The 72,089-nt window shown below is 41.9% G+C and overlaps 1 long non-coding RNA gene across 1 annotated transcript; it reads right to left on the reverse strand.

Moving 5' to 3' along the window:
• Window positions 1-4,368: 4,368 nt before the first annotated feature.
• On the reverse strand, window positions 4,369-25,624 carry LOC137139801 (uncharacterized). Its single transcript, XR_010916394.1, has 3 exons — window positions 25,260-25,624; window positions 24,360-24,508; window positions 4,369-4,945 (listed from the first exon to the last, which is right to left on the reverse strand). It is a non-coding gene; the product is annotated as an uncharacterized lncRNA (long non-coding RNA).
• Window positions 25,625-72,089: the final 46,465 nt, after the last annotated feature.

A 72,089-nucleotide genomic window follows, 5' to 3' on the forward strand; every position in this document is an offset into this window, starting at 1 on the left:
CTTCTTTCCAGTATTTCACACCAAACCACTTTAACTGAATTGGCTTCTATTATTGAATGAAAAGCATATTAGTGTCATTTTTCATACCACGGTAAAAATGTTCTTTTCCCATTAATTTCCCCTTTGCAGAATCTGCTCCTCTTTTCCCTGAGTAATGGGAAAATAAGGCCAATAAACAATTTGGACAGATGCTCCGTCACAGCATTGCAGAGGAAGCCCCCCGCTCCTTATTGAGATCAGCTTTTTACTTCCAGCTTCAGGGCGAATGTGAAACTAAAGGCAATTACAGTAAACACACAGACACAGGATGAGCAAAAACACCTGACGTAGTTGCACACAAAGAAAAAATGAAGGAAGGTTCTATTTCTTGTAAGGTAGCCAGGGTGGGGTCATAGGGTCACCGAGTCACTGCAGCGCCCATGAAATGTGGTTGGGGGCGACTGAAACCCGGATCCACCTGAGGCTGCAGCCACTGTGAAACAAACTGTAAAACTGTGACAGAGGTTGTTGTTGGTAGGTCATTGTCGACGTTGGCACCTGCAGAGTTTGTTCTCACATTTATTCACATTTTCATAAATCAGGGTTTTGGTGGCATCAACCTGTTTGCAAACGGAAGTCATCAATACACATAGTGGCAACGTGAGACAAGTTTAGGGGTTTTACACTGTCGCCACGGTGGTGGAGTGTGTTTGTGCTGGTTTCCTCTGATAACTAGGTCTGACTGGCCAGGATGTATGAATGGATTATTCAGAGATATTAACCGTATGAATCCTTCAAATATATCTGCAGGGAAACTCTAAACTACTTAATTTGTACGTTACGAATGATTATAACGGCTATGGTTTTTATAACTGTGAGGAAAATTGACAAATCAATCAAAATGACTGTTTAAATTATCATTAGAAAAACATGAATGGTTTGTTTTCCTGAACGAGGAGAAAGGATGAACGGGGTGACGATGCACAGGTGAGGATGAGGAAAGAATGAAGGAGAACAAGTGAAAGTCAGGGGACAGTCACAGAGAACACAGGGAGTCAGAAGCTGAAAGTGGGGAAGAGGATCCTTCCCATCTTTAAAGAGCCGTGTCAGCCGGTGCTGACGAATGTGGTCAAACATCAATACAGTGTGAATGATGATGGCTGCACACACACACACACACACACACACACACACACACACACACACACACACACACACAGAAACACAGCACTTTGCAAAAGCACCACCTCCTTTTTTGATCCTTCTAACCCCCATTTCAATTTCTATATTAAAATGTCTCTCATTGTTTTATGCGACTTGGCACATTGCTCCTTGCTCTCCAATGTCAGCAGGCTGATAAATAAATCCACGTACAGTAAAGGGCAACGTTACCATATGCTGTGAGGCGCCCGTGTACTCTGCGGCAGCCCGGTCACCCCTCAGTCCGAGCGGCGCTCGGTTTTTTCTGAAAGAATTCGGCGCGAAGCTGACGTGATCAGTGACGGGAAGGAGCCAGTGAATATTTCTGAACACTAAAACCAAGGTGCAAGTTGCGTGTGTGCAGGTTTCAGATGCCAAGATGTAGAAACTGTCACTAATGCTTGAAGGTATTTCTCTCTTTTTATTCCCAGGGACTGAAAAGGTGCAGGCTGCAGCTAAAACCTAATGTGCTCTGTAGTTTGTCCTGTGTTTTATTGTGTTTAGTGAATATTTTTTAATTAACGTTTTGTTGTTTTTATTATATTTCGTTATCATTCTTTCCTTTTTTTATAAAGCACTTTGAGTCCTGACTGTTTACATTTCCCTTTTAGGCGTCAACATATTTTAGGTGATTCATGTTTTTTCATGCTTCTACAATGTACACAAGCGTAATAGAAACTTAATATTACAGCTCAGTAGAAGCATTTAATATTTATCATTATATTATTATTAATACGTGTTAAAGTTTCACTTCTTTATTGGATACAACCTTATGTGCAAAAGCTGTTTGTCTGAAACTGCGTAACAAGGACTTTCAAAGTCCCCTCATGTTGTAGCTTTGCCACTGTGTATTCAGAATTTTCCTTTGTGATTTATTTCTCAACAACTTCCAGATAAAAAAAAGTTCCACCATTTCTAAAAGCATGTGTCCGTTTGCATTGTACATCTCACTGTGTGTCCGTGTCATCAGGCTTTCTGCACAATGTTCGTCCAGTATGTGAGAAAAGGTGTGTTCTCTGTCTCAGAAACACTTTAGAGAAGTGACACTGTGCTTCTGTAATGAGTTCCCGGTTCACAGGTTGCGGTATGATAACTTGATGGATCACTTCTGCCCTTTTCTTGTTTTTCTGTTTCCTCACTTGCTTTGAAACATCGAGAAGATGTAATGCCACTGACTTTCAATAATCCCACCGATTTAACGGGTTGTAAACACACCGGGGTTTAATCAAAATCGCTGTCGGTTTGTTTGTTTATCTGCGAGTTTATTTGTAACGTGTATGTTCTGCTTGATTTCTCCATTTCTGCGGCGCCGCTCCCGCTCCTGACAAGCACTGTTTCATCCCAGTGTAATTGCATATGGGGCCCCTCCCGTCCTGTAATTACTCACTTGCTCATCACGCCCGGGACACGAAAGACAGAAAATGACCACATCCAACATTCCCAGCAGTGGGTGTCATCTTCATCGTGTCCCCCTCCTCAGCCTCCGAAATGCTTCCTCTACTATTTGTTAGCATAGCGTCTCCTCAACGCTCGGCCCCGGCCTCCCATCCATCATGGGGGACCAAGGCAAATGGAGCTTTCAGCTGAGTGGTGATAAGGAATCGCAGCCACATTAAAACATCTGTCACTCCTCCGGAGCCACGCACAGCGGGTGATGCTGTGCATGGAGGATGAGGAGGAGGAGGAAGGATTAGGAAAACAGTGGAGTGTAGCATCTGTGTGAAGGTATGGGAGAAAACATTTTCCCCCTTATTTATCTTTTTTTTTTTTTATCACCAGTAACTCAAAAATCTTTTATTTTTCCAAATGTTCTAAAGTTCTTTAGTCAAATTTGGGGCCAAAATCCAATGACGCTGATGGTTGCCGGCACATTTAACAGAGCTTTGTCGGGCATTGGCCACAAAGACACCACAAAGCAGGACGGACAATAAAAAGACTATAAAGACATCCATCACTCAGGTGGCTGTCATCTGCATGATGTAATGTCAATCAAAACTCTCAGACAAGCTGGATGAACTTGTCTGCTTCTCTCATATAGAAACAAAGAACATCTCATTATCCCCATATGGGGAAAATCATATCTTGTCAATTTGTATGTGCACCATTTTCTTTTTTTTTTTTTAATTTGTGAGGCTGTTTACTATTTTTTAACCTCTCTGCATTTTCAAATGTATTTATTTGGCACAATGTGAAACTGATTAAAGTTACATTACAGCACGTGATATATGCACCGATAATACTTGGATTTGTCAAGTGCATCTCAATTTTGCCTCTTTACCTTTTTGCTTCTACGTCATTTTATCTCATAATGGTCCATTAGAGGAAACCTAGTGAGATCATTGAAGATTATTTTGCTTCTCCAGTTCCAGGGGTTAGTTGTCTTTACAAATATATTACAGTAGTTGTTGTTGTGAACTGTATGTCTCGTAATTTTGGGGTTTGAAAAAAAAAAAGTCACACTTGATAAAATATGAATTTGATTTGCTTGTCATGGCATTAAAAGAAAAAAATAAACATTTCCTACCAACTAACTGGCAATAATATGCAAAGTTTATATTTCAGTTGTTAATAACTCAACTTTATGTATGAAATACAATATCCAACTAAAGCTACTGTAGCACCAGCATGAACCATGAAATCAAGGCACTCTGTTCCACCCCGCATGTTCTTTTAGGGATTAGTCCTTATCAAATGACGATAAGTCAAAATTATTATTGTTATTGCTTAAAAATTCTCATGAATGTCCCTGCAGCGCTGACAGGTTTGGTACATAATAAAGTTACAAAGTGTAGCATTAATGTGAAAAATTGTTGGGTTCTCTTTATACATCTTTATAATCTTGACTTTATTCTGTAAAGTGCCCTGAGATGACTTTGTTGTGAATTGGTGCTATATAAATAAAGTTGAATTGAAATTGAAAAAAAAAAAAAACAGCATAACCGAGTCCGTGCACACGATGCAGCTCGGAGCTCCAGGTGCACCAACACTAACACGGGATTAAAACAAACCGTTATAACTGGATAAAGTTTGCTCAAATTGTGTTGACGCTATACTGACCTGACATTTTTAAACCTAGTGGTTTGTGTGTCTGCGTGTGTGTGTGCGTGCGTGTGTGTGCGTGCGTGCTTCCTTTTCTTCTCTCCACCCACGTGCTTTAAAGCAAAGACCACTTCAGCTGTTTACATGAACTTCAGGATGAGGCTTTATTGATCAGATATGCATTAGGAGTCGATACATGAATACACACACCAGCGCTTCTTACACATTATCGGATTTTACAGTCAATAGCTCTTCAATCATACCATCCTGTTACACACACACACACACACACACACACACACATCTGCAAAGAATAATAAAGTCTCGAAAGAATGCTACAATTATACACAACAAAAGTACAAATTCACCAAGATCTTTAATCTTTAATTACTTACCTGACTTGTTTTATTCGGATTTAGCAAATGACTTTAATGTCTTTGGGGTAATCTGTGTGACAGAGATAAAGCCACACAGTAGCAGGCACGTGCTGTGTTGTCCTCCATGGGTGAGTTTGTGTTCGTGTCCCAGTCCATTCTCAACTTCCGCTCCGTCCATTCGCACGTGTCTTTTCGGGGCGATCAATGCACAGCTACAGCTGGTTGAAGGGGACCAAATCCATTGAACAGTTGATTTGGTTCCATTTTACCAGCTTTAGCAAAGCATTTAAGGAGGGGAAATCTGCTCTGAAGGGTGACGGAGTGGAGCAGTTGGACGAGGTGGAGGAAACCTGTGAGAGACAAAGAGAGAGAGAAAAAAAGAGGCGATGATAAGAGGTGGACATGTCCACATAAACACGTAGCATTGAATCAGCACATATTCGTACGTATTGTACCAACAAACATGAACACAAACATGAACACAACAGAAGCTAAAATATTTTTGGAAAAAAAGTCGAGAAAAAACAAGAGGAGATCCAGAAAAGCCAATGCCGTGATGAAAGAGAGATGGTTCCGAGGAGACGAGAGAGGAGAGCACATAAACGATGGTTGCAGACAAACTTGAGAAAACAATGAATTCATCACCTAACTGCCAATAGCGCTAATGAAGCCAGCGGATAGAACAGCAGGAAAATTAACTCCCATTGACCTCTTGGTGGAACATCTCTCATACACATACTAATGCTCACACAGCCAGTCTCTCTCTCTCCCCTCTCTGCCGTTTGTTTTCTCGCTCGCGGTTCAGGCCGTTCGGCCCCCGTTGCCCAGCTGAGGGCGGTGGCACAGACGCGATGCACTCAGAGATGATGTCTTCCTGCGAGCGTCGCGGCGGGGCTTGTCCTTTGGAGCAACTCACTCATTTCCTGGTTCAATTAGCCTGGCTAATCATCTAATCATTAGGAAGTAAACTGTTTACGTTGAGTCGTAGCCCAGGAACCCAAGATATTCATATTTATTGTCTGGATATTTGTTTTCCACCACGAGGAAAAGAATTTGTATTTTGCATGTTCAATCCCACCTACACATGGCTACAGTTTAGCCAAATATTTCATGTGTAATGAGATGATTAGGGACTTGCAGTGATGATTATCACTTGATTGTGCAGTTTTACTCAGTTGCACGGAGCATTTCCATGTTTTCCAGCTCACGGTTGTGCTTTATGCAGCTTGTTTTCATGTGGCCTCACCGTTCTGACTGTGCGACCTCTGCCCCAGCACCAAACTGGTGAACACAGCAGACTAGTTGGCAGCCAAAGAGCCAAATACTTCTGCCAGGAGATGGTGCAAACAGCCAGTGTTTGCTGGATGTACAAATAAGCAACTGTGCTAAAACATGTGGCATTTTAGCCATTCGCTGCTCGTTTCTGCTGCCGACAGGCGTCCAAGCGCTCGTTGCAGATTTTAAGGATTAGGCTGACATGCATGTTAAAAAATCCCCAGAAATAAACATAATGTGCTTGAAATTTCCACCTGTCCATCGTGTTGCACCAAGTGAAACACACACTGTGGTTTACTGTGACACAATCTCTCAAAATATTCCTCTTGATTCAGGGACAACTACAGTAACCGGCTGCTCCAGGAAATGTTCCCTTTTTAAAAATACAAACACATTTAATTAGACATTTGTGAGCGGTTTTGAAAGAGTTAGGTGCGAGTAAGTATTGAGGAGACAAAGCAATGCATTTTAGGTTTTTCTAATTTCATTTGCACTTGTCTGTCAAAGCCGTGTTTACCGAAAGTTACTACTTCAAAAACTGCACGGATTTCACTTGACTTACTCCTTTTCTAAACCAATAAGAAACAATCAAGGCCTGAAATGCTACCGCTTTTTAAACGTGGTGCGTGTGCGTGTGTGTGTGTGAGAGAGAGAGATTACACTGTCAGTTTTGTATCAAAGCTGTTCACGCATATCCAGATAAGAAATACATCAGCCTCACTGCACACAAATAACATTTTAAAAAATAAACGCTTAAACACTGGCAGTGCATGTAAGGAGCTAAGGAGCAAGACAGGGCCTGTTCACTCTTTGCTTCTCCCTTTATCTCTCTCTCTCTCTCTACCTCTCACTTGTGTTTAATAAACTTGTCACTGAAAGCGACCAGCAAATTGATGAGAGGGATGCATCCTTGTCCAAAGGAAAAAAAAAGGAAGAAAAAAAAAAAGGAGAAACTGAGAGGAAAAGACAGGAGCCTGAGAAGAGGGGGGATAATGATGGGTGGAAGAAAGCGGGAAGCAGCACAGAGAGAAGGAAAGGACAAGCTTGCATGGCCTAAATTCTCTACCTGTCCCAGAGCTGCTGTTGTTCTACCTCTGCAACATGCAGCACTGCAGTGTGTGCGTGTGCAGGAGAGCACAGAGTTCATGTGTGTGTGTGTTTTGTGCTTCCAAGTCCCAATTTTCTTTTTCCTTTTTTTTTTTTTAATCCCTGAGGTGTACGTATGCAAGCGTAGGCTACAGTATGTTATCATTTTTGTAGACAATGCTCTATAAATGTCCACAACGCAGAGACAGCGAGCGTGTTTGTCCTTCATTTTGCTCGGCAAGCTTCTGTGTGTATTCAAGTGCGAATATCAACTTCAGAGGAGGAAGAGTGAAATCCCTTTCATAACAGGATTTTCAGTAGATTAGGCGAGAGAATCCCTTCGCTGCCCTGTATTCCCCGCAATCTGCGGCCCACACACTCAAAGAGGCGACCCCGCTTCACCCTGCGCACGTCTGCTCAGATCCGGCATCAAACAGAATCCTCGCGGCCATAGTGTGTTTTTAATACTGTTTTGCCTCACTCCGATTGCCTGCTCAACACAACGGCCTGCTGGAAGGAAGCGACGTCAAGATAGAACCACAATATGCAAAGGGGTCGTGCAATCGTAGTTTGTGGGTCGGTGTGCTGCAAGTGTGCGGCTGCTACTGTAAGTGTCCTCAATCAGGCTCACTGCATGCTTGGAGATATGCTACTTGACTATTCTGGGACTGTGCTGTCTGCTGCATTCCTGCCCTTATATTGGAGACGGCGCGAAGAAGCGATGAAGGGGGATGAGGGCTGGGGACAGCTGGACGCTGGCAGAGAGGTGGTGGTAAAGACTGCCAGGGACTCCTAGTGGGAAGGTCAGCAGGGGTGCGAGGCCTCCCGGGGGGAGACGTGCACAGCATGGGGCGGTGTTGCAGGGCAGCTCCAGCCTCACAGCGGCCTGTCACTCACGCTCACAGGATTTTCATTTCAGTCGTTCGCGGTGACACCGGGGGGGGTTGTACTAATACGAGCCGCCGTCCTCAGCCTCACCGGTCACTGACCGTTTGCACGCTCTGCATCTCCGTCTGTGACTGTCTGGTGTTGCTCCCAGTTCTCCCTCCGTCTCCTTATCGGGACAAGTGGCTCTCAGCGAGTGACTGGCTGTCACGCCAAACAGCTCACCACCCAGCGGTGCGCTGTTCGAGGGCGAGGCCTGGAAACCTCTGAGAGCGTCGCTTCCCGTCACGTTGAAGCACCGCGCCTGACTCCTGTCAACAGAGGCCCTTGACAGTTCTGATAGCCGAGTTTGAAAATAACCGTCAGTATTCACTTAAAACCGGAATAGTCTCCTTTCACACTGCGTTCAAACGAAGCAGACTTAGACGGGCCTCTGTGCATGTCTGATGAAGATGTTTGCCATTTGGTAATTAGCTTAATGCCAGGCACACTCTAGTAATGAAACAAGTTGACCTGTGGTCAGGCTGTAAACTTTATCTTCTGTGGCTGGCTGTATTTATTCCTGCTAATTACCCATTGACTAAAGGCAGAGGGAAAAGAGGACGTATATATCAAAATGAGTGCTGACATTTAGGGTGTATCTAATATCTATCGGATTGTGATGAGCATTGCTGAAGTGGAGGAACATAAAAGTCCATCAGGACAAATCAGACGGTAACTCCCGGACCGGGGGGGGGGGGCTCGGCCGCCTCTCCACACCAAAGGCCCCTCGTCATGAGGTCAGCAGTGCTAACGCTGCTGCAGTCCACTGCAGACACCGCCAACCCTTCCTCCTCCCTGCATTCAGACGTGAGCAGCACCCAGTGGCTGACTCAGCACTATTCCCGCACCTGATTGGTTGATCAGGAGAAGGAGACAGGAGCGTAACAGGACCCTTTATCCTCCACTCAGCCACTTCCTCGGTCATTTGCTTCCCCTGAAGATAAAACACGTCCGTCGGATGAAAGCGTTTCCTGACCTTGTGAGGCTGTGATCGGCCCAGGTGCCGCACTGTGGCCACAGCACCGTACGACGGTGAACTCTCTCTTTATCAGTCGACAGCCCTCTCGGGGTTAACGTGGCCTGTGGCGATAGTATCTCTAAAGCCACATCCACGTTGTGTTTCGTAATGTGGAGCAGCTTCAACAGTAAACAAGCAGCCCGAGCTCGTGTCCATATTCGATGCAAGCTAAACTCTACTTTCAGTAGGTGTGTTTTGAATAGACCTTGATTATGGTTTTCGAATGACTGGATCTATAATTTCTCTGGAGGACATCGTGAAGCACGTCTGCAGCGCTCATACTTTGTGATTATTGCAGTGTTTATCTTCCGCTGCTCTTGATTTTACCTCACAGTGATTTAATCCTCAAAGCGGTTTTATTCTTTAACCTTTTAATCCAACAGCAACACCCTTAAGACGATCAATACCTATTTAGATGATATATTTAATTATATCCTCTCCTCAATTTACCTCCCCTCTGGACCTTTCCTTGCAGACCACCACAACGTGTAAACAGGGTTTGACTCTTTTATAAGTCTTATTTAGCTTTAAAAATAGATCCGGGGTCTGTAGTCACCATTAATATCACCTTATTGGACTCTTGGGGACTTGGTCTTCTCCTAGACTTTGCAGAGGTGAAATTCCTCACATTAATGTAAGAAAGATGGGCCTGTAAGTGTCCTAAATGAGCCACTGTATTCAGTAATTTCACCAAATATATATCTAGACTTCAGGCAAGCAGACCTCCTTATGGTCTTCTAAGCAGCCTTAGGAAGCCCTCCAAACTGTCCTCTCACTAACACATCATCGAGAACTGAAATGAGATTCAAGAAACAACGAGCACAGGAAGGATGTGTGTGATTTCCCATGTTAAAGAATAATGAGATCTAGCTTCCAATATCAAATGGAACTAGTGTCCGAAGACACTCGGGACGGACGATATTGGTAATTATTAGCTCGTAAACTCACGTAAGGATATAAAAAAAAAAACCAAAAAGGCCTGTCACTAAAATCCTTGGCAAAGTAGGAGAAAAGGGAAATGAACGGAGACGGCTGGGATTGAGAGAAATGATGGGAAAAGCTGCAGTTCGTTAGGTGAAAGCAGACGGGATTAAGAGAATGAAGGGCACCTCAGAAGTTCCACTGAACAATTTAACATATGCAGGTTCTTCGGTTTTGAACGAATTCTGAACAGTATCGAAGCAGTGAAGACGTCATCTGGTTTTGTCGGGGAATGATGTCATGATCCATATGCAGTGGCTGCCAAACCGCAGCAGACCTGCCTACTGTCTTCACCTTCCTCTCTCTCTCTCTCTCTCTCTACCTATGCAGGGTGATTCTCACTCTGAGCACGCACTAATGCCCCCCCCCCCCCCCCCTCATCTCTTACCCCCGCTCCCTCCACCCCCTCCCCTAACAAACCACCAGCGCCACTTAGGTATTTTAGCCATGCATTCATTAGAGGCCGCGGCAGGGCCACAAAGGAGCGCTTGATATACACTCCGCCGTGAAACAAACAAAAAAAAAAAAATCCAATGCAGTTTAAGTCAGAGAGGAGCTCGGGCGTAAAGATAGCCCCTGCTGACATGCTTCCTATTGTGAGACAGTGGGACACCTGCTCTTTCTAAGCCTGAAAAGCGCACAGAGAGTGAGGGACTTCATCACAACTGCTCTGTTTTAACTTATGGGGGACAATAGGGAAGAGCTAGTTAGAGACTCGTAGATTAGAATTTGTGACAGATCAGCATCATGGTTTCCTGTCTAGAGGCATCGAGGTAGGTAAGTGTGTTTGAGGTGGGTGAGCGAAGCCTTTTGGCCTGAGACAAATAGACTTTTTTTAATGTATTAAGGGGTTAAAAGGAGCCTAAACTACAGTGCTACAGACTTTTTTTTTTTTTTTTTTTTTTTTAGATCAATAATTTGGATCAAGATAAACATAACACATCGACAAGTTTCCTCCTCCTGTGGTAAAAAGGATTAAAGTACGTTTACAGTAAAGCTGCACTCAACAATTAGATATCAAGTAGTTACGGACGTTAATTAACTGACCTTTTATTTTAACCTGTTTGCTCACGACTGGCATCACAGTTGTTCCAAAAAATAAACACATGAATAATTAAACCAAACCAATTGTAATTTCTACTTAGCAGGATTAACACATCACATGCAAAATATATTGAAGACTATTGGAGCCCTCACACTCAGACCCACCTGCCACAGCAAAACACTGTTTATAATGGAATAGTACATTAAGAGTAACACTTACAATACAGCACTGCACTCACGTCTAGAGGCCAGAAAAACCTGCTGTCATGCAGCTTTATTGCCCCCAGAACAAAGTAGGCTGCTCAGCTGTGTGTCCAGCGACACCTGACACATGAGAAGAGCTCAGATCTGACATACATGTGCTCATAATGCAATTTGCAGATGTTGTTATGTGGCACATCACCTCCTGGTTAATGAAAGCAATGCTTTTATTGTTATTATATTGCTGCTTTAATCCATGTTACACGTCTGTGTTACACACACGTGCGGGATCAAAGGTTTTGCGGCAGGTAAATATCGATTTGGAAAAGTGAACGAAGACACGAACGAACTTCAGCAATCGGCAACGCAGTGCAAACGGCAGGTAACAGGAAGCAGAATAGATTTTCAAAAGAAAAAGAGTTTTAGAGGATCCTTGCTGAAGTGAATGCTACTGTATCCTTCTCTCTGGCTACTTTAACAAATGTTTCTGTTTAGATAAACAGTGATATACTAGAAATGACGTGATGAGAGCAGTGCGCCCACTTTCAGTCTTGAAATGAAGTAAACATCGAATGAAAAAAGTATTAATTAACGTCAAAGTATTAAGAGTGTGATTCTGAAAAGCCCTGCGCTCACCGCTGGTACATTTCAGACCAGCGGCGAGACTCCAAGTCATCAAGGTGTCGCGCTGATGTCGCTGGATCCAACAGAGATATGGGGTTTTTACAAAAGGAGACCGTAACTACTACAATAGCCTCAGGCCAACACGCAATCCACTCCTGCTGTTCACTAAACCTATAGTTTCTACAGTGGCCCTGCTGCTGATCCAGCACTACTGCTGCTGTGTAAAGCCCCCTGTTACAGATGGTAATCCGGCTATCATATACTGTAATAGTCTCTGTGCAACAAAATGGAAGCAATTATCTCAAAGCACACAATGATCGCTGGAACAGATCACAATGCATAACTCTTTATGGGTTTGGGAGATTTAGTTTGGGCGAGTGACTCTCTCTCTCGCTGTAATTCATGTTCTTTACGATCACACACTCTCTTTCTCTTTTGTTTCTTTTTTTTTTTTCCTGGTCTCTATTGACAATTTCCCCCCTTGCCTTTCTTGTTAGCCGTGACCCCCGCCCCACGCACTTTGTTTGAGTTATGTCGCCTTTGTACCACTGGCACATTCTTCCGCCTTTCATTCATCTGTCCTTTACCTCTTCTTACTCCATCCTCCGTTGCTGTCTGGCTCCTTTTTCCTCCTCGCTAACACACGTTCTGAGCAGTCAGAGTGATGACAGAGGAATGCTAACTAGCCTTGTCCTGACGCTGCACTCTTCTCCTCTTAGATATCTATGTGCACTTACAGGAGGGGCGGGGAGCAGTGATCACAGTCCATCCCTGCCTGACTCAGTGCTCTGCTGTATGACTGACAGACTCCCTGACAGGCCATGACTGACACACTGCTTTTACTGCCTTGCTGGCAACTCCACTCATCTTCCTCTTCTAGCTTCCTATATCACTGCCTATAGCAGGTTGGTTGGCTGACTCCCTGACATTCTGCTCTCTTGCACGCTGCTCCCAATTACACCCCTCGTCTGGTAGACCAAAGGGAGATGGATATGTGAGGCCCCCCGCACACACACACACACACACACACACGCAGAAGACACAGAAGCATATGCAGATATTGATGAAGGCACATGCATTTGTGTACGTGCAAAGAAATTGCGCAGGGCCACATGAAAGCTGGTTCCGCTGGAGTCACTAACACGTAATGCACATCTTAGATTCTCTGATATTTTTTTTTTATTCAGTAATGTGTTAGGACTTAGCTGCACAGACAGGGAGGGCATCTCCAGGCACATGTGCCATTTTAGTTCATGTAGGTGCAGGAAATGGGGTAAGTGAAGGTGAATATAGATTTGGAAGTTGGGGTAATTACTAAACGCACAGCCACTCGCATCATTATTCTCACGCTCTGAAACGCCTGTGCCAGTCACAGACGCATGATGGCAACAACCCAACAAAGGAAAAGAGGGTTCTTCAGAGGATTATATTTAGTCTGGATGATGGAGAACACAAACATACAGTGAGATGCAGATGATGGGGCTTCATTTGCAGTTAAAGGGTAAAACGGATTGATGAAACTGCTTATACAAGAATTACTGCTGACAAAATAGCGTTTGCACCACATTTCACGCAGCGTTTACCAAAAAGAAAGTTGACGGCACACAGGACTGAAAACCAAACGTGAACAAACAGAATGTGACACTGTGTATACTGTGTGTCTTTTTTAAATGCCTGCTGTCATTCACATGCGACTTCATGAAGTTAAACACAGAGATTTGCGGTGCTGTGCTTTGCGTGACACTTCCTACAAAATCGGAGGCTGCAGATTCACCCACACGTGAGTTCTGCTGCCTTCAGATTACATCAACTGAGGGAGAAGATATTCATCCATTGGTCAAATTACAATAGAAGTTCTGGAAATGAAGGTTGCACTGCCATAACCCTGCTGCTCCTCCCACTTCTACCTCTGCTTTTACTCACTTTATCTCTGGCTCTTTGCCTACATGAACATGGTGTTTCGCAATCTCAGCTAATGTAAAGTCCGGAGCTGGCTGTGAGTGGGCTACGTGTTCCCGCAGCAGCAGAGGAGCCGTGTACCGGAAACGGCCTTACGTCTTGACAGCGGTCATCTCCCACCCATCTTGAATTCAGCCTTTTCTGATTGGTTGGACGTTTGCTCAAACATTGGAGAATATCTCCACAGTGTCTGTAACCGAACAGCTTCATCTCAAGTTTTAATTATCTTCAAATAAATGCATTTAGAAAATGAGGCAGCTAATTTTTAATCATTACACATCTGGGTTTTAACCTCTTGTTTTGTTAATCAAGTCGTGAATATTTAGGTACATGAACAAAGACACAATTTTCAGAGGTTGTTTTCACTATTCAGCTCCCCACATTCTGTCTCACATGGCTACTTCCCAAAAATGAATCTACAGCACATGAAACCGCTCTCTCTCTCACACAGTCCTCATCCACTATTCTCATAAGCAGTAATGGAAATAACAATATGCCCAGGAATGCATTATATTCTGAGTTATACCTCCTTATGAGATATATCACTGGGACTCTGCTTTACATTTTCCCTGAGATGCCACTCCCGGCTATATATTTTTGAAATACTGCAAGAGATGGATGCATGTGCTCTGAGGTGGGGGCTTTATTACGAAAGGCGCTGGGACTGTATATTCTATTACTCAAATGAATATGGGACTAATTAAAAAAACGCAGTGTTTATTCTGCAGTGAGCGATAGCACACGGTACGTGTTGTAAGCAGAAGGAACTATTAGATGAGGAAATGCCTTTTTCTCATTTTGTGGTCAACTGACAATTACCGTGTCGTAAAATTGTAAATGTTATGACCTTATAAACACAGACGGAGTGTAATTAGAATATGAGGATGACTAAACTCTGGCAGTAATTACAAGGGTGTCAATGTATTGGAAAACCTGCATGGGAAAAATGTGTGTAATCTCCAGCGAGCACGAGGAAACAGTAGCAGTGGGGAGGAAGAGGAGGGGAACGTGGCCCACCACCACCACCACCACCACCACAGTGCCCTTGTTCCTTTAATTACTTCCCTCTGCTTCACAGCTTCACTGCATAACAATTATCCTGCATGTTCATTTGAAAGGAGCAGACCCTCTCTTCTCATATCGTACAGTAATGGACAGGCTTTGGTGTCAGCAACATCACTTGATGTACAGAGAACACTAGTGGGAGCCATTAAATTTGACTGGAGCTAATACAGCTGTCTTTTACCTCTTTTTGATTTTTTATTATTTCTTTTTTTTTTTTTTTTTTTAGGTTCCCTCTGCACCATAAACAATAAACAATAAAGTGCTGAAGTTGCTTGCAGCATTGCATTCCAGATGTGAAGATTTTTTCCTTCCTTTTTCCCCCCTTTTTAGGAAAAGGAAGGAAACGAGATAACAAATTGCAGAGTGATGTAATAATTCACCAATCCAACTGGTGTCCTACAACTGGTAGAATTACTTATGCGTCGCTGGAATGTGAGATTCTTCATCTTTTAGCAATTTGTCTATGGATTGGGTGCGGGTGCTCACGATTCGTGTGCATGGAGAGGACACGCACGTGCATGCATGTACACACACGTGTACACCAGGAAGGGGGCTAGGCCTTTTGCAGTCTATTGGAGACTAATTCAAGCAGATGTCTGTTTAATTGATTGAAACAAATTACCTCAACATTGATCCCTGGCCTGGTGTAGGGACTGATCGGTTTCATGGATGCTCTGTGTGTGTGTGTGTGTGTGTCAGGGCAGGGTGACGCTCTTCGGTTCTGACCCCCTCACACAAAATGTACGGCTTAATCGCTAAATGATGAATCGGAATTTGGTTTCTGATTGTGCTGTGTGTGTTTCCTTAATCAATCCTCCGTTTGCCTTTGAACTAATGCACCATCATTCTCGAACTGAAATGCTGCGGCAATTAACTAATTGACTTTTAAGGCCCATAATTATGAGTAATTCATTAGGTTTGTGAAGCCATTTATTATCGGGGCTTTATCTTTTTTTCCTTAGTCAGTTGTCATTTGTCTTTTTTTTTTCGGTCTGAGAGCAATTTGTCTGAGACATGAACTGAAAAGCACATGTTCCGTCCCTAATAAACCCACAGTGTATTTTAACACACCTCTGTAATTACTTAGTGCATGAGCAGTTTGCCCGTGTAAACTCTGAAACTACACATTTACCTTGGCTTCAGCCCGGCAAACAAATAAAAGCTGCTTCACCAGCAGAAGAGAAAATACATTATATGCATGTAATGTGTACATATTAGAAAAAAAAAGAACATAAACAGCAGGATAAATCAATACTGCAGCCAGCACTGCTGCTGATCATAGTATATAATGTATTTGTTCTACAGCAACTGGCCAAGTGCTTGTGTTTTTATATACACATTTAATTTACATTTGCCCACTACATGTGGCAGCATCTGTGTGTGTATTTTTTATGTGAGTGGCCATTGTTTGAGAAATGACTTTGGGTGGGTTCAGATGTACATTCCTCCTGAGATTCACTTTAGAGACATAAACATAGAAGGGGATATAATAGGCTGCGTCTGTGTCCTTGTATCAGGGCGAGACGACACATACATTACTACCTCACTGCATCTGTTTCAACTTCCATTACTCTTTACCCCTATTATATTCTGCGGAATGCTGCCGAAGCACACTTACTATAAACATGATTAAAAGAGAGAAAAAATAAAAATAAAAAATCCCGGCAATAAACTCTGACACTTAATATAAAAAGCGTCACTTTACAGTCCCGTTCCTTGTTCCGGCACACACACCTTATCGCTCTCTCTCCTTTCACACGCATAGAGCACAGGTATGCAGTGCATGGACACAAGTTGAAAAACATTTAAAAAGGGGCCCTAAAGGGTTAAATAGTTCATCTTCAGCTATTTCTTCAATTAACTTATCCATGAAGAAGATTCAACGCACATCGCGTAAAGATTTTAGGTAACTTTGACTTCACTACATCCCAGAGGCCAATAGTTTGGTTACTTTCCAGAATGTGATCTGATTAAACATAATACAGTATAATTACTGGATTTTATTGATCCCTGGCACAAAATTCCCCAGCTCTCCAGCAGCATGTAAAGGAACTGTAATTATAACCATTAGATTCAAAACACACGACTGTCAAAGCCAAACACGCTACACAACACGCTCCATCATTACCAGCTGCAACAAAAAAGTGACGCATCAACGATTGTAATACATCAAGATACATCACATTCATTAAAACAGGCTATTATATAAATAGTCATTTTACTTTTGGGACTTCAAATTATTATTTTTGAGCTTTTACTTTTGCACATTTACATACAGTAAGTAACATGTTGTAACAGAGTATTTCTACACTGTGACAATGATACTTGTACTTAATTCATCTGAGTACTTCTTTCCCCAGTGGATACATGATACAGGCGCTGGCCTGGACCTGCACAGTGTGTACAGTGTGTAAGGAAAAGTGCTTTAGTATTACCAAGACACAATTGCAGCAAAGTTGCGCCTCCTCTTCTTTATGGGATTTAATGAGTGGTGGAGCAAGCAGAAGTAATAAGGTGAAAACATATGATTAAGGGTGTCGGTACATCAAAAGCATGTGCATAAGATTTAGTTCTGAGCCTAAACAGAGTTTAACGCATTTGAAGCTGGAAGTTTGGGGAAGATCAAATTTAAATTTGTGCATAAGCTCAATGAGGTTGATTGAATACTGTCCTTTATCACTAGCTGACAGAATGTGGTGAATCAGACATTAATTTACATACACGTACAGTCAGCTGTACTGTAAATTTTGCCTTAAATTCCACATCGACAGAGGCAGATTTCATTGGTTGTAACAGTCAATGTTCCACATGAATGATCTATATGTAACTACTGCTAATCCCTCACTGGGCCTGTGGATTACTAGCTTTGCCTCGGCGGTCAGCCGGCAAGTCAGCCGGCTTTACCAGCCGGCTACCCAGCCAGCCAGCCGAGGAGAGCAAGGAGAGTGGGTCAGGGTACCACGGAGAAAAAGCCGGAGGTCTTGGGCTGTGTGTGTGTGTGTGTGTGCGCATGGAAGCCTGTCTAGCGCGGAGCGAGGCAAAACGGTGCCGTTGGTTTACTTTTAGTGGGGCCCCCCAGTCGCCCCGGCTTTGGCTGTCTCAGCACGATGCCGCAGTCAGCATTGTTGCATATTTAATGTCCTGATGAGAGCTTCCACCTGCTGACACAGGCAAAGTGACAGAACAATACCCGCCCAGCCCCACTCGCACCACCCCCCAACACACACACCAGCTCTGAACACCATCATCAATCCAGTCTCCCTCTCCCTCTTTCCCTCTTTCGCCTCGCCTCATCTCACACGCTCTCTTGCCACAACTCCCTCCGCTCCGATCCCACTTCAGTCTACAGTGCTCTCTCGTTTCCCTTTTGTCACCCCCCCCCCCCCATCGACAGCACTGTGCCCTTCTATCTTTGAATTCTCCCACAGTACAATGACCTTTCCCTCTGGTTCTTACAAATCACAGCAATAAATCCTTTCAACATAAACACACACACGCACACACATCATATGCTTGTACTTGATCACAAATTTTTGTTTTAGATTGCTGGTGGTGGTGGTGGGCTGCTTTATGAAAACGTTCCCAGCTGATGTGTGTTTCAAGCATTTTCAGGTCCAGCTTATCTTTAATGGCCTCTTCTTTTTTGGCTGTTAAGATTAGAACTGCTTCTCATTTTGATGGTTAATTAGCTTTGAAACTGTCTGGCTGTGTGTATTGTGAAGTTAAACAATTATTCTTGCCACAAAGCGCCTCGTCTCGTTTGTGGTCCCCTGTTAAATTACTATTATTATTTTTTTTTCTCGTGAAATAAGATTGGCAGGAACTGTAATCCAACTGCGGGTGCCTGTCAGCTCAGCAGCTCCCACACAGGCAGAGCGCCCCGGGGTGTAGACCTGATCAGGACCAAATTACCGCACTAAAACTGGCCCAAAAAACACCTAAACAGGGACAGATAAGCCCAAACTAGGTCACATACAGTATTTATACACAAAGTAGGCCAAAATGCATACACTAAAACCAGACATGATTGTTATACCTGCTCCCAAAACCACACCCGGATTAGCCATTGCTCCAGCACACACTTACATCCTATACACGCTTAATTAGGGCGAAAGAATTATCACACTAGAGTCTGGGGGGGGAAAAAGGTGACACCTATGCTTTCTGCTGCCTCAGCAGGCCGAGACAGATGTCATTTAGCCTGACGTGGGTTCGACTCGAAACCATCGTCGCAAGGTATTTCTCAGTCTTGCTTCCCGTTTTTCCTGTCACTTTCCCCCCTTTGAGCCATCAAGTAAGTGCCGTGAGACACAAGCCGTCTGAAGACACACACGGCTGTGAGGTTGGGTGACATCCAGAGTGAGGGAACACTCAGGTGGAGATCCAATTAAGAACGGAAATAAGTGGTAGAAATAATTGTATTTCTGACTATGTGCGCAAAAGTGATGCAATCAAAAAAAATAAAATTAATTTAAATTACTGCAAATACGAAGCCGACTAACTAGGCCAACAAGTTGAGCCCACATCCAGACTGTGTGACTACAGCCAGCCGTCTGAGCCCGGTAATCTGTTAGAGAGTCCTGCAGCCAGTCTCTGCTTCTTCCTCTCTCTGACTGTCCTCTCGAACCATGCTATCCATTAGCAACCATTTAATCACTGCGCCATTTACTGGAAACTGCTGTCTGTCTGTGGTGTGTGTGTGTGTGTAGTGTGTGTTTTGTGGGATAAGCAAATCACACTATCCAATTCAGAGGCCTGATAACTGAAGCAAAAAAAAAAAAGAAAAAAGAGCAGTACTAAGAAAGCAAAAGGTATTCATGGATTCATTACTGTTAGAGTGCAGAAAATACATCCAGGTTTCCACCAAAATAAATCCCAAAGATCAGAGTGAAAGAGATATCCGAAAATCTATTGCTGGCTACCGGAAACTGCTGACTGGAGTTGCAGCTGCATCCACCGTTTTCTACTGTATGCATCTCTCTGCAGCAGCAAGCTGAGTGGGCAACTGGGCCACGTCAGGCCGGAAAAGTGCACACACACACAGAGTACACAGTATACATGAAGGGTGCATATAGGATACCTGGGAGTATTACGTGAAAATAAAACACACAACACCTTCTTACGTAAGTTTCCACTTGGTAGATTCAGTTTCCAGATTTAGGTAAGTTTCATGCAGATGCAGTGCTGTAATGTTTTCCAACCTGGGATACATACTTCTTTACATTCCATAGTTGCTCTTGTCCATATGGGCATACAAAGAAGTATGTCCCCCAAGCAGGCCACTGTCCTTGGTGGCGCATCAGGCCCCCTCCCCCCCCCCCCCCCCCCCCCCACCACCACCGCCGTCTATCCTGCTCCACCTCAGCTTTACCTCCTCCTCCCCTCAGTGACAAAAAAATAAATAAAAAAAACAAACAAACAGAAAAAAAAAAAAACCCCACCTCAAATAATTCCTGCACAGAACTTTTGTCGCTGCTTTAAAAATGTTTTGATATGTGGCACAGTACAACACCAAAGCTGGTACCATTAAAAAGAAACTAACTTTTGGGATTTGAGTAGTCTGTCACAGCACATCACAAAATAACTAAATATAACACAGGCACCTTTAATTGTAAGCTCTTCCGCAAAACTCCCACAACAGCACAAAAAAACACAAAAAACAACACAAAAAACTTGCACTTGTAAAAGTCATATGTCACTCACAACATTCAAATCACCAGCTTCTTCTAAAAAAAAAAAAAAAAGCTGCACCACTACAGCAGAAGTGCACTATCTGGAGACCATGTGGCCACTGCTTTGACATAATGCACATCATGGAGCAGTTTCTCACTCACACACACACACACACACACACACACACACACGATTCACCTTGAGCGTCACACTTAGAGGTTCAGCTGCAGCGGTGGGGTGGGGGGTGGGGGGTGGGATGAAGGGAAATGAGGGAGATGTTGCACTTACCTAGAGGCAGATGTTGGCTTCCCCCCCACCCCCCAACACACACACACACACACACACACACACACACACACACACACACACACACTCCCCCTCTCTCTCCCCCTCATCCTCCTCCTCCCTCGCTTCTGCTCGGCCGATGCACCAAAGAGAGAAGCAATAAAGCAAGAGGAGACAAGAAAAGGAGACTGGGAAGAAGAAGTGCTTCGCTCTCTCTTCTCTCAGTCGGTGTCCCAGGTGCTGCCTCTGCAGTCTCTCTCCCCCTCTCTCTCTCTCTCTCTCTCTCTCTCTGTGTTTAGCCACACACACTCTTACTCTCTCCAACATCCTCACTCTAATCATCTCTCTCCCTCTCCTCTCCTTAATCTCTCCTTCTTCCTCACACTGAAAACTTTTAGTCCAGCGCACAGCCGCTCGTCCCACCGGTCCTCTGCCACTGAGAGCAATTTCTCTTTTTTCTCTCTCCCCACTCCTCTGTGCCATTCATCTCTTTCCCTCTCTCTCTCTCTCTCCCTCTCTCATACACACACACACACACACACGCTGTCTCATGCAGTCTATAGGCTACCATGCAGTCTCCCCTTGACTGCCCACTCCCCTCTATATAGCATGTGCTCTCTTTTTCTTTTTTTTTTACCCTCCACACTACACACTCCCTCCCCCTCAAACCCTTCTTTGAGTTAAACTACAGTAGCATTACAGTTCCACGTTGAGCAGACAGGTTGAACGGCATGTGTGGCATGACACTGGGGCAGGTTTGAGGGGAAAAGCAGCCAGAGCCGACTGAAGCAATGTCACTGCATGTTCAGCGTGTCCGTCTGCAAATGTATGTCAGCGAGTGTGAACGTCTTCAGTTGCCCTTGTTACTTGATTGAACCCCATTCACCTGAGACCCCCCCCCCCTCCCCCCACACTCCCTCCTATTACCCTCATTCCTTGGTCCACAAGCAAACCCCCTCCCATCGCCACCACCAATACACACACCTATACAACCACTCCTCCCCCTCACAGTCTTCTCAGAGATCAATACCAATTTATAGGCAAATGCACAAAGGCTGAGTCGTGCTTTTAATGAATTGAACCATTGCTAACGTCAGGCATCTAATGAAGGCTTTGAGAGCAGCGTTAAGAAAACCTATGGCGGGAGCAGCAGGAGGCATATAAGGGTTATCGAGAATGTGTGTGTCTTTGTGCGGTTGTGTGTTCAACGATGGGCAAACAGCTGTTGCTGCGTCGCAATTTTGCAACTGGGCCTCTCGTTTTAAGGCCAATTGTGATGCGGAGGATAAACTGAGAATCATGACTAGTATGTTGAAAAAAATAAAATGGAAGGAAGTGAGTGCAAGACTTGCACCCCAGCATGCATTGGTCTCGAGAGGATGGCCAAAACTGTAACAATCTTCCCCTAACGTATGGCTGTTAACCTTTCACCTCGCATGACAACGAGTGGAAAGATCCTTCATGAAATTCCACGGAAGGTTTGGAATAAGGTTTGTTGCACACAATTATTTTCTGGTGTACAGTGGACACAAGATGCACTTTACTGTACGATCATGGCTACACCATGAAGTGGAAAATGGATGTCTTGTACGTAAAAGCTATATTTTTCCACTTGTGTTTGTGCGTATCCACTTACGTCCACCGCACAGGTGCTGCATATTGCTTTTCCATGCTACATAATTTGACTCTTGTGTCTTCTCCTGCACTTTGAACACAGAAATTGCCTGAGTGTATGAACTGCATCTGCAAAAACCTACAGCATGTGAATATTTCATCCTTTGTAGCCCCCTTGATGGCCCCTTTGTGTGTTCCTACCACTGTGTAACCAGTGCCATGGGGGCTGCGCACATCAGCCCTGCCCACCCAGTAATTAAACTAAAAGTCTCTTCCATAAATCACACTCGTCCTCTCCTCTTTCGTCTCTCTCGTTCCTCCTCTCTTTTATCTCCGAGCAATAGAATGAAGGTTTTGTAAATCACCAGCCGGGGCTGGTTAAATGAGGGGGCTTAGCGCACATGCACACTTGTGATCACACAGACACACTTCAGCACAGCACCAGACATAAGACACATTATGAAGAGTTAAGCTGCCTTTCCACTCTGGCCTCTACACCACCACCACCACCACGATATTCCATGCAGGAATTACAATTCCCCAGGGAGAAATAGCCAACTGCTGTAGATGGCAAGATAAGAGCAGTGTGTAATATACATCAGCACTGCACTGTGATACTTAGCTTCACCGGAAACCGATGGAATTTGCCAACACCTGGCACGACTTCCCGTAATCCTTAAAACAGAGCGTAGTATTGAAAGACATTTTTCATCCCAATAAACCAGTCACGAGCTGATAACAATATAAATCCTATTTTAAAGTGCTTTCCTTTCTGTGTGGACCCAACACTCACAGTAGTTAAGTTAACACCATATAAAGCCAAGTTTCACACCCACTGGGCGACTGCTTGCTAGACAGAAAAATAGATAGATTCTCTTCAAACAGCTGCATGTCTACTATAACAGCCACAACCATGCAAGCCGCCTCCAGCGGGGCCTGCCTGGGACACCCGACACCTTGCCACCTCCAGCTATTTACTGTGAAGCCTGTCAAGGCTCCGGATGCTTGACAGACAGCTGACCACCGCTGATCTCCCTGGTATCTGCTAAGTGGGTAAAATTAGCCTGAACAGCAAGAGAGAGAGAGTAAGGAGTCAGAGATATGGGTGCATATGCACGACACTTTTAGAACCTTGCTTCCACTTTAAACCTCTCCCTCCCTCTCTCTCTCTCTCCATCTCTCTGGAGAGTGACGTGTGTGTCCCATCTATAGATAGAGCTGAGGCCCCGTTGGGATGGCTGCAGCGACACTGAGCTTAACACCAGGCCACATTAGAACATACTCATGTGGTATTTGTACTGATAAACCACACCTGTCCTGCAGGCAAATATAGTGCACTGAGCAGGACTGCACGGATTCGTCTGTAGTTCTAAACCGTGTTCTGCCGCTGCCATATGGAAAGATTTTACTTTTTGCTGCTTGCACGCTGCCTCAAAGGCAATGGAAGATTCACGACACAACAAAAAGTGCTGTGGTGCAACAGAATGTGTGCTCAAATATTTCGCCCGAAGGTTGAAAGAATGAGAAAAATGTGTCTTAAACTATGTAGGAAACGGACAACTTAAAATTCTTTGACAACTTCAAGCCGCGTGAATCCATTCATCATCAAAGACATTACATTGTTTCCCGTGAGCTACTTGACCTTTTCCTAAATACTACTGATTGAATATCAGTATGGCCGAAGTAGTTGATTACGCCACACAGAAACCCTTGACCTTTTAACCTCGTGTGAATGTGTGGAGATGGTTCTTCGCCAGTATGTGAATCAAACGCTGTAGTTACAACACCTTCTCTGCTACACCTATTCTAACAAGAAGTGGAGTGATAAATAAATAAGGCGACTCTTTCCAGCCTGTTTTCCAGAAGGAGGGGAAAAAATATGTGAATGTGGCTGCGATGAAGCACCCTGACACACACACACACATTTCACAAATACATGCAGTGAGTAAGCGCAGGCAGAAAAACACTTATTTTGAGAATACCTAAACACACAGAGACACTTTCACACCTACCGTAGTAAAGGTGATCCAGATAGGGATGGTGGCCCATGCAGAGTGAGGCGGTTGCTGCAGGCGGAATCTCTCCTCCCTGGGAGCTGAATCAGCGATGGAGAGTTTAAGGATGCGGAGAGGAAAAGAGGAGGAGGAAGAGGAGAGGAGGACTGAAAAGAGTGGAGAGAAAAGAAGAGGGTCACAGGACTTGCCTTTCCTCTCTCTCTCTCTCTCTTGCTGGTTAGGATGAGAAAGGAGGAGGAGAAAAACAGGCAACCAGGAAAGAAAAAAAACACAGGACCAAGTGCAGGTAAAAAAAAAAAAAGAGCAAAAATAGTGGCCATTGAAAAAAGCTTAGATGTTTGTGTTAGAGGATTCAATTTGAAGTGACGACTGGGCAATGAAATGGCCAGTGAGCAGCTGCGCACCACACCAGGCCATGTAAAGTTAGAAGGAAGACAGCTGATCGGGCTGCCCGAGAAGGAGATACAGCGAGATCGCGAGTGCTGACAGAGCTGAAGGACAAATCGGGAAGAGGGATGCAGGGAGGGAGGGGTTGAGAGAATGAAAGAGTGAGTGAAAAGAGCCAGTGGCTGAGGGAAAAAAAAAAAAAATACGTTGATTGAAAAATCAAATGAAATGAATGGGATGAAGGAAGAACAGAGGAAGAAAAGGAAGAGAATGAAACATATAAGGTGAAAAAATAAGGTCATGTGAAAAAGCCAAAAGGGAAAGCAAAGAACAAGAAGTGATGGAATCAAGGAAGGTAAAAGTGAGAGGAAAGATAAAGCGTAGTGGCAAGTTAAGAAGCAACGTAGAAAATGTGGATGAATTAAAGGTGAGGAAAAGAAAAAAAATGAAGAAGAGCCTATAACAACAAGCAGTAGAAGGCAGTTTTAAGTAAAATCATTCATTTCTTACTCTTTCCTGTTTTTCATGTCCTTTTGCCCCCATATTCCTCTTTTCTGATATGTGGTCCAGCAGGCGGTGAAAACAAGTCCTCCCAAATAAAAAGATGAAAGAAACACTAGAAAAATCTGTTAGCGTCAAAAAAAAAAAAAAAAAAAAAAAAAAAAAGGCAAAGCAGGATAAAAGGTCAACAGACACCGCTCACAGGCAGCGTTTGTACATTTTGTTTTTTCAATTTGAGTGTCAAAAATGGATGAAAGCAAGTCAGAAAGAGAACACCGTGAGGGGGGGACCGAGCAAGAGGTTCAGCGTGATCAGAGGAAACCCCCACCATCCCAGGGTTTTTATATCAAGGTAAGAAGCAGACACACACACCCCTTCAGCAGCCCACCCGCACAGCCAGGCTCCACGGCCTTATTTAGTGAAGCATGGCAAAAAATAGCCTCCCAAATGCTGATGGGGGGGGGGGGGGGGGGGTGTCTGGGTTGAAGTGGGTGGGTTGGAAAGTGGGAGGGACAGGGCGGGGAAGACTTGGAGGTGAGAGAGAGGGTTGTCAAAGGAGACGGGGGGGGGGGGGGGGGGGGGGGGGGTGATGTAGTCGCTTTTAATTACTCTCTCGAGCGGCTGAATAGTCTGATTTCTCATTTCTTCTGCTGTCACTTCTCGCTGTGTCACATTACTGTCAATTTGCAGCGATCAGCCACAACAGTAACACCACCTGGTGGTTTCACTGTCGCCGTGGTCAGGGGTCAGCATTGGTACTTTGGCTGGTCGGCCGCTTCGCGGCCTCGGTTCTGACACTTGTCAGATCGTGGTCAGCGTTTAAATTTGCTGCCCCGTGTCCACCAGGTGGTATTAATGCTTTCAGATACAACAACAGTCCTAAACTAGTGGCCTGTGTGCCAAAAACTAACAAGGCCAGCTGTGGATCAGTGGGTTAGGCACTCGTGCATGGACAACAGGGTCGGAGGTTCGGCTCGGAGTTCCACTTGTCCACATGGTGAAGTCTGTCTGGACAACAAAGCCCAAACCCCAAGTGCCTTATATGCAGCAGTTTCTCCAAGCGGATCCATAAACAATATCAAAGAAGAGAAATACAAATATATTTATACGAATATTTTTAAGATGAATACTTTGGAGAGGTTGGCTTCTCGAGCATGAGCGACGTGTAGAGAAAAGTTTAGTGACCGGTAGATAGCACACTATGCAGGCATTCTGGTTAAAAAAAAACTAAGCTGATGGCACAATAGCTAAACAAAATCAGGAAGAAGAGAATGTGACATGTGTCAGTGAGAAAAATGCAATTTAACAGGACGGTTGGTTGCATTGGCTTCACTGGCAGTAGACAAAAGAATGTGCATTAATAAAACAGTTCACCCACCAAATAGATAGGGGACATTTTTTTGCATGTGCTTTAACAAAACTGAACCATCTTTGTCTCAAATTCTATTTCCTGCAAAGGTTAACAACTTCTGGCTAATACAGTATCCATTATTCTTGCCAAGTTATTCCTGTCTTACTGTGTCACACAAGCCCCAGACGAGCTCGTTGAAACGCAGGGTTGACTGCTTTTCAAATAGCACCTTTTCTGCATGTGGCATTACATTTTTCAGTCAGCGCTGGATTACAACCATGAAAACTTAGCTGTTTGGGTTTAGACTAAAAAAAAAAAAAAAAAAACCATGGTTAGCTTCACATCTTTTTTATTTGAGTTTTTGCTCTAGATTATGTTTGTTTCCTTAATGCACGTGGCTTGGTTTTTTAATATCAAGTAAATACACCTTCTCCATGGTTTTGCTCTTTGCAGTTGGGAAGCTTGGATACTGGCCCAGTAGTTAAAGCCTGCTTAAGCCTGAGCACCCTGTGCTCACCCTGTCGCTGCCCTCTGCCGAATCTCTCTACGGTATTTTTAACCCTGCCAAAAAAAAAAAAAAGTGAGAGAGAGAATCAAGGCCTTTCTCTACCAAGAACCTGCTCACACACACACACACACTCCTCATGCTGCCTGTTGGGGTCCTAATGCCCTGCCTCAATCCTTAGCACACTGGGTGACAATGTGTTGGTGGTTTGAATGTATAGAAAGCCCGATGGAGAGAAGGGGTTCGGCATATACACAGGCAGAACAAGAGCTGTTTACTCTGCGTGCGTGCGTGTGTGTGTGTGTGTGTGTGTGTGTGTGTGCGCGCTGGTAAAATCTCGGCTAAGGTGAATGTTTCTGTGCAGGAAGCAGCAAAAAAGACACAGCAAGATGGAAAGAGAAAGGATGCAGGAATTGAGAGGACAAGAGGAAGGGAGGAGGAATGGGCAAAGAAAGGATATTGATTTCCACCTTAAAGAGGCAATCTCCGCTTCTCAGGAGCATGTGTCTGCGCCTGTGTGTGTCTGTGTGTGTGTGTGTGTGTGTGTGTGTGTATGATTTGTCCTGGGATCACAGCCGAGTTGAGAGACACTGGTGCGGTTTTTTTAGACATGTGTGATCAGACACACACACACACACACACACACACACACACACACACAGATATTGTTTTAAATGTTAATGATGTTGAAGTGAGAAACAGAATTTCTGTGTTGGCACCTACAGATGTGTCCCGCTGTTCCAATAAGTCCTATTACTCCTAATGTTTTTTACCTACATATTTCATTTAGTCATTGAAAACTTTCCTTTCAGCTGATGTTTTCTGTGCATTTAGGAAAGATTTACATTACTTTCAGATCAAATCTCACGCACCAATCAGTGATGAATGTTTAAGATTAAATTAAGACATCTTCAAAAGAACATCGGTACATCGATTATCACACACCGCACAGGTCACCATTCTATCTCAGGGCCAACACCGAGAGACATACACAACCACAGACAACCGTTCACACCAATTTAGAGGCCAATTAACCTGACATGCAAGTCTTAGACTGTGGGAGGACACTGGAGTACTCGGAGGAAACCCACACACTGGGAGAACATGCAAATTCCCCGAAGGAATTAAGGCTGTAGCTGGCAAGCGATTCAAACTGTGGACCTTTCCTTTCCATTTCCAAGTCCATTTTACGGGCCTATAAAATGCTTTTTCTCGGCATTAGAATATTTAAAAGCTTTTCACATTGGTTTACATCAACAGCTTAGTGACAAATCATCTGAAATGAGCTGTAATAAATCAAAGTAGTAACAGGAGCTGAATTATCTTACAGCTTGTTACCCTCTCAAACGCCCGAGCTAATGGGAGCAAAGCCTCGGTTTGGTATTTAACATGTGCATCAGTGCAACTCCGTCTCCTGAAAATGACGTTCCTATGCAACTAAACTACAAACAGTATGACGCTTTGTAGGCAGCTGACCCCAATCTATCACTAACCTCAACTACATGCTATATTACGTATTAACATTAGCGATTTCCATGAATTGTCCGTATATCCCCATTTTGTCAAAGACGTATCTATAACGTTGTTTTGTAGAGACAGGGTTGATCAGTGAGGCAGTAATTGAGCAAATGATTTGACAACGATGAAGGTTAAAAGCACGGACGAATACTCAATCGTGTCAGATGCATGTTCAATAAAAAGAAATGCAAAGTGCAATACATGTGCGCAAAAACTAATAAACATCTTAAGAAAATCTCTTCTTTTGTACCAGCTTCAGCTGTAATTTGCAAGGCAAAGGGTCCGTACTGCAAAGTATTTGCCTTTTTGATTGGAGTCAGCGTGAAAGACTGTTGAGTCAGATTACATCTTTAATTTCTGAACGCGCAAACGCTCCGTGACTGAAGCGCTTCCCTTCCGTGTTTGTGTGTTTTGCATGAGTGTGTGTACGTAAGCGTCGCTCCTGCATGTCTGCCCGCCTCTTCCCAGCACCTGCAGTGCTGCATGTTTGCAAGTCCCACTGTGTTGCCACAGGCTACTTTACAGTCTGTACACTCATCTGATCTGGCTTTGCAAGCAGACAGAATAATAAGGTTGTGTTGTAGGACAAAAAAACAATAAGCTTCTTCAAACGCTGTCTCTGCATGATGGGGCAGTCCCATTGGAGACAAACTGCAACCACCAAGACCAAACACCAAAGTATTTACTCGTTTTTTCCCCTCTACTGTTTCCAGCTTCTTCCACCCCACACCCCACCCCCCCAATCCCCTCCCTGTGATGCAGTTAAAGTTCCTGGGGGACCATTACTTTAGCTGGCGTGTGAAATGGCCTAGGAGATTAATGCTTTTTCTGCATTACCTGGTGGCAGGGGAAAAGCAATGGATACAGTGTACAGACCCCGCAGACACTTTTTAATCTGGGAGAGGGAGTTCTGTGATCCAAGCCAGCGGCAGGGCTGAAAAAAGTAAATGTGAAACGAGAGAGGGTAGGGGCCACAAAACAAAGATGCAACAAAAAGACAGAATGAGGGAGGGGTGACGGAGTGAGATGTGTGACGCCATTTTTAATTAGCGCCACCTGAGAGAAAAGTTAAATATATGACTTTCTGTAATACTTTACCATAGGAGAGGGTTTCAATCTAATGAAAACACAGGCTTCGATTTGGCTTCAACACTAATTGTGCTCGAGTGCCTGGACCAGCTGCCTGCGCCTGTGCACCTCATGAATAAGGGGACCACACTGTAGATGAGGGGGCCACTACCCATAAACAACAATTACCTCAGAGTCTGTGTCCACACCGAGAAGCCTGAGCCAGAGGAAGCAGATGCTCTTAGAGGTCAATGACCGACTCAATTGGTTAAGTAGCGAGATGCAAATGAAATACAAAGCAGACTCACAGATCCACCTCACGTTGCCTTTTGTAGCCACGCTGGAGCAATCAAAGAGACGTGACCTTGGGTATTTTAAGGATTAAGTTAAATTAAAGTTGTTCCTTGAAGGAAAACACAAACACGATGTCCCTTTAGCTTTGGACAGACAAAGGTGGCGGCCAGAGCATCAGCATCAGCGAATGGGCCCTTTAACTTTGGCTTATGACATAGTTTCAACATTTTTATTGAAATGGAACATATTTTTATTTTGGTTTGACTAGTTTGATGAGTCATTATGTGGAGTAAACATCAACATTGTCTTTATAACACAAGAACATTTGGCCTTTGAAAGTCAGTCTCGACTATCCTCTGTCTACTACAAACATGATGGGGCTCATGCAAGAAGGCTTTTACTGTATATTCTTCACATTTCTCTGTGAGGGTTCCAACAAGTCCTACAACCTAAGCACAAATGTACATCATTTAAAGGACCATTTGTTGAAAATCTGCAACCCAAGACAAGAGGTCCCTGATAAAATTGCAACAGAAATCCGAAGTTCTGGTTCCTCATGGCTCCCTTTAGACAACCAAGCAGTAGTATAAAGGAACTTGAAATCACATCGCCTCCGCTTCCTATCATTTTAGCACACTAAATAAAAGTGAAGTAATGTAGTGACTTTAATGTGTATATTGTTTTGTATTAGCAATTAATAGGCCACTATATTACTGTTTTCCAATTTGGATTCTATTGTTGATCTTTTTGTACTGTAGATAAAAGCAATAGGTGGGACAGTAAATAGAAAAGAAAAAAAAAAAAAACAGCACCCTGATGTCATTTGTTCATTACTGTATTATCTGTAATGGGGAATTAAGAGCATGGGAAGCTTTACAACATGAGTCATAACTGCAATAAAGAAAATACAAAAACATTTAAGAGAAAATTAAAACCCCAGAGGAGGAAGGGGGTGAAACAGAGAGCAGAGAGAACACTGCCTATTAGCTCTAAACCCAGTTAATCATCCAGATGATGATTCTTTTGTTTTAAATTTGCTGTTTCAACAGCTTCTGTCAGATATAAAGATCAATTCCAGTTGTAGAACTAAGTCAATTTTGTCAAGTACTGTACTTGAATACAACTGTGGGGAAATTAAGTATTTCTGATTAAATTTTACTTCGTGGACACTGATAATATTGGAGAGATGCAGACTACTCATCTAAGATTAGGCTGTGGGATCCACACATGGACGTGTTCTACACAAAGCGCATTAAAGAAAAACCTTTTAGGATTTAATATACGGATGTGTATTAATATTTTAAGTTCTTCTCAGAGAATAAAAGAAATGGCAGACATTTGCTTTAGTTTGCCATAAATTACAGCCACGTGACCTGGGTGCAGATCAATAAAAAGTATTAGATTTGCACAGATCTGTATTGGATCAGATGAAATTCTGGATAATGGGGCTGGATACAAAGTCAGGGGGATCACCAAAATGATCCTGATTGGAACATGGACATCTCTATCAAATTTCATTTCCATTCAGTTTTAGCTAAGAGATGTGAATCTGCCGGTGGTGGCGAAAGAAAAGTCAAAGACAAGTTATTAGGATAAACTGTCTGAGAGTGGAGAATATACAATTTCATTACAATTCACGAAGCAATTGTTGAGATGTCTCAGTCAGGACCAAAGTATTGCACTGACAGATTCATTTTGGTCACTTGTAGAGTCATGCTGCTGGCCACAAAGATCCATCTTGACCAGCAACCACATTCAATTGCTGCTTCCTATCAAAAGCACAAGAACAAATAATTCAATAGTGTAATATGTGTATTCATTTTTAAAGCATTACATTTCATACTGTGCATCAAGTGGAGAATTCAAAAATTCACACAGTGCAGCTAATAATATACAGTCTCACTCCACATCGCCTCCTTCCTCCCATTTACAAATAACACGTCCATTTCCTCCAGATGACACCACTTACAAGGACGTTAAAAGTGGATCAAATGCAGCTCGAGTAGTTAAAATGCACCATTCAGAATCATTAATAAGCTTCTTTCTGCCCTGTTGCAATGTTCTCCTGCTGTATGATTTAGCGGCAGCAGGATTTGGCCAATCTCTGAGGCGCAGCCTGAGTTATGGGCCACAGACAGCTCCAGTGTAGTGTGTCAGCTGCAAATCGATGAACACATCTAAATATAAACTTGTCTCATGTAACGCTGACAAAATCATCCCTCTTTTATTTTTCAATGATCAGATGGTGGCGTTTGTGTGTATGTGTTTGTGCGTGTGGTAAACTATTTAGGCAAAAATTTATGTTCGTGATCTGTTTGTACTGCCGAGTTTTGACTGGGCCATCAGTTACAGATAAAAATAAAGGGAATTTCCCTCCCTACACACACACACACACACACACACACACACACACTAGAAACATAGTTCGACTAGTTGAGGGTGTAAGGGGAGAGTAAATAACACGGGAGGAAAGATCCATGGCATTGGTCAGGATCGGGTTTTTTGTGCCTACATGAACTTATTTCCTGGGCTGAGAATAGCATTGACTTGCCCTTTGTTTCCCACAGATATATAACTGTCTGAGTGCCAAGGTCATGTGACAGTTTAACATTCTGTCTCTCTTCTTCCTCTCAGCTGGACCAATCCTCATTTGAGCTCATATACAGTGTCGCTTTACAGCAAGACAACAGCCGATAAAAACAAAGTTAAATCAGGGGGAGTTTTCATTATTGTTACCGTGACTTGTCTCGCCACTCTTCTGCTCCATGCTAATGCATCGTTGGCTAGTGGGCCGGAGGAGGGCCAGAGGAGAGAGGTGGGGATGGAGGGGGGGGGGGAGGAGGGGGGGGGTGTTTGGCCGAGCCCTCAAAGGGGACTTGGGGAACAAGCTGGTGACACATTGATGGATCTGACTCCTGCTTCGCATAATCATTCTCCTGGCCACTCGAGGAGAGAGAGGGGAAGGAAGAGAGACAGAGGTGTGGAGGTAAAGACAAAGAAACAGCGAGAACTGAGAAGTATAAGAGCAAAAGGGGAGAATTAGAGAATGGAACCTGCAAAGACAGATACTTAGAATGCCAAGAGGTGGATTATTGGAAGGAAGGGATGGGAGCAAAGAGAGCTGAGCAATGCAACGGATGGGGAAATGGGAAGAGGGATGAAGTGGTGAGGGTGAAGACTGCAAGAGAGGATGGAGTCGGGGAGTGAGAGGGGAGGTGGCGTTGTAGAGGAGGGGCTGAGGGAAGTGAGCATGTTGAAGGCTGGGAGAGATCAGAGCTGCAGCTGTGGCTCGTGATAGCGGCGCGTGTGTTAACACGCTACCTCGCTCCCCTTGTACATCTGCTCGTTCATTCGCCCTCGCTTAGAGCCGGGCGCCACCAGGTGATCATTTTCTCTGTGAATTAGGACTCCCGGCAGAGTACAGTCCATTAGGGCGGATCGCTGTGTATCAGTGTCTCATGCAACCAATTGAGCGTGAGAGAGCGAGCACACTCAAGTGGCGGCTGTCGCCAAGAGCCAGCGCAGCATTGTACAAATGTGACACTTGTTTCATCATGTTTTGTTGCCTCAGTACAATGGTAGTTGGACATTCTGTTTACGAACTTTGCACCTCAGTTTGTGTTATTAGTCTTATGCACATATTCACAAAATGCTTTTTAACAATTTCTTTTTATGGAATGACACCCTAATTTCTCGTTTATGTGCCGGCACCAGCTGTTACGCTCTCCGCAATTCTGCAGCACTAAGGCATTTTTATCTCGTCTTCAGCTGCTCCAAAATACTCTTAAAAGTGAGGAAAACAAATCAGGCTCCATCTTAAGGAGAAGTTTAACACTTGGCGAGATTGTTACTATAGGTCGTTATGCTTTACTTGCTCCTTTTCTCGGGAAACTGCAAAAGTGCACTTCTGGTTTAAGTCCCATTCACGTCTTGATTGACTAAAGCAAATCCTCACTCCCATTCACAGTGTCAGGGTTACCAATGGGTCTTGCATACAAGCCATACATCACACCTACATCCTATTGCTTTGGCGGTGCCATATCTTCCAAAAGAATGTTGTGATGTGCCGTCCTGTGTTAACATGTCATATCGATTTACATGTAGTTATGTGGCAGAAGCTTTTATCCAACATGAGAGTGAAGTAGAAAGCAAGCAAAAGTCTAAGTGAACGAGAAGACATTAAAACAAAGTGTTATCGGAGGATTCATGAACTCTACGGGCAAGATAGGCTGCTGAGTGTGCAATGTTTGGTAGCTCGTTCCACCATCACGAGACCACAGACGGAAGAGGTTTGCTTGGGATCTTTGTGATGTGTGATGGAGGCACCACCGGATGCTGTTCATTTGCAGAGCGGAGCAGACCAGGATGGGGGCGTTTAGGTAAGATGGTGCCAGAGCTTTGAATCTAAAGTAGGCAGCCACCGAAATTCCGAGTAGCTCTGAACATTAGTGTGACACGTCGCTTTGGGCAGATGTCAAAAAATAAATAAATACATAAATTAAAAAAATGTAAAAAAAGAGATCGGCTGCTCTGTTGCTACTGGTAGCACTGCAGTAAAGACAATTTATCCCCAGTGCCTGGATGGTAAGTCGCCACTTATATAGCGCTTTTATCCAAAGGTCTTTACAATGCTGATTCCCATTCAGACGAGAACGGCGGTGGCTGCCATGCAAAGTGCTCACCTGACCCACCGGGAGCAACTTGGGGTTCAGTGTCTTGCCCGAGGACACTTCGACACATAGCTGGGACCGGGGATCTAACCACTGACCCTGTGCGGACTGCCTTACGAACTGAGCTACAGCCGCCCCAAATGAACAGGTGGATGGCTTGTCCCCCGTGATATTGAAACCACCAGCGTTGATGTTGTGGATGATTGATGTGTATCCTTGCTCACAGTCCAATTATTAACCAGATTTTTTTTGTCACCTTTCATTTTAGCATAAAGCAAAGTAAACAAAGAGAGAAATAAGTGTGTTTGAACTAAACCGCAGGATTAGCGTGATGACATTTGGGCAGAAGAATCAAAACTCAATAATAGCCACATCTATTGAGATCTATTGTCTTCGTGATGAGGACGTTTTATTGTTAACCAAAAACCGGACGTTCACTGCAGTTCGGTTGAGTTCCATCTAATACAAACCCTAAAACAAATGAAAGAAATTGTAATCTAAAGGTGCAGGTCACTGTGACCTCTGTCTGTCCCATAAAAACACCTGCAAGCTAATCCATTTAATGTGGTCCACATGTATGTAAAGTTCACCGTCTCAGGTTAATAGAGGCAAACAACTGGAACGTGTGAATTCAACTACTGTAAGGTTTACGCATCTTACGTGGATTATAAAATACACAACAACTGTCCTTGTTAAATTGCAGCGACGCAACAGGTGGTTTGTCTGCTGTTGTGGTAAAAGTTAACTCGTTGCAAGATGGTGACTGTTTTTTCTATTTTTAGAAAAGAAATTAAACAAAACCCATGCTCATTGTTTTTCCATTTAGTTTCTCTTGTCTGTACATATTGTAAATTCATTAGTTAATGGTTTCGGTCAGTATATTGTTGATGGGACTTAAGTGCAGTCCGCTGTGGACTGAGTTTGTGGTGCCTCACTTAAGATAAAGTGCTGTTGACAAAAGTGTGTCCTTTAATTCAAATGTGGTTAATAAAACAGAGGGAGAATCAGTGTAAGACTAATTACACACACGTGCGTGTTGGTGTGGGAAATCGAGAGAGAGAGAGATACGAAGAAAGAGAAATGAATAAAAATAGAGCGCTAATCCAGTGATAAATCTGTGTGTATTTTGGTGCTGGCAGCTCTGATTTATCACAAACACTTTATTCAAGGTCCTGAAATTAGTAAGTGGCTCCACAAGCTGGAAACCCCCAACTTCAGAGATGGTGACAAACTGGGTGTCTGCAGCTGTGTGTGGATGCGTGTGTTACATAAACATTTTTCTCTACGTGCATATATTTAATCAAGGGCTCAGCTGGATAATGTGGAAGTCAGCATCTGTGTATTGGGTGTGTGTGTGTGTGTGTGTGTGTGTGTGTGTGTGTGTGTGTGTGTGTCTATACAGTATTAAGTGCCTTTCTCCAGCTTTAACTCCTCCCTCTCTCTTGTGCTTCCTCACGCTTTCTATATTTCTTTGTATCTACAAAATGTGCCTTTTATTACAACTTGGCAAACTAGGTTCCAGTGTTTTACAATGATTCCAGGAAAATGTGAATAATACTCTAAACTAATTTGAGTTGTCTAAGGTGTCATTGTTAACACTGGACATTCACTTAGTTGCTGTACTGAAGTTCTTCAAGAACAAGATCAAATCATACTTTATTGTCCCCCTGGAAAATTACATCTATCGCCTGCCTGAGCCACAGCTGCCCTCACCTTAAAATAACTCAATTACATCAAATTACAAGTTTCAAATAAATTAAACTACCAAAAAGTACAGAATTAAAGCAAATGAAAGTACATTCTGCCACTTTATTAGGAACATCCGTTCAATGTTCAATCAACCTGCCTGGTGGGCTCATATGAGTGTTTCATAAACTGCCAATCTATAGGGATTTCCACACACACACACACACACACACACACACACACACACACACGCTTCTGGGGTTTAGAGAAAATGGTGTGAAAAAGAGGAAATATCTAGTGAGCAGCAGTTCTCTGCGTGAAAATGCCTCCCTGATGCTAGAGGTCAGAGAACGGCCAGACTGGTTTGCACTGACGAACAACCAACAGTAACTCAAATAACCACTTGTTGCAATTGAGGTATGCTGAAGAGCACCTTCAGAGCAAGGGCACAGATTGAACTTTGAACCTGATGACAGCAACAGAGCACCACACTGGGTGCAACTCCTGTTAGCTAAGAACAGGAAAGGAAGTCAACAATTTGCAAGGGTTCACTAAAAACTGGAAACTTGAAGACTGGAAAAATATTGCCTGCTCCATTTAGTCTTGATTTCTGCCCGACATTCAGATGGTAGGGTAAGACTTTGGTGTGAACAACATGAAAGCATGGATCCATGCCGCTTTGTATCAATGGTTCAGGCTGCTGCTAGTGCTAGCTAGACCTTCACACTCACCAAATCACAATTTAATGCACCACGTTTGGGATGTGGTGGGATGGAAGGTTCAAATCTGCAGCAACTGCATAAAGTACAAGTAAAAGTACGCAGACCAAAAGAGGGTCTCACCCAGGATTAGCAACGTGTACCCAATAAAGTGGCTGCTCAGTGTACAAGTCGGCTGACAAAACTGTTCGTCTTGCTTCTTGTGGTTCTAGTTTGGGGAGTACATGCGTTTAATGCTTTGAAACATCCATTAGCCTTCGGTGCATTGTATGTCTCTGCTTCTAGCTGTAAACCATCAATTTCTCATCAGCAGGTCAGGTGATATCACCTAGAGAAGCTCCAGAGGAGCAGCTTGACATATTTGAATATACCTAGGGCAGGCAGACAGAGGTTGTGTGTCATTATAATACGTGTGCTCCCCAAACTAGAAAGATAGCCAGCAAACTGGAAACTGGAGAAGTCATTTAAGTGATTGGTATTGCAAACATTCCCAACATTATATCAGAAAGTGTTCTCCATGATAGATTCATGTGATCTTTTCTGGAAACTGACGAATCAGCATGTGAGTGGTCAAGCAAAATGGAAAAGGAATCACAGAAGAGGCGTGTTGTGCTTCTTGTCCTATACCATTAATTTTATTATTCCTCATTAAAAACACACACAAAAAAAAAAAGCCACCCAGTAAATAGCCCATCTATAATATTACACTAATAGTAGCCTTTTTTTTATTTTTTTTTCTGCCGTCTTGGCTAAAAAAAGCTCACATTCGATTAATTTTAGTGACACCAGAGAACATAAACACATTTAGATTCATTGAAGGCCACAGAATTAGATTGCTCAAAACAGCTCTATTTAGAGCTGCTGATACAGGAGGAAATCTCCCATACAATAACTTACATGTCCATGACTTTATGTTTGCAGCTCTTGATTTTATTTTATTTTTTTTTAGCAATAGCTCAGTGTCAGCATAAAACTACGAGGAACTAAAAAGGACAAAATTATTATTTCATGGCCCAGACTAAGTGAACCAAACACTGAACTGCCACCTTGTGTTTAAAACATCTGTGTAGTGAGTTCTGAAATGCAAAATAACGTTTTTCACTCGGCACTTTTAGACAATTAGAAGGTGCAGCAATTATGGCGTTAAGGTGATTTAACAATTTCTCTTGTTGGCACGTTTAGCTGAATCTGGGCCTCAGTGTTTTCTGCTTTCACAGCTGGAGATAGATGTGTTGGACAAACAAGGAATGCCTCCTATCTCTGATCGACTGTGAGGGCCCGGCTTGAACGGAAGGCACTGGAGTGACTAATGGACAACAGAGGAGAGAAGTGATGAGCAGCAGTAGAAGGATGGTACAGAGCGAGAAGGGTATAGTGAGGTACAGCGGGACGAGTGGTGCAGGTACGTTAAAGAGCAGAATATGGGGGTTGGGGAGTGGAATAAGTCCAGATATCAGAGGTTGCAGATCTGTGCCGAGATGGATTGGTGCAGGCTGGACTCAGGTGAAACTGCTATCAGTTCTACTGGAGGCCTGAGAGAGAAGAAAAAAAGCAAAAGAAGGCGGACGATTGGCAAGACAATGAAAGTAGAGGGAAGAAGAGTAGAGGAGGGTTAGAGGACAAGGAGAGATGGGTGGGTATAATCCAGGGTGATGAAAGGGAGGCTGAAATTGGAGGGAATGAAAAGATGAGATAGTAGCGAGGACGGGAGGGTGAACGGGAAAAATAGGATATAGGATATGAGAAAGGAAAAAGTGTATGATGGGGGAGGTTTGAGAAAGTAAAGACCTGCTAGCGAGTGAGTCTCTGCAGATCCTCCATTGCTCTCTCTCTCTCTCTCTCTCTCTCGTTCACTTGTTCAGTATGATTTATGAGCACAAAGCGCCAAAACACTCTCAGCCACTGTCTTCCACAGCACTGTTGATGATGTGGGTATTTATACACACACCCACACACAGAAACACACTGCCATATTCCGCTTTTCTGCATGCAGCGCAAGTGTGTCTGTGTGTGTAGCTGTGTGTTTGTCTAGTGATGCATCATAGATTTCTCCTGACTTAACCCAATTTCTTTGTCCTCAAAATGCTGCCCAATGACTTTGACAACTTCAGCCTTTGCAGAAGGTACTGCAGAAGCAGCAACACACACACACACACACACACACACACACACACACACACACACAGGATTACTGTGAATGTTCAGTATTTATCCCGAGGCCCTAATGGTTTTGGCTTGCTACTGGACAGCCTTAAACTCACGGGCTTAGCAGTAGGACAGTATCAGCGGAGGAGGAAAACAACATTCATTAACAACCTTTGACCTGTACATAGACTCTCTATCTACCTAGGGGCACACAAAGTCCTCTTTTCCTGTATACTCTGTCTTGTGAGCAGTGTGCCCAGGAGACAAAGAGAATGGAGAAAAGAACAGATGGAAAAGAAATGAGGAAAAAAAAGTCACTTCTTGGGACTTTTGAACAGTTTTGTCACAATCTTCTCTTGCAGTGATATATCATGTAATTTCATTGTAAGAGCCAGTATGAATCAAAAGTAGGTAAACAGAAATCACACACACACACAATACTGTTCTTTACATCCCTAATAGTAAATAAGTAAATGGCCACTTATAAAGCAATGGTTCTTCTCATTCACTCATTCACACACCGATGGCAGTGGCTGTGGCCATGCGAGCTGCTCACTGGCCCAACGGGAGCAACACTTTTTTTTTTTTTTTTTTAAAATATATATCCTCCTTATACAGAAGGTAAAATGTCCTTAATATCTGCTTCGTCTCTCCCATACGTTTCTTTTATTATAGACAACCTTACAAGAACCAGTTGAATGGGGGAAGACACAAGGGGACAACGACTTCCCGGTGGTTCCAGAAAACAGGTTCTTTTTATGTTTAGCCATATGGTTAAAGTTTGAATTTATAAGTTACAGAAGTAGAATGTGTCAAAGTTTCACTTCTGAAAAAGCAGCCGCGGCGTTTCCTTAAGCTCATACAGCTCCGTATTGTTATTTGATAGTACGTTTAGGTTTGTACCACAAACCAACAGCCCAATTTTCCTTGTACATCGGAAGCAATTTGTACTGAGCATCATTCATTTTACACTGTAATCTCCATCTATTCCATCCATTAGCAATACCCGCTTATCCTTGAGGCCCTCGAGGATCTACATGCAATTTAGAGTCACCAATTACCTAAACCTGCATGTCTGTGGAATGTATTGTATTTGGAAACATGGGCTTAAAGTTAACTTTCTAGCTTTCCTCTGTGACACCGACAGCCCCGACCAGAAGAATTATTCTCTTTTCAGGTTGCGGTCACATCTCGTTATCGTGGATGCAATCGCAGGAATGCTTTGAAGGACTTGGTTCATTCTCAAGGAATAAGCTATGATTTTGGTGCTCAGAGGTCAAGGTCACTGTGACCTCGTGTCTGTCTCATTCTCTACAATGCTCTACATAAGGAACGCTTGGAGGGAATCTTATCATGTCTGGACACATAGGCACGTAACCGCAACTTGAGTGGTTGGCAGAGGCTCACAATCGTGAGGCTGCAATTCCAGTTTTTAATTAACTGCATCACACAGTTTTCATTAGTGGACGAAGTTTGAGCAAAGTTAGTTACTCTATGAGGCTCAAGCAATAAAATGAAACCCTTGAGTATTTTCTTTGTTGAGAATGAACATACACACTTTGCTTTAGCATATTTTGCCCAGAGATGAAGAAACCATAGCTGAAACTAGATGAAACTTAACTACAAGTTGTTTCTGTATTTCAAGAAACTTGTGGTAAGTTAATTAAGCACAATTTATTTAGCAATGTGCTCTGTGAAAGCGCGACATAAACTAAAATGTCTAAGGTCATAAAAAAGATTATTAAACAGAGTCTACAAGGAGCCACAGGGCTGAGCCATAGGTTGGGAAAAATACACAGCAGCTCTTAGTTAAAGATACCCTGTGGAGTTAAGAAAATACATACAAGACCCATGTCATTTTTTAAGAGGCCTGGTATTAGCAGGGTTTATCTTTTAAATTAAATAAAGCCTAAACCCTCTGTGGATTTGTAGCTATGTCAGCTTCGCTATTGCATTAAAGGATTAAAATAAATATTGTTTTGCATCGGTTGAACTAAAACAAAGCTACAGCAAAATTAGAAGCTATCTGGCACCATTCCAGAGTGAATTACACCAACATCATAACAAAAAAAATGCAAAAACGTCATTATGCATCTCATCCCTTCAACCAAAATCGGACAGATGTAATTTTACTTACATTTATATGATTTACAACAACAACAACAGTGACGCCAAGTTAAGTAAAGTCAACCTATTAAGATAAAAAATGTTCATGCTCCGTGCTTCCATTGGAGCATCATTTCGCAGCTCTGCAGAGGAGACATTGCTGAGCTTTTGAAAGGAAAGCCATGGAACATTTGAGGTGGTAAAGTTAGGATCAGCAGCATTTGGCAGCTTGAAGGATCTGGATATATGGGTGTAATAAAGGCTGTACAAGTTAGAGTGCACCTGCACTGTACAAAAATCCCCCGAGATGCAAGGGAGCTTTATGGCCTTCAGTTTGGTATAATGGTTTTAAAGGTCAAGGGTCAGACTTTGCAGAGATGGTACTGAAGAAAAGGTGAACAACCTGATTTTTATCTTGTTGTCCTCCTGGCCGTTTGAGTTTTTTTTTTCACCGGAAAAAGGCCTGATCAAAATGGCTGAAGCACACAGAAGATTTTAGTCCAGACAAGTTGGAAATCTGTGTTTGGATAATTAGTGTTGTTGGTAACACTAATAATGCAGCCTTGAAGATTAACTCAGTGAACGGCCTCTAATCACAATTGATGTTTGAATATGCAACCTGGATCAGCTCATTTATCTGTGCTCCAGGCTGTTAATTTTTCAAAAAATTATTTACAAAATTAACAAAACATCCAAGACACATATCTACAGTAGGTGACGTGTTTCATTCCAAAACGTGGTGGAAATGCTTTTAAATATGTTCCCCAAAGTTTTCTTTGGGCATCTTCAAACCCAACTTTCTTCAATGAAATCAAAGTCTGGTTTGTTTCCCCCCCCCCAACAATCACAGTCAAAAGAGAGTTTGCAGACTTTTTTTATGAGTGTTGCAAACTCAAATTGCTTACATCATGGCAGCTATCTAAGGAACTGCAATGTGTAAGGCATTTGGCACAATAACCATGCAGGAGCAAGAACATCATGGAGCAGTCTTTAGTCAAGTCTTTCTGTGCTTTCAATGATGTGCTGCACTTTGGCTGATCGCAAACATAATCAGCACCGTTCTAAACAATTGAGAACTGTGTAATTGTTCCATGTTGCAGAGCAACATTTTTGTTCTTCAATATCGAAACAAAAGACCATTTTCATGTGACCTGCATTTTGTTTTCATTTCTAAAACATCATTGTTTTTTGTTTTTTTGTTGTTGTGTTAAAGATGACCACACCAAGCAACAAACTGACGCAGCTTGCACTGACTCGGGTCCCAGCAAATTAACTACAGCTTTGAAATTGCCATCAACCACCACATTTGCAGCACAGATCTAGCAGATGGCCCATTGACCGTCTTACTGGACAGGCACTAAAGAGAATCTGAATCAAAAATGTTTATAAATTAACAAAAATCAATATTTCCAGATAGGATAAACAGTATTATCCTTTTCTTTTTAATACATTAGTTTGTATGTACAATACACTTAAAACTTCACAAAGTAGCCCTGTAAAAAGTCACCATTTGTTCCCAATGTGTTGAAATAAATAAAACTTGACTATGTGGCTCCACTACTAGTTAAAAAAATCCTGCTAAAGCTCACAACATTAAGATTTCGACTATTTCATATATACAGAAAACCTGGATAACTAGTGTTACCAGTGATAACCAACATTGCTGAGCTGACAGAAAGATTAGCACCTGCTGAGAGCGTATAGGTGGGTGCAAAAATATCACAGGGATGGTTTCTTAATAAAACACAATGTGTCAGTAAAGATTACCACTTTAAATGTCTAACCTCTATGTGACCTCTCTATTACCTTGTGACAAATTCACTTTATATAAACCTTGACTTGTGATTGCGTGGAGTATTACAGTATTCAGGAGCAGAACAGGCCTGCTGCAGTCATTTGTGAAGTTAATTACTTGCAATGACCTGCAGACAGTCACACCAGGTGTCTTGACTGATCATGTTGGAATTGGAATACAATGTCATCTAGTCACCCTTCACCACCATCTCCCCCCCCCACTTCCCTTTCTGTAGCTCGCTCTCTCTTTTCCACTCCCTCATCTCTCGCCCCTCTGTGTCTTTAGTCGGTGCTGAAATGTGATGCTGTCAGCCGCTGTAAGCAGAGCTCTGTCAGGCTTGTAACAGCCGTATGGTGGCTATTTTAGCGTGGACGATTGTGCCTGTCACATCTTATGGCGAGCGCGGTGCTGATCTGCGGTGGCAGGTGGACGAGGAGGAAGACTGCTACTCTTGCCTCCCGTCCGACTGCACAGGGACACTGCTGGTTTATAGCTTCAGAGACCACACACACACACACACACACACACACACACACACACACACATTTGACTGCACATGTAAATACTCCTGCAAAGCACACCTGCATACTCCAATGCATTCATAGCCACCTACAAATACTAAACACAATAACATCTGCACAAAATATGCACCACAGTGCACATATTAATAAGACATAGAAACATACAGACTAACAAGTGCACTCACAAGCAGACCTACATGTTCTCTCACACAAATACACAGAGTGCAGAGCAGAACTGCAGTAAGGTCACTATGTTGCCATTACTTACACAGCTGAACACTGACTTCTCTGCATCTCCCATTCTTTTTCTCCCTCCTTGATTCCCCTCCTCCTCCCTCCTGTACTGAGCTTAATTCTTTTTCCCCCCCCCCTTTTTATCCGACTCTCTCCCTTTCCTACACATACTCTTCTCTTTCACCTTCCCATTTTTCATTCATTGCCTTGTTCGTTTTGCTTTGCGATTTATTCTTTATTACTTCTGGTGCTCTCTCTCGCCCCCTTCTTCTTATTCTCATTTTGTGCTCCCTCTCCCCGTGCTCATGTTCCCCTCATGCTCACCGACTTGCCTTTCCTTTCTCAATCATTCACATTCACACCAGAGTGGCTCTCTTGTGGTGAGAGGATCGCATAACCCTTACACCATGTTTGAAGTGTTACAGACCTCCCTGTCTGACTCACGTTGGGTCAAGTCCAGCTTGAGTGACTGGGTCTCAAAGCTGCAACAGTGAGTCCATACACTCATGTCTCTAACCCTGAGGCTTCAGTGGATCAGAGTAGAGATAGACCTCCAGTCCTCCTCACTTTCAACCAACTGCTTCATCTGTTCCCCTGAATACTGAAATGTTAACAGCATTGGGTCAAACACATACAGCAGACAGCTCACATTCACCAGAATAGCAGTGTGTAAGACTTTGTTGTTCTACTGTTGCTCAGTTGGTAGAGAGGCCACCTACCGACCATAGGGGTGGTGGGTTTGCGTCCAACTCCTCCCGACCACACCGAGGCATCTCTGGTCAAGACACCAAACCCCCCAACGGTCCATTATCATCCCCAGCCGTGCAGTGCCAGTCCCAAGCCCGGTAGAAATTAGGGAGGGTTGTGCCACGAAGGACTGTGAAAGTAGTATATATTTAAAAAAAATATACAGGTATAGTGTGCTATGTGTGCATCACTGTTTCAGGTATTGTGCAGGTTGTTTTGTTAGTCAAAATTCAGCTTTTCCATATATCCATAAAGTCAATAATACATTTGAAACATCATCACATGCTTTCCACTTTTACAAAAACCAAAAACGCATTGACGGCTGTAAAAAATAAACAATTTTCTAAATTGAGGTCTGAGTAATACAATCCCAAAGCGATTGATCGAATTGATCGATTGATCAACTACAAAAATGCAGCATCCGAATGTGATGATGCTAATGTATGTGCTGCTGATGCGAATGGGTGAATGAGAAGCAGTGTAAATTGCTTTGAGTAGCTATAGGTAGAGAGCACTATATAAGCGCAGACCATACATATTATTAGTCAATGTGCATGTGAACACGCACTAAAAGAAAACGACCACTAAGAACAGACACCCTGGAAATGTACAGAAAAAAAAACTTTCAAATAAGGATGAAATGTTATGAATGGCATAGAGAAAAGCCAAAAAAAAACATCTTTATTTGACCACAGCTGCAGTTGTAACCTTTGAAAGTCTTTAAACTCAAAAGGGGGAATAAATGGAAGAATATAAATATATATGTGTGTGCGTGTGTGTGTTCACCTTTTCCTGCACTATTGCATTACAAAGAATTTGAAAAATGTCTACAGAAGTACAAAGCTGTGTATTTGTATTTGTGTGTGTGTGTGTGTGTGTTTCAGGGCTGGTCATGATCCCGCCTCACATACACACATCCAAATAAAGCCACTCAGCCATATGTGTTGCACCCCTGTCCATGACTTAGTCCCTGCACATGATTAATTCTGCTTTATTCCACTTTATGCATTAAAGTCCATTTCAGAAAGGTCAGCAAAGGGGAGGTACAGACAGGAATTGAACAGCCCCCACCACTGCTTTTAAGATCATTTTGTGGACTCAAGGCCAGTTTCCTCTCAGTAAGCTCACATTAAACTCACACATCTTTCTTGTTACCCCCTCCCTTTCTTAGCATAAGAGAAATTATGCAGAGTAGTACTACCCATTCAATTACCGTTAAGCCCTACTTACCCAGCAAAGAGAAAAAGGGATTCTAATTCATTAGGTGGGATTAAATGATGGTATAAAAGGCATTTTGGTGTCTGGGGGAGCGGCGACTGTGCTAAGAAGTGGTAGGCACCAGAGCGATGAGGGGTGTAATTTGAGTCCTTTGCGTTTTCTGTCCTCGAATGTCTTCCTTTCACATTTCACGCCTGTTGGGCTGCCTCAGATAGACTTTTTATAAGTCTGTTAAAAATGAAGGTGTCTACCAGGAGGGCATCAGCATGTCTTGAGTCCTTAACGGCTTGATGTCAGCGAGGAAACAGGAAACGGATGTAAATAGATATCACTGACAACTCAGGCAATTTTTAACAACTTCGATTCAGACTGACAATACAATTTTAAGTTTAGGTTTAGGTTGAAGTTCTAGATGCATTAGTAGATTCCCCCTCCCACCCACAGTTTTACACTAGTCTAATGAATATTTTAAGTAGATGACCAGAGGCATGGGCTGCCGTGCTAACGAGACCCCTCACTGTGCTTTACATGACAGGCATGTCATGTAAAAGCTATCACAATCCAAAATACACACATTTGGAAACAGCCATTTGCATTTAGGAGTCGGGTGCCTCTCTCCATGTGTCCTCCCTGCTTCAGTCTGATTCACTTCTGACAGCTTTCATAAGAAAAATGCACATAGCTTGAAGTTAAAGAAGCCCAAATATGGCCTGTGGCTGTATCAGACTATCCAAATCGATCAGGACCTGCATTCATCAGGGTAACAATTTTAAATGCTAATAAGCTGCCTGATGTGTAAATAGGGCAGTGCTACGCTGACCTGCCATCAGAAAAACAGCAGAGGTTGTAGTAACCTAGTACATTCACTCAATTAGCATAGTAAGGTGCCGTTTTGTGGTACTTGTACTTAACTAGACTATTTCCAGCAGGCTAATTTTAGTCAGCTACAAGTCAGAGGAAAGTATTGTACATTTATTTAAAGCTTTAGTTGATAGCGACTTTTTTCAGATGACAAATGTTAAACACAAAATTATGAGGTATTGCAATGAATAAACCGCCTGTCAGCTCGAACGCTGCCAGCTGTTCCACACCAAGTTATCTAAACTTTGGTCCTTATTTCTGCAAAATGGTACTTCTACTTGGAGTGGAGTATGTTTAATGTATTCTACAACTCCTGAAAAAGGGTCCTAGTCCTTTGTCTTATTGTTATGACACAGAATTGGTGCCAAACCAGAGAGATCCAGAAAAGAAAAGAAAAAACAAAACAAAAAACAAAAACCATCTATCCAAAGAAACATGGCTTAGCTTTTGCTGTAATGCAATGTGACATCACCAGTGAGCTGCATCTGCCAAGCACACATTCGACATTTTATAACAAATATGCAAACACCATATTTGTACTGGATTATGACTCAAACAACTTCCTGGACTGTTTTTATTTGTCTCGCCTGTATGTGCAGCAACATGCCCGCACCAAACACCTTGGATGTTTTAAATGCTGGTCTTTAAAGCGCCTACTGAGAAAATGATAACAATGTACTAATAACTGTACTGCCCTCAAATGGTTGATTGCTTTGTTTTATTATAATTTTTTCCAAACATGATGCATGTTTAAGTAAACCAAAACAATTTGAAGTAATAAAGTGAAAACATGAAAACTGCCAACTGATTGATATTGATGTGGCATTATGACAGTAGCTTTGAGAATGTGGTTTCACTCAGAATCTCTTCCATTTCCAGTCATGGCAAAGTCCATTAATCATTGATAAAGAATACTGCACAGCACTTCAATTTAAGTTTTTATAGCTGGGTAGATGATTCGGGCAAGATGCCATCTTTCAGCATGCATTTCAGGTAATAATAGTGTCAAATCTCAATTAATATTCATAAATCGACAATACAGCCATGCATATAGCTGTGTCAAGAATACCATCCCTCATGTGCTGATTCTGTCCCACTGAAGAAGAGCTAGAGGCTCTGCACAAACTGCTTTTTGATTAATATATTTTTTACAGCTAAAGAAAAAAAAAAAAAAAACTCTAAAGGAAACAGGGATTCATAATAATTTTATGACCTGCCCACACAGGGAAAAAGTCAAGTCTTCCAGATACACAATTTTTGGGAAACTTGCTAAGAAATGTACTTGATTCTGTCGACAGTGTTGTCAAGCTGCTGGTGGTGAAAAGGGAAAGGGCAGATGGGACCCGGGGACAGAGGTGAGTGATGATAGGACAAAGAAAAGAAGACAGGACACCGACCGGGTTAGATAGGTGGCACTCTTGGCAATGCCACAACGGCATTATTTTTTAAAAATTCAGCATGACAAAGTCCAGGCTCACTTAGGCACAGTATAGAATGCTAATGCCGTTGAACAAGAACAATGGTTAAGGTACTAATGTTTTGCAGGTGTGATGTTTACCAGTGACACCACATTTGTTTAGCTTTGCAGTTCTACCCTTCATTCTAATAAACTGAGGATGATGGGTTTGTCACTTTTCCATGTTTGTGATTTTTTTTTACACTGCATGACTGATAACCTGGGATACAACTTTAACCAGGCTGACAACCCAACAACACTTGGGTTGTCATTGAATCCGAAGATTTGTTTTCATGTTATATTACACACACACACACACACACACACACACAAATACAGCACATATCCTGTTAAAACAATCAGATCTTTTCTTGGTGGGTATCAATCACAGCTGTAAGAACATTTTGGGAAACTATGGATCTATTGACCCAAGTCTACAGCGATAAGGAAAAGATGTAATGAGGAGAGGTCTTGTAGAAAGATCCCTGAGCAGCCTGTATTGCAAGTCTTCTTACCACTTCTGTCATATGCTATACTGCTCTCTGACATCTTAAAGTGGTTTGTCAACTTTGATAAGTGAGCGCAGAAATCCAGCTGGAAAAGTCTGTGGGCAACAGTAGAGTCCAAAATGTGTACACTCATTTGAGAGCCTTACTCGAAGCCTTTCACGCCCAAACTGGAAAACTAAGTAACTAAGAATATTAAAGGAGAATTCTCCTAAATTACACTAAACTGTTGGACCTTACATACAAACTAAGTCAAAATGTGACATCTAAAATTAGGGACAAACACACACACACAGGTCAATTCTCATTACCACTTGGGCAGACAGTTGTAGTTACTAAAAGAACACCTGTTCACCAGCTTTAGCTACTTCTTTCTCAGCTGTTTCTTCTCTCTCTCTCTCTCTCTCTCTCACACACACACACAATAATAGAACACTGAGGAAGGGTTGTGTGAAACCAAAGAAGGGTAAAGTGTCAAATGTCCATCTCCTGGGCCAAAAAAGATAAACTAATAGTCTATGAATATTCTGATCAGTGTCCAAAAGTCTGTCAAAAAAAAAAATCACAAGAGAAAAAGAGGATGGCATGGAAAGAAAAATGTACAATTTTACAGGGAGAGAAAAAAAAAAAAAGTTTCAGTACAAACTCTGGTTATCTAAGCTTAGCATTAAAACAGAACAGCTAGCTTGACCTTCTGCAAAGGTAAAACGAATTCTGCCTAGCACCAGCATAAGAAGTTAAATACTATGACCATTGTTTCTCTGAGCCAGTGACTTCCTGCAGAATTGTCCCAGGGGAGGTCCCAGGGGGATCAAACCATTGAGCCTGTGGCCCGTAGACAACTGCCGTTCCATCTGAGCTACAGCCAACCTGATACAAATTCCACAAAAATAACATTATTTATGCAGAGTAAAATAGAAAAAAAAAATTGGGGGGGCATTTTTTTTTTAAATTTGTTAAGTATATAAACAGCTTCTTTACTACTCCAAGACCCAAATATAATTTGCACCGTTATAATGTTTTGTTAATAACCTGCTCTGAAAATGTAGCCCAGAGCACAAAGTGTTCTAACTTTAATGACTTGTGGCACTGGCTGAATGATATCCAGGGTTGACAGATTACTCTCCTGCAGGCTGATTTAACTCATACTTTTCTAAACAACCATTTTGCGACACGTTTTTTTTTTTTTTTTCAGAAAGAGGACTGTCAGAGATCCCAGTCCTTTAATGTTCTTTAGTGTTTCAATTAGAACACTAGCTCCAACATGGCTTCCTTCACGGATCACTCTCTTTCTACATTCTCCGGGGTTGTTCTGAGAAATACATCTCAGTGCTCGAGCACAGACGGGGCTACAATGAGGTTATTTTATGCATAGTTGGTGCCAGGCTGCAATGAGCACAATAAGCGGTCTCTCACAAGTACGTTCCTTTTAAGTCAAGTGCTGCAGGTCAACTGCTGGTAAAATATACAATGATCTACCACAACAATTGTTAGCACATAAAGTGGTTAAAATCAGCTCTACTTTGACTAATGCAGTGATCTTTGACCATTATTTTTTAATGCACATCTTGGCATAATTACAAAAAGGTGTTTTGTTTAAAATACACTATTTCCTTTGTAGAGTATTTTAGTAGCAAAGAAATGAGGCAAATCGTCTTAGTACTTTTACGTGAGTAAAACATGCGAAGTGGTACTTATAGTGGAGAATTTGTTTGGGCATAAACTTGCACTTATACTGGAGTACTGAGTATGTGTACTTCTACCACCTCTGCACACAGTGTATTACATTTTGTTGTGTAAGGGGCTGTGTATGTAGCTGCAGACTCCTAACCCTTGTCCTCCATGGGATATGTTAAGATATGGGAAAAGAATTCTCTGTACAGTATACCAAATACAATCTAGTTAGACAACTAAAATACTTATTTAGCTTAAGAAAAAAAAGGGGGGTTATGATTGATGAAAAGGTAATTGAAAGTCTTACAAATGTTCTTTCTTAAATGAGCTTAAGCCCATATTTATTAAGCACCTCAGAATTGTGCTGATAGTTAAATCAAGATAAAAAAAAAAAAATCTCTCTTTCACTTTCACTGAGAAGTAGGTCTGCTCCTAAGAAAAGGGATTGACCCCCCACTTTTACCACATTCATAGCTACAAAGTATAGATTGGAGTGGGATGTTGTAGTTTTACATAGCTGAAGTTTGCAGGTTTAGATTCTGAAATTAGCCATTTCTTCAGTGAGAGGATTATTTTTGGGTACAAAACATAGGTAACTAATACAATTATTAAAAGCTTTCAGACAGGCTTATGTTTTCTACCAGTTCTACTTCTGCAGTACTTTTATCAGTAATCCACTGCAGAAATCAACCATGCCACTACATCCTCATCAGCCCGATCCACACCCACTGCGTCTGTATCACACATTAGGCAACATGAGTAAAAATAAACCTAAGTTTGCCTCCACAACCATGAGTGCCGTCATAATGTTTTAATTCATGCGACCCTGTAATGGCTCTGTGTGCATTGTTTCCGATGACTCAAACAATAGCTGTTAAAAATGTAAAGTTATAACTATATAGCCTACACAGCATGTAGGCGCAAGTGCACCCTGCACGAGATGTGCAAAACCAAGAAAATCTAATTTGATCCAAACCATATCTTTTAATGAGCTCTGCATTATTAAATGCTAGAAACAGCTCTCCTGCTAATCTGGGCACTCCACATCTCCTGGATACTCCAAGCCAGTTAGGACATCTTCAGCACCTTAACAGCTTTGGATTTGGGTGTAATTTCCTAAGGTAAGAACTCTGACATGCTTAGTAGACACAGGCCCTGGTCTTATGCATAAGAGTCAAACATATGGCCACTGACACGTGACCATCCACCACAATGACCTTGCCACTGCACATTACATTAGACAGAAAGGTTCTGCTTTGTATCAGTTCCACAGAGATTTACTTCTCAGGCCGTTATGATCATACCTGGTCACAAATTATCCTCCAGTTGATCTGTATGTCTACCAGTCACTTCTTGTGAAAGAAAACAGTGAATTGTGGCTTCAACAACCAGGATAATGTGAACATACACTGAGGCTAATAACATTGCCAGGCTTTAGTATGTATGATGGAGATTTAGTACAATTTATTTGTAAGGATAACGGTGAAACATGATCCTATCTGTATTATAGTGGAATCTAGAATCTGGAAGGGAGCTCTTTTATAAATTTCTACAGTTTGCCCTCCAGCAGTCTGGCTCACATCACCTATTGGTTTTCAGCCAGAGCAAGCTATGTGAGGAAGTAGCTCTCCCAGGGGTAGAAACATCATGACTCTCTCTGATCTTTGACACAATGAAGGACTACAGCACCAACCACTATGCAGCATCCACTCCCATCTGTAGCATCAAAGATCAACTTTCACAGCAGCCTCAGTAACAAAGTACTGTAAATACCTGCAAAGGTTTTATAGTTTGTAACCGTAGCTGTAAAAAGTTCTTCATATATTTTTATGCTTTCGTGACAGTGATAGGCGTAGCCAGAGGCATTATGTTTTGGGGTTGTTCATTTGTCCCATTCTTCCATCCATCATCTCTAAACGCTTATCCTGCTTAGGGTCAAGGGGGGGCTGAAGCTTGTCCAAGCTGTTACTGGGTTAGAGGTGCGGTCATCCTGGACCGGTTGCTAGTCTATTTCAGGGCCAACACAGGGAAACACACACAGGAAACCATTCAAACTCATATTCACACCTACAGACAATTAAGTCCAATTAACCAATTAACCTAACACGAATATCTTTAGACTGTGTGAAGAAACTGGATCACCAGAAGGAAACCTACACAAGCACAGGGAGAACGAGCAAACTCCTAACATAATGGCCACGGTCAATGACTCACCACCGTTGAAGCGGTAACATTTTGGTAGCTATAGGCTGAAGGTCAAGGTCCCTGACCTTACAATAGACATAATATGGGTAGATGAAGCATTGGCTGCTTTGGCCCATTGAAGCAATACATAATAAACCTGTAGTGAGTAAACATGGGAGCTCAGGTTTTCTTGAGAAAAAGAACTACTGCTTTCAATTAATAATTTTTAAGATTCATTTCCCATCTAGAACAAAAAACACGATAAAAAGTAACATCGCTGTAAAATGTTAGAACCTCTTATTATGGTGATGTAACATTTATCTCCAAGAAATTCAACTCTGCAACTGGAAAAGCTCACGTGGCGAATGCAAGATCAGATTGTTTATTATCCAGCGGCAATATTTACAAATTATGTAGTAAATCTAGTACAACTGAATATGTGTGCCAGTGTGTTCCCTCGCCTGAAGGGCATCCTATTCTTTCTCTGCTTTCATCTCCTAAGTGATATCACCATCCCCTCTCCCTCCAATGGTGCTCTCTCCATTTCTCTCTCCTACACTCACTCTCTTTCTTTATCTATCTCTCTTTCAAACCAACACCTTTAACACCCCGGCTATCATCTCTTATCACAGAAGCAACTGTCACAAAGAGAGTGGGGGATAATATCAGAGTATTTCTTGCTCATACACATTGCTCTCCATCTTCTCTCACTGTTATCTTCTTCACACACTCATCTATCTTCCTGCTATTTTTGTCTCCACCCCCCCCCCCCTTTTTTTTTTTTTTTTTTTACTTCCTACAACTTTTTTCCCTCCTCTCTTATTTTTTTCTTCCTTTGGTTTTTCTTTCGCTTGTAAAAAACTAAAAAAAAAATGCTATAGTTGAGTTAAATCACTACAGTCCTCTATCTGTGCTTCTCTTTTCCTTGACCCCTGAGTGGTTTCTTACCAATTTCTTAGATCAGCATTTTATTCTCCTGTGTTGTTCAGTTCCCTTTTGTGGAGAAGCAAGGACGGGGTTAAAATGCCAATCCCACAATCCCTCACTCCAGGGGTTGAGTGTTGCAAAGAGTGTTCATCATTGGCAGACTGCCCTTCAAGAATCACTTCCTTCCTCCCAGATCCTGAGTCAGCACTAGATCACCTTTAGAGAAAGAAGTATTTATGGACTGTTTATTTTAGACCACGTCATACTGTTGATCCTGAATTGGAGATGGCAGGGCAACACATAAGGACACGCACAAACATACATTAAACAGTGTACACACTCATGCACACACAAATACTACTAAGTACCACTCTACTAAAGCATGCGGTACAGTGCATTGGCCAATCAATCATAGGCAACAAGAACTAGCAGTGCATGAATCAAACATGGCAACACTCACAATAGGCACGGAAATGTGAGAAATGTCTTATCATTAACATATTATCAAACTAATTATCAAACAGCTAATAAATCCAAGGACGTTAACCTGATTTGGCCATGTCATCTCATAGCAGAGGATCCTGAAGCAGCAGCCATTATCTTAATCGCTTTTGATTGTCTGTGTTGTCTTTGGTAAAAGACAACACAGACGCATATTACTATAGTGCATTTATTACCTTTGGTGCCGTCGGATTCACTTTTTACAAACGTAGATAAAAAGTGCGTTCTTTTACATCATGCTTCACACACACAAAGAACTATAGAAACCTTTGCAGGTATGTACAGTACTTTGTTACTGAGGCTGCTGTAAAAGTTGATCTCTGATGCTACAGATGAGAGTGGATGCTGGATAGTGGTTGGTGCTGGATTCCTAATATTTGTTAATCCAGTTTAACCATCTACTCATCAATCTTTATTTTCACCCATGAAGTCTTCGTTTTTGACCCTTTAAGCCTTTGGGATGCTACTTAGAATCTACAAATAAAGCATGTGTGTACATGGCCTAGCTGTACTGTGCATATTTGCTGAAACCTAATTAGTTTTAGCTTCCTATCAAAAAGCTAAAACTTTTTTCACATCACACTTTTATGGGAATGCTTCCATGGAGGGGACGAGAATGCTTTTATTTTATTTTACTACTTTTTAAACTTACTTTATTCAAGATACAGGCCTCAACAAAGAAGATGTGAATCAAACACTTAACATGTACATGAAGCGGCAAAAGGTGCTGTAGAGGCGAGCTTACTCGAAACTGACGCTCCAGCAAAAACTTCACTCTAGAGAGCGTTGTATGAATATTGAACATTTATTGTACTTGCTTCTCAATTTAGCCGTTGACTGGTCAATTGTGCATACAAGCTGAAGCACAGTAATCTCACAAGCACGTTCACAAACAGATTCATTAAACAAGTTTCTCAAAGTATGGCTGAACCCACGGAACTCTGTAAGAAACCGTGTGCCTCCACAGCTACACACTGAACCTTTTTCTTCTACCTTGTTGCGGTCGACACACCTTGCGGTCAGTTCCTTTGCTCCAGCTACCGTGTCACGTCTGCACCCTTCAGTAGCTGAGCTGAACTGCATCCCTTGCCACAATCCCTTTGCATTTCATTGTTCCCTTGACAAAGGCCCAACAAACCCAACGGGTAAACTACAAAGTCAACCTTCAAAAGGCAAACTATCAAAGCTATATGATGACACTAATCATATCATCAGTACACAGAAACATAACACAACACACAATACAGTGCAGTTCACAATACACACTACATAAAACAAACTACAACTGAACTTAAAACTGAGGAAACCCTTGGTTGGCTCATACAGGTACAAATGTGAATCAAATTATTTCATCAGCTCAAACACAAAAACCAGGATACAAGAAGGACATCATGGCAGATGTAAGAGCAACAATGTCAACAAGCTCTTTTAATTTAGAAGACACTCATTGGCATCTTTAAAGTGAGTCTTTAATGCATTTAAAATAATCCTAATAAACATGACCTGTGGTAAACAAATGAGATGTTAAAAGATGACACGGTCACTGTGTAATCAAGAAGAGTCTCCGAACTTTGTCCCACCGTGTGTTGAACATACTTTGGCCAACTTGATCTCATCTATCATCATGAGATCAATTAATATTCACAACGGACTTTGCGTGTGACTTCACCTCTACAGGAACATATTGCTATATCTTAAAAGATGTGTATATTCATGCAATTTGAATAAATATGCAGTAGGAGATACACAAAGTCTACGTATGTGTCAGTCTGCAACACATCATCTCAACACTGTTTGTTATTGACAACCTGTATGACCTACAGGGCCCTGTGTGCACGCAGCAGGCAGTTATGTAAATGCAGCACAGTGTAGCAGCTCTGTAATAGTGTCTTCCTCTCCCTTAAATAGGAGGGTGGGTCACTCTATCCTGAAGCTGTCACCTTGCCTGAAAGATAGATTGTTACTTGTTCTAGTTTTAATGACTTCACCAAAGGTAGACTGACAGCAAAATGCAAAATCAAAATGTTGAAGCTGCATGTGTAATTTTGGTTTGTCCTTGAACGCTGCCGATATGACAGCGAGTTAGATTCTATTCAAGGAACATATATGACAACAACTGTTTTCGCCGGACAATTTTGGATGATTCACCAGGAACACATTAAATTGAGTAGCCATATTTTTTAATGAAAAGGTGATTAAAACTCTTATATACTATCTGCTTATGGCATTTTATTTATATAGATAGATAGATAGATTTATTTTTTAATCTTTTCTCGTGAAAATATTGTAATTAAAAAATAATAATATTTTAACAATGTAATTTATTGTTGATAGATAGAGTGTTATTATTCCAACTTTATAGGCAACAGTGTAGTTAGGGATTATGGCTATGTTAACTTTAAACTGTTAAACTGGACAGGGGTGACTATAAGTCCCAATTAGAGAAAAATGTCAAGTTTTGCCTTAATTTCTCAATATTCTCGTTAGTCATTGGCCTGGTATCTGCGTATCAGCAGAGTGTTCGATGGCTGTATTGAACACCTGCAGTGATCGGTCGGTAGATACTAGTCAGCGGATAACCACATTGCTCTTAATGAACCAAGGATTATGCCAAACAGCATCCTTCAATATAATGATAGCTCTACAAAAAAATTTGATCTAACGATCATGTACAGATGATGATAAATACTAAACGAATGCTGCTTTTAAGGATAAAATGCAAAACCATTCAGTCCTAAAACAAAACACTGCTATTTAGTGAAAGTACCAGTGGCGTTACCTTCACTTATGACCTGTGTTGAGAACGGAAAAGCCGTGTGGACGCTGTACACCTAGAGATACTGTCTTTCAGCAAGCTGCTGGGCTCCATCGATTTTTAATCTCCTAAAGCACTGTGTCATTATTATGATAAAAACAACTGTCCCCTGCTTTTCCTTGATGATCTGTTTAATGTTTATTGACAATAAGGGCAGATTGAGTTTGTGTAGATTGCAGTGTGCCCTCTGACCATCACTGTTCCCGTGAGTGTTGCTCCATTAAATCTACGTGCACGTTTATACATACACATAAAAACACAGTCACATACACCCTGCTGCAGACATACTTACACATAAGACACACTGACACACTGCTCTCTCTCTTTTTCTCTCTCTGTGGCCGACCTCTGCTTTGCTCCCCAGCCCCTTTGGTGCTGAGAGCCCAGCTCCTGCCAGGAGCAGCACTTTAGGGTTAATAAATGAAGCCCAAATGGGTTTGACCTCCAGAAGAGACACAAAGTGATGAAAAATAGTACTTTGACACAGCACGAATACAGGGCCTGTCACCTTATGGTGACCTTGATATTTTAACCAAGTGCTTTCTAAGACGTAATTGAGTTTACCCTCTAAAAATTCATCCTCTCCTAACAATCAGATCCTTCATATCCCTCTGTCTCTGTGTCCCATCATCCACACTCACTGCTCATATGATGGAAGGGCCAGATTGATGTTACTGTTCATATTAACTCTGTCATGCACTATACAGGGGGCTACATATATCAAATTGTGATTGGAGGCACACAGAAAGCTCATGTGTGAAGAGTGTGAAGTACTTCACACCAAAACCTTCTACAGTATAGTCGGAAGACGCAAGGAAAAAATAAGTGACAAAGATTAACTGGTGAACACCTGTTCGTAGGTTTAATTTTGCTCAACAATGTAAACTCAATAAACAATACTGAGAAAATAGAACTTTTTCTTTTCTTTATTTCAAGTCAACATCTCTCATTTACTAATGCTTTTGACCATTTAGTTGTTGCATCCCAATTTTGATCCAATTCAACCACTTAAGTTGTGCTTTTAATTTGACATGTGCCTACAACCTCACTGGGTTCCACCTTTGCACAACCTTTTTGAATGGACATAGTTTACACATCTGTGTATATAAGGTCCAACACTTCAATGCACCTAAAACCTAAGTAATACCTAAGTCAAAGACCTGCTTGATCAAGGATATTATATATTTATATACATTCTAAAGCTGTGACTGTTCGTGGGGGCACAATGGCCTTAATAATTGTGTAATGAAAGAAATTTGAATTCATCTTAGAGTTGGATGTGTGCCCAGTAACCTGGCAAGTACAGCATTGGTGAAGGAAATGATCAAGGAACCAACATTCACTTAAACACAGGGTCAGACGTTTGCTGCACAGATGAGACAACCAACCAGAAAGGCTGCCATGTAAGCAGCACTCCATCAGACAGGCTTTTTAAAAAGAGGAGCAAAAGGCATACAACAGCCCACATACACTTTGCCAGCGATAATATGAAGGACTCCAGGAGCACACGAAAATACATTCTTTTTGATATCATGAGACAAAAACTGAAGTCTCTGGGCAAAAGTCCAAGCACAATATGTGGTGACATATGTCCTAAAATATGAAAAACTATAAAACCTTAATGAGTTTATAGGAAGGTGCTAATATTTAATTTAATAACATTCAAGTTTTAAATTTCGAATTCATTTAAATTAAAAAGCCTGTGCGCTGATAAAAACAAAAATCAGAAAGATAGGCTGGCAACAGACAATAATAATCGGACGCTAAGCTACTTAAACAGCTTATGACTGTATTCTTTACATGGACCCTAAAGTCTTGATGGTAATGCATATTTTCTTTCTTCTTGTTGTAAGTGGACCTATCATTTGCTTTTGTGTGTGGGATTTATGTTAAGTATCACTGTAAAAAGTGTGCAACTACCTGACGGAAATTGATGCTGCGCAAATACTCAAATTGCTCAACTGAAAACTGAATTTAAATCGGGCGCTGAAGTCCAGTTGTCCAAATGTTCATGTACCTCTGCCCGTAACAAGAGTAATTTGAGGCAGTTGACCTGTATTAGTTTTATCTTTTGCTCTGAGCTACTGTTTCATACACCAACATAAAATTTTCACTGGGGCTTCCCCTGTTCTTTAATGTCTGAGTCACCTGATCTTGCTTAAGTTGACTGGTTTATTTAGCCACAATTAAAATCAGAAACAACCTTATAAAAGTTCTTCTAAACTCAACATGAGCTATTTAGATAAACCTCATGCAAACATCCACTAGGCCGTAACGGTGGCTCTGAGGCTCCTAATGGGCTTTGTTATCGAGGCAGGATGGATGGTGATGGTTACTGTTACACAGTGGAACACAGCTACAGCATGCAGGGGGCTATAATTCTCATGATAATTGGGTTAATACCTGTCATGATACCCCCTATTACGGCAGCAGTAAATAGGGGAGAGGTACAAATTATTGTTTTTAATTAGAAAACATCTAGATCAGCAGCATGTAAAAAAGGAACTGTATGTCTCAGGTCAATGTAGACCAGAGATCCCCCTTAATACAGCGGGAACATAGCAATGTGGCCTCTGTGTAGGTACGTGTGTCCTACAAATCCTTCACGTTATACTCGTGTGGCTACATGTATCTGCAATAGCATATTCCTGCAAATATGCGCAGCTTTGGGTTTTTTCTTTTTTTTTTTTTCACGTTGGTGTAAACCACATAGACTGCAGACAGTGCATAAAATGCATAGGACTGTGCACATGTATGTCTGCGTCTTACTGAGCAGGTGGGTTTGTGAGAATGTGACACAGTGTCTGTCCCCTGTCCTCTTCCCTTTTCTGGGCTGGTTACTCAGGGGGCAGCTATAAAAGGAAAGGGCTCTGTCAGCCTGTGATGCAGTTGGCCATGTGCTACACACACACACACACACACACACACACTAAGGATAAGGCAGCAAGAGGATATGGGCCACAGGGCCAGCTGAGTTTACTAAACTTTCACAGGAGACTAAAATAGGTCCTGCCAATTTGCAGGGTTTATAGCACATTTGTATGTGTGCATGTAAGCGTAGAACAGAAAGTGCAGGAAGTGTGTTACGTTTCTCATTTTATTCATGAAGGGTGAGCAGCAGACCTGCTTGCTATTCAGGACAAAAATTAAAGAAGAGGCAGAAGGAAAAGAAAGGAGAAAAGGCAAGACGTTTGGAATTAAACAACAAGCAAAGGAGGTTAATGAATGGATGAGTTAAAGTCAGGAACCACGACCGAAAACATGACAGTACTTCTTGAGGCCGGCTGGCACGGGAGGGAGTAACAGCAGGTAGGGATGGATGAGATGGAATCGTTGTTACAGGTTACAGGGTGGCTGTTATCGGCCAAGTGATTGCTGTTAAATTGACTTTTGTCCCCCTGACTGTGTTAAGGCAGAGTGGATGTCCCCACCTTCCATTCTCTCTTCTGTTTCGCCTTTTGCTCCTTCTCTTTCGCACCTCATCCTCCTCTTCTACCTCCAACACCCATTTCCCCCCTCTCCCGTCAGTACTCCACATTAGGCCTAAGCCGAGGCCAATCACTCATGCATGAAGCAGACAGTTTGACTGATACCAGACCTTCAGCATCTCCCTTCACTCTCCCTTTCTCTCTCACACAGCACATTCTCCTCAGAATGTTAATGCTTCGAACTTGCGCTGACGTTTGCACGTGCCAAGGAGCAGACGGGTTAAGAGGGTCCACACCTTTATTCTAATCTGTTACTGCCATTAAAAAAATAAAAAAGACAACACCAGCATCAATTCATGCAAGGGAAGTTACTCAGGAGAAAACAAACAACTATGCTATTGTGCAAATGTTAGTATGCTTTCAAATATAATGCTATAAATAGTTTCTTGGACATTATAGGTTTGTGAGCAGACAATGCACTTAAGAGAGCAGCAGTTATCCTGGACATCTTTAAGAGCGTGCCACTGTCTGACTTTAGGCTGTGCCAATTGCTTCTCTCTCTTCACATTGTTCTTGGGTAACATGGTCCATAATTATAATTACACAGAATTTACCACTGCATGGAATGAGCCATGTCTCACAGAAGGCAACACCAGCAAACATCACAGACCTTTGGAAAATGATTTGGGGCATTTCTGACGTCATTTCACACGTAGTCCAGAAAAAGTGATAACACATTTATTAATTTAAGATAAGTTGGTTTGTTGTTACAAAGAAATCAAGATCCAAATCAGGCCTAAGGACGATCTGTGGACTAGAGCTTTTACACAGGTTTCTAATTAAGACATATGATCAAGAAAGAGTTTAAATCATGTGACTTGACATTTTACAGTCATGTCAGAAAGTACTCAAACTGTTTCACTTTTTGCCCATTTAACTGCAACGTTTAAAGCTGCAATTCTGCCTCCCATCTACACATAAGGCAGAATGACAAAGTCCAAACATTTTTATAGCAATATTCAGTAAATAATCAGACGCTTGCTACAGTTACTTTGTAGAAGCCCCTTTGGCAGCAATTAACTTTAAAGTAGCTACAGGCTTATCATGCCTGGATTAGGATCTTTTATTCCACTCTGAATGTCTCTGAATGAGAAGTGCCATCTCCAGGTCTCCCCACAAATGTTTAAACAGGATTTAAGTCTTGGATTTGATTGGGCCGTTCAATGACAGTCAGGCGTGACCTGACTGATGGAGTGTAACTAAAATGTTCCTCCTCCTGTCAGGTTCTTCTATGTCGGCAGGGATCTTCTGAAGCTCTGTTAGACTGGCGGGTTCCTGGTCACCTCACTGAGCAAGGTCCTTGTCTGCACACTCAATGTGGCCTAATAAGCAACTCTAGGAGAGTCCTGGTTGATGCAGATGTCATTATTTTCACAATTAATAAGGCCATTGTGCTCCTGGGACCATCAGAATTTCTTCGACCTCAAAGCTTAGTGTTTGTCCTGACATTATGTGTAGTTTGTGGGAACCTGAAATATCTTTCAAAACGATCGAAGATGGAATTTTGTTTTTCTTTTTTCACAATAATGCTTAATGTTGAAGCAAGAACAATTTTAAAACATTTTGCAAATTAATTAAAACAAAATTCCATTAAAATAAATTTACAACTCAGTAAAATGAGTAATGAGTGATAAGGTCTGAAAATCTGTGACCTTAAATGTATGTACTGTATGGTGTCTCTCAGATTCGGTGCCAGTCTGCAACATTTGTTTCTACGCCGTTTAGTCAATGACGATTAATCTCTAAAGATTAAAGTTATACTGTTGAATGGGAGCATTACCATATGTTATGCGTTATGAGAGTTATTAAAATCACAAAATAAAAATATAATGGAGCTGGCACTAATAACAGTATTTGCAAACAAAGATAAGTACAAGTAACTGAGCATGCAATCAGCACAAAATATTGAGATAAACAGCATCAAAGACAAAAGAAACGCTGACTGTGCTTGGCCAGAATTGGTGCTGTCACACCCATCATCACCCTATGAATCTGCAACTCATTTATAGTCTATGCTTTTCTGTTAATAACCACTGAGGGGGGACAGAAGCTGTAACGTTTCATGAGGCACAAAGCAGATTTTGATGTCTGTGTTCTCCACAAGATGAGGTGCTCACACCAGGAGACTTTACCCCCACCAGTTGGGACAGATCTCCTGCAATGCAGTAAACAGCCAATGCAGATATATACTGCTCCAGCGGCACATGCACACAGACACACACGGGGCCATAGCAGCCTGCACTTACTCTTCCAAACTACTTATTCACGAATCATACTCAGAGATACATTTTACATACTTTTAGTCGCCCGCGAAGTATGAACATTCACATATTGAATCATTTTTTTTAGAAAATAAAAATAAAAGGTAAACTCCTACTAATTGCCAACTTGTTCGGCTACAGTTAGATTAGAGAGGCCCCGGCAGCTGCTGCCTGCTGTCACTAGAGTCCTCTGTATTACTCTAGTACACTGAGTTAAGTCCATCAAAAAGAATTCTGTGTATTCCAGTAATGTTGAGAAAACGTAATGCTTGAAACAAATTATTGAAATATATCATTCATTTCCTGTACTACTTGATAAAATAATTTCTGTAATTGTATTTATTTAAATTTTTAGTGGCCATGTTTATCAGTTGTTACACTTTACAGCTTTCTGTGATTCGAGTATTAATTTTTTTCATAATGTCTTCTTGATTTCTGTGCAGATTCAGAGTGAGTGTGAAAGTGTGTTTGGCTCACCAACAGTATGAGAGAGAGAGAGAGAGAGAGACAGAGAGAGACAGAGACAGAGACAGAGAGAGAGAGAGAGAGAGAGACAGAGAGAGACAGAGAGAGACAGAGACAGAGACAGAGACAGAGAGAGAGAGAGAGAGAGAGAGAGAGAGAGAGAGAGAGAGAGAGAGAGAGGGAAAGACCTTGGTGGAAAGCAGAGGGCGTCCAGGAAAACATCAATGAAACTCAACTGATGAGGGCTAAAACTGAGAGAGAGTGAAAAACCTTGACTTTGACGAAGAGTTTGGCAAATATATAGAGGACTGAACAGACAGTGAGAGAGTAAGTGGGGTGAAGGAGTGAGCGAGTGATGGAGTGAGTCGGATGGGAGAGGGAAGAAAGATGAGGAGACAAAGTGTGATAAAGACAGAGACAGATAGGTGACAGGCAGAGAGCATAAATAGATGGGCAGATTGACAGAGAGAGATGGACAGAGATGGAACACTGACATGCAGAGAGAGATGTTTATTTGGATGGAGCGTATGTCTGTGCTGGGGTCACTGCCTGTCATTGCTGGCCATGGCCCAATGTCAGCACAACTAAGTCAGACACAGTACCTGAGCCCCCTTAGCATGTCCCCTCCATCCCTCTGTCCCTGTGTGTGTTGCAAGTGCAAATACCCATCAGTGTAAGTCATCTCCTCAGGCAGTTCTGTATCTGCACAGGTGCTTGGCAGACACTTGCTGTACAGTCGTGCACACACACACGTAGCACAGTTTGCACACATATCAAAGCTTTCAATATTCTGAACTTTGGGTGTGTATCTAAATCTTTATGGCCAATGTATGCATTTATTACTGGGACCACCACAAATGAAAAAGCATTCATGTAGAAATATCTTTTACTCAAAATTAGTGTCAGACAAACGAATGGGATGCGCACTTGTTAGCGAAATCAATACTCCAGAACCAGATTTATCATTCTTTTCATCTACACAACATGACTCCTTATCACCTGTATTATGGGTCCAGACTGTCTATGTCTAAGCGCTGTAGCCTTATTGCTCCAACCGCATCCATGATCAGATTATGCACTGACAGTTTTAATATTCTTTGTTTAGTGACAAGGGCAACAGTAGCAATGCTAATTTTACACGTCTCACTGCCTCGTGCCTACATTCAAACCGGCTTGAGACATAAAATTGTGTCAAAAACACTCCGATGTGGGAACAGTTTGGCCTCTCACATATGGCTGTACTATATTATATCATCTATCGTGATTTCTCCCCATGATAAAACTTGTTATCTTGTGATAGACAATTTCCATGTACCTGTTACATCACACATCAGCAAAAAAAACCAAAAAGATGTAAATCCAACATCTTTGATTTGTAAGTTGTGTTAGAAACTCGAACAAGCAAAGGGCGGAAACGTGAATCAAGGAGTTCATAGCCGATGTCAGAGCAACAGGTTCTGCACCCTGGTCAAATTTAGGCCATTTTTTGTGAGGTCTCCATCTGTCCATCCCCAGAACCAGGGACACCCACACTGCCAGCTGACGTACTAGGCATCAGGTTACACGAGCTGTAAAATATGCTGCAACCTTGTGCTTTCAGTAGTACGTATTTGGTTTGTCTCTGTGTTAATTAGCTGTACACACAGGAAGTTTTAAAAATGATTGAATCCTTTTGAATGCAATGCAGCTTAAAAAAACAAACAAACAACCAAACAAAAAAACTATTTAGCTACAGGTATTTTAACCATGTTTAAAGGTAGCTGATAGCTAGTGGCCATCAGAGAAAGTTAATGCTAAATAGCCCATGTTGCTTTTAAAAGTTCAAAATTAAAACACTTTCATGGTCAGTTTTCAAGCTTTTCCAGCACTGTGGTAAATTTGATTTTTTTTCACAGATAGATAAAATACTAAAAAATTATCATTTTAAAATAATATTTAAAAACTTGGCATTATGCTATAACCAGCCAAATGTAATTACTAAAAGCAAAAGAAATTAAGATACACATCTCATTTGACAAGCACTTTTTTATAAATTTGTAACTGATAAATTTAAAAAAGAACATTTGTCTACTGTTACTACTGTTAAGTAATGTTGGGTACATTCACTGCATATCTCATAAATGAATGTGTCGTAATTGACATGCAATACTAGCATTGCCACACTTGCCTGTCAATCATTTAGCCTGTGAATTCACTAGCTAGAGGTTAGCATAAACACATTAACATGTACCTGTAACACTGGTCTAACATTCCTCAAAGAGTCTACAACACACCTTTGATGCAGACTCTCCTATGGTGAGGAGCTGGATGTCTCTACAGAAGGCTGCTCATTGCAGTAGGAATGACTGTGTTTGCACCTACAACGATATCACCGATTGTTTTTCCTTCCAGAATTTCTCAAAATGACATATTGCACATATTTATTCATCTAAATTTCTGCCCACCCATCCACTGCATTACATTCAGTCCATTAGTACACCCTTAAAAGCTGAATCATTACACTGAGGTCTCAAATATGTGCTTATACTGCCACTACACAGTATTGATGCCATGCTAACAAACATGTATACATGTATACAGGAATACTCAACTTAAGAAAGGTTAACAAGTCATCTAATGGATTTTAATAATGCAGACAAATAAATGAAATAGTCTTGATTTATACTCTGTAAGCCCAGACTTGCTTTGTGTCACAAAACATACAATTTCTTAATTACCAGATATGTAACGATTGAGATCTTTTGGAGCATCCAAATTAGCAGACATCCTCTCAGGATTTATAAATTACCCACCACAATCCACTGCATTGGAAAGGGGAAAAAGAACTGACCAATTACACATTATTGCTGTGTAAAAACATGTCAGAGTGACATACAGTGGAGTGCTATTTTTCAAAGTCTGGGCTGGGATCCAGGCCTAAGTTGCAGAAAGATTTAAAACCCTACTCAAATTATTGTAAAATTAGTATCCAAAGCCATTAGCCATGTAACATCGCCAAATCCTCCCAAGACGTTCCAACAAATAACAGGATGAAATAAATAACGTGACACAGTTGGTCACTTGTCTAAAAAAGAAAAAAAAAAAACAAAACAACAGTGTAATATTTTGTCACATTAGCTCAAAAATCTTGCACTTACTGACTATATATTCTTGTGATATATTATACTGTATATCAGGTGAATATATGTAGCTCAACAGATAGAGCAGTTGTCCATGAACCACAGGGTGGTAGGTTGACTCCCACTCCCTCCTGGTTACATGTTGCATTGTTCTTCAACAGGTATCTGAACCCTAAGTTGCTCCCAGTGGGTCATGCGAGCACCTTGCACATCTCGTCATGTGCGTCTGTGTGTACGCGATTAAAAAGTATGCAGTTTATTGAGACATTACAAAAGACAGTACTAACAAAGTACTAACTGTTTGAGTGTTTTTTTTTCTGCACAGACTATTGATATGTGCGTCATCATTATTTCAGAAATCGCATAATTAATCTAAAGCAATGTATATTTAGCTGCGCGTTGTTAGCTCAGGTTTAATAAGCACGGAGGGGGAGAAAAAACTCAAAGGGCATAAGGGAAGAAAGGAGCAAAGGTCAAAGAAAAACACTATGAGTGAGTTTTTAGAAGAAAAAAAAAAAGCAAAAAAAACAAGATTGGGAGAGAGAAGTGAGTTAGGCAGGCAGATGGATAAACAGAGAGATTGATGTAGACAACCTACAGAGACAGAACTTAGCAAAAGATGACAGAGACAGAACAATAACACAGACAGAGCAGGCAGGCTGGAGCAAACGAAAGAGAAGAGAGACAGATGAGATGAGCTGAGAAAATATGACACATTGCTGTATATAAAAGTGGCAACAGCTGGCATAGTCTGCTGTTGTCACGGCCTCTCGTGGTGCTGGAACAGTAAAGTTTCCTGCCAAATGCTTCCTTGAATAGCCGGGGCTAAAGACAGACTGCCAAGATAGCCCACTGAAAAGCCAGGCCTAAAGAAAGATGCAGAGCGTGGAGCCACACAGGGACACAGCCAGGGATTTTAAAGGGGAACGCAGCTGGGATGGCAGAATAAGTATACAAGATGGATAGAAGCCTCTGGGACATCCTGCTAGGGACAATGTCACCTTAATATTAGGTAAAAGCAGGATGGCAGCCTGTCCCTGTATGCATACACCTGTCTTAACCTACTTGCTGTCTCTTATTTTATCTATATGCTGTCTGCTGATATCGTTTTATATTTACATTGTTTTTAAGCAAACTGTCTTGACAATTCACTTATATTTAATACTCTGTAACACTCCTCTAATAATTTTAAGGGCAGCTGCAACTCAGTGGGTAAGGCCACAGGGTCAGAGGTTCGATCCCCGGTCCCGGCTGTATGTCAATGTGTCTGGGAATGACACTGAACCCCCAGCTGTGCAGTGCCACTCAGTGCTACAGTAAGTCAAAGGTACCAATTTGCATGCACATCATGTTTAATTTACCTGCAACTCCCAAGGTGTATTTTTTTATAAATCATAAATTTATTGAGTATAAAATTTGGTTATGCGTGCTATCCAAATCAGGGCAGGAGAAGAAGACCGAGAAGTGAGAGAGTGTTGAGAAAACTGTAATCATAATCTGGTTCTTTAATGAGTTCACATCTAAATTATGGGTCAGTTCTAACAGAATCCAGCAGCTACTGTAAAGCAGCACAATTCTTTTACTCAAGTCCAGTTTTGAGCTATATCCAATTTATGACACTTTTACTCCACTCCAATTCAGAGGAAAATAATTTACTCTATACGCTAATAACATTTATTTTACAACTTTAAGTACTAGTTAATAAAAAGTAGGATCTCAATACAGAATATCACCATCTAATAATTTAATTCTCAAATTTTCATCATTCAAAGTTTGAACTAACTTGTATGTTCATCTTATCAACAGCAGCAAGAGTTTAAAACTTCCATTTAGTTTGGCAGACGCTGATATGCAATGTGACTTACAAATGATGCAGGACATACACATGCGCACATGCACAAACACACACGGGAACAACTTGGGCTTCAGAGCTTTACACATGGCTCTGACACTTTGACAAGGGAACGAACCACTGACTCTGTGGTAGGTGGACAACATGCTTCACCTCCTGAAACTGACATCAACACAGGGCCAGGTAGTTGGTAGCTGCCTATAGCAATAGACCTGTTCGCCTCCAGCTCATTCACTTCTACTCTTCAAGCCTCACACCCCCCACGCGAAGTTACCAAAATTGCATGATGCGACCAGCTGAAACAACACCTATGTGTGCCCAACATCAAAGGTAGTGATGTCATGTTTGGTGACCACAAACCAGCTGACATGAGAATGGCAAGCTTGTACTTAGTACAAAGTAAAAGAATACTAGTTTAGATACCTGAAGCATTTTAAGGTGTCTATATTCTATTGAAAAGAAGTCAAGAGATAATGTCGGACAAATACATAAATATATGGTACATCACAAGCACAAAACTGGAGAGAAACAAAGAGCCTCAGGGGAGGATGAAATAGCATTGTTCCCACAACTTCCCGAGAGCTTATACATCAAATGAAGGTCTGGCTTTATGAGCTGATATGTGCTGCAAATTGAAAATAAGAAAAACAAACTCTCAGGATGGATCGGTTCTGTAGTCTGAGGACCACTTCAGCCTAAGTGGTCCAGAATCCATGACACTGTAGCCAAACAATTCTATTATACGGCAATCCTATAAACCGCCAACGAAGGAGCTTCAGCTGTAATTTAATATGGAGTCACATATCATTTATATTCAATATCAATGATTGCCTAAACTATCTGTCTTCATAGAATTAGAGTCTTGGTATATCGGCTGCCACATGGTCTGTTGGTAAAACTTTTATTTAATTAGGCACCGGTTATGTTACTCTCCTACTCAATTTTTTCCTAAACAATGGAATATGATTTGCAGTTAGAGCTCTTCTATGACTTGGCTCAGTGAGTTACTTTATTATAAGTAAAGATGCACAATACCGTCACATTCCTAGATAAATATGAAAAGGTAAGATGTGTATATACCAAGTTCTAAAGAAGAGGGTATCGCCCAAGTGCTTCAGATGATCACGATTTCTGATAAGACTGAAAGTTTGAGATGTGAACAATGTTTGCTACTGTCGTGGTAAATATATATCACTATGTTCTCTGTCAAATATGCTTCAGTGTTTTCCATTTGGTATTATACCTCCAAGTTTCCCTTGACTTTCAAAAAGGTCAGACACCTACATTTCCTCACAGGAACCATGTACACTGTGTAAAAAGTCGCAGAGAGCGGAAGAAACGTAGGAAGAGCAGTTTTCACACTAGCACTTTTAACAAGAACAATGTTGCACTCTAAGGAGCTGAAATTTGTACTAAAGTGATTTTCAGAAATCATAGAATTTAGGTCTGTGAGCATCAAAGCTTAGAGTAATGCTTGAACATAAATGCTTCCTGTCCCTTTTATGTTTAGTATTTTTTCCTGGGCTGTCACACACTCAAACTGCTTCCACAAATGAAAAGGACCATGGCAGAGTATTATTCGTCCCACTATGTTTTCTTCATTTCCTGCGCTGTGGGGTTTTTTCTCCTTCACACCCTTTTTTTTTTTTAAATTTGTGGCACATTTCTCTATAGCCAGCCATCAGATTAAATGAGACGTGGTGCAGAGTACGGGTTTGTGGCGAGCATGTGTGTCTATGTGTGTTTTATCTACCTGTTTATCTACAGTACCGGTATGTTCCTGTGCATTCTGTGGATGTGCATGTGCTTCTCCAAGTACATCTCTGTGTGCCTGCATGCTCTTGCCTGCCTGTGCGTGTGTGTGCGCAAGCAAGGGATGTTCTACTGCTCCTACTGAAAGCCATAAAACTGTCATTTTTATCAACATTTGGTGACAGAAAAGATCTCTGAAAACTGATGCATACTGGCTGCTCCACTGAGGGGCTCTAGCAGTGTGTATAGAGGGCTGGTAAATGGTGGTGGAGGCTGAACTCCACAGGAGCCTGAAGCCTGTATGTCTCTTTCTGACAGAAGCTACATGGAAGACCTGTCATTTGTTTGGTCAAATCTCTCTTCGTTACAAAAGAAGGTTCACTGATATGCCTGTTACAGTGAGGGCTGCCAAAGGTGGAGACAGTAGACTACCTACTTGCTGCATAAAATGTCAAACCGGAGCTCAGATCACCTGTGAGTAACATTATTGTAACATCTCGACAACCAAGTGACGCCTGCCATATTGTAAATCCACCAACTGATCTTGCATCAGTTTCAGAATCTCTCATTTTAAATGTTCATATCACGTCAATAAAATAATAAATCCAACTGTAATTAACAATCAGGATCTATAGCAACCTATATGAAGCTGTTGGAGAATAAGATGTGCCAAAATCACGTAGCCTGTCAATATGTCAAAAATGTCCGAAAGCAAAGCAAAACAAAACTAACATGAAAACTAAGAACTCTTCAACTTTTTAACGTAAGCTTGAATAATTTAACCATAGAAAAACCGAGCACAAAGATGAAAAGAGACACAGCATGGAGCATGGTGCCTACATGGAGCAATGAGAACACATTGCTCCATGTAGGTTTTTATATTTCATTTTTATCTTCTGGGAACCAGGAGGTAAAGTGGTTTTGTAAGACACATCCTTTGGTTGCATTATGTTTTCTCAACCCCCTATACATTGTATCTTGCTGCATTGTTCCACAAAATACAAGGTTTAGCAAGAGAAGCAGGGTGTGGTAATACTACGAGCGGGGCCATGGGAAAGTTTATTTATGGCAGGTCATGCTAAACTAATTTATTTAAAAGATACTTTATACTCTTAATTAAACTACAAATTACTTGACGGCGCGTCCATTCAGCAGGAATCTACAGTACAGCTTACTGAATTTAAACCCCATCGAGAATTACAGTTACACCTGTTTCCCTATTAACCTTAATGAATTGCAAATGCCCAAATGCAGTACTTTAAATCAAATAATAAATTTGGTCAAATATATAAAGTAGAATGTTAGCTTTTAAAGAAAGAATTAACAAACTACACAAGTAGGAGTGACATCAATTCCCCTTGTTGAACCTATAAGGCCTGTTCTGCTTAACTTTCATCACGGCGTTGTTCCTTTACACTTTAACACATTGGTCTGAAATGTTTACTCTCAGCTTACTGAATTTACAGCCAGTAAATAAAAGACCCACAGTCTCTTGGCTCTAAAATAACAGTCATTACCGAGTGTCTAATTACAGTGCGTTTAATTAATTAGTCATTAAAAATAGACAAGACATTAAACCAAGCAACATGTCTCAGGCCTGAGTTGTGCCTTGTGAGCAGCGTGTAAGTACTCACAGACTCATTGAGCTGCCAGTGGCTCAAAAACATGAGACGACGCACTGGCTGGAGACTGGAGAGAGCTGGTGATGCTGGGTGATGAATGATGAGGAGACATATGCTCTCCCCGCATTGGGAGGCCACGTTACATTAGCTAACAACGTCCGTGCACATTAGGCACAAATGATAAGAGGCTGCTATCAAATTAGCATATGCGCTAATATTGTTAGCGCGCTATGACGCTAACCGCGATTAGCAACTAGCACGTTAGTGTTACTGGAACAATGTAAAAGAACACAAACAGAGGTTTTTAACTTCAAAATATATATATAATACACACTGATAAATGTGGGGATAATTATTCTCCAGAATTTTCAGCGAATGTCACTTAGATCGTCTACTTGTTTCGTCTGCTAAAGCTAAGCCCGTAACTACAGGTGGTGTTTTTTTTAAACCCCGCCCCTTCACCTTCTAATTGGCCTAATAGGTTGATAACAGCCAATAGAAATACACACATCTCTGACAGACAACCTGGTTCTCTCGGGAGTAGGTAGTCATTTCAGCGCCGTCCTCTCAAACAATTTGAATATTTTGAACTTTATTAACACGCGACAAAGATTAAGGGACGGATGATGGGGAACCCGTTTACCTGGTGGAAACCGATGCCAGCGCATGTAGAACAAGCAAACTCCGCAAAGAAAGGCCACAGCTGGCAGGCGGATTGAGTCCAGCTACCTTCCAGCTGTGAGGTGGCAGTGCTAAACACTTTACAACCGTCCTGTCCC

Source organism: Channa argus, chromosome 13 (genome assembly GCF_033026475.1).
Source record: "Channa argus isolate prfri chromosome 13, Channa argus male v1.0, whole genome shotgun sequence".
Lineage (NCBI taxonomy): Eukaryota > Metazoa > Chordata > Actinopteri > Anabantiformes > Channidae > Channa > Channa argus.